General features: G+C 50.0%; 2 protein-coding genes across 6 annotated transcripts in view; both read left to right on the forward strand.

Annotated features, from left to right (window-relative positions):
* Nucleotides 1-1,131: 1,131 nt before the first annotated feature.
* Nucleotides 1,132-23,623, forward strand: ETV6 (ETS variant transcription factor 6). Of its 3 annotated transcripts, none has more exons than XM_075343548.1 (8): nt 1,132-1,423; nt 11,885-12,020; nt 19,800-19,964; nt 20,224-20,358; nt 20,502-21,047; nt 21,301-21,443; nt 21,542-21,642; nt 22,744-23,623. In XM_075343548.1, the coding sequence occupies exons 1-8, from the start codon at nt 1,397-1,399 to the stop codon at nt 22,847-22,849; spliced, it is 1,359 nt and encodes a 452-aa protein (XP_075199663.1). In that variant the 5' UTR covers nt 1,132-1,396; the 3' UTR covers nt 22,850-23,623. The 3 variants fall into 3 exon arrangements, with proteins under 3 accessions (XP_075199663.1, XP_075199664.1, XP_075199662.1); XM_075343549.1 differs by lacking the exon at nt 1,132-1,423 and adding an exon at nt 2,011-2,142; XM_075343547.1 differs by lacking the exon at nt 1,132-1,423 and adding an exon at nt 8,446-8,725.
* A 31,697-nt stretch (nt 23,624-55,320) lies between these two features.
* Nucleotides 55,321-56,991, forward strand: part of BCL2L14 (BCL2 like 14) — a 37,457-nt gene continuing 35,786 nt past the window's right edge. Inside the window, exon 1 of one of the 3 annotated variants that reach the window (XM_075343551.1) lies at nt 55,321-55,419. Coding sequence is in view for 1 of the 3 variants with exons in the window: in XM_075343550.1 (XP_075199665.1) it covers nt 56,011-56,143 (133 nt within the window). In the remaining 2 variants the exon portion in view is untranslated. Of the gene's footprint in view, nt 55,505-56,003; nt 56,144-56,991 lie in introns of those variants that run through there. The other 2 variants (XM_075343552.1, XM_075343550.1) reach the window with 2 other exon arrangements.

Raw genomic sequence — 56,991 nt, forward strand, 5'->3', positions numbered from 1 at the left:
ATACGCCTCCTCTGTGGACCTTCCTGTCCTTCTCCTCTGCAGGCACATCAGTGCCCCCCCCCTTCTTATTGCATTATTCCTACACCTAAGGGGTTAACGTCTACTTCCTCCAGAACATTGTATCCAGTGAGCGCTGCTCGTTACAATGTATCATGTCAGGAAGCGAGGAGCAGAGGAGCCGCTGTGTAATGTCACCTGCACCCCTGATGTCACCTGCCCCCCTGATGTCACCTGCCCCCCTGATGTCACCTGCCCCCCTGATGTCACCTGCCCCTATGATGCCACCTGCCCCTATGATGCCACCTGCCCCCCTGATGCCACTTACCCCCCTGATGTCACCTGCCCCCCTGATGTCACCTGCCCCCCTGATGTCACCTGCCCCCCTGATGTCACCTGCCCCCCTGATGTCACCTGCCCCTATGATGCCACCTGCCCCTATGATGCCACCTGCCCCCCTGATGCCACTTACCCCCCTGATGTCACCTGCCCCCCTGATGTCACCTGCCCCCATGATGTCACCTGCCCCCCTGATGTCACCTGCCCCCATGATGCCACCTGGCCCCATGATGCCACCTGCCCCCCTGATGCCACTTGCCCCCCTGATGTCACCTGCCCCCCTGATGTCACCTGCCCCCTTGATGCCACCTGCCCCCCTGATGTCACCTGCCCCTATGATGCCACTTGCCCCATGATGCCACCTGCCCCCCTGATGCCACCTGCCCCCCTGATGTCACCTGCCCCCCTGATGTCACCTGCCCCCATGATGCCACCTGCCCCCCTGATGTCACCTGCCCCCCTGATGTCACCTGCCCCTATGATGTCACCTGCCCCCCTGATGTCACCTGCCCCTATGATGTCACCTGCCCCCCTGATGTCACCAGCCCCCCATGGCTGCTATCTTATCCTACTTCCTGTAATGTTATTATTTACCCCCTCCATTATAACCTCTCCTCCCGCCCCTCCCCCTCTTTGCATTCACTTCCCATGTGCTTCCATCTTCCGTCACTCCTTGGGCCCCCCTCCCCCTGCTTCCCCTCCCCCCCCCCCTTGCTCTGCCTGTGTCTGGCACTTCCCTGTCTGTGTTTCCTGGTGCTCTGGCCCTTTAAGAGGCAGAGCTGCTTGCTGGGAATACACGTCAGTTTCAGGACTTGCACTCTGAGATCAATGAGGGAGGAAGGAGGGGACTCACTTCTGCCTTCACTTCTCTCTTCCAGGAAGGAAAACAGAAAAAAAGCCCTGAAATCCAGAAACCCAAGAAACAGCAGCAGAAACCTCCGCAGGATCCTGCGCCCCAACTCCCGCAGCAATGTGCCAACTTCTGGGAGTGAGAGGGGGGTGATGGCAGCAGAGATGTGCCCCCCCTGATCAGCGCAGGGGGCTCCGCTCACTCCAGGCCATGTCTTCTGCACAGTTTTGTATTAAGGTAAGTGCCCTCTCCCCTGTGCCTGCCCCCCTGTGTGTTCCCCTGTGCCCTCGCCCCTGTGTACCCCCCTGTGTGTTCCCCTGTGCCCTCGCCCCTGTGTACCCCCCTGTGTGTTCCCCTCTGTGCCCTCACCCGTGTGTTACCCTGTGTTACCCCTGTGCCCTCGCCACCGTGCCTGCCCCCCTGTGTCCTCACCCGTGTGTACCCCCCCTGTGTGTTCCCCTGTGTTCCCCTCTGTGCTTTCACCCGTGTGTTCCCCCTGTGCCCTCACCCATGCGTTCCCCTGTGCCTTCGCCACCGTGCCTGCCCCCCTGTGTCCTCACCCGTGTGTTCCCCCCTGTGCCTTGCCCCTGTGCCCTTACCCTTGTCCCTGTGTGCCCCCTGTATCCTCACCCCTGTGTGCCCCCCTGTGCCAGCTTGGGGACCCCTGGGGTGTCTCCTCTGTGCTAGCTTCCCCTAGTTGTGGTGTGTAATAATCTATGCGCCCTGCTGGGCTGTGGGTTCAGGGTTTACAGACAGAATAAGTCCATGCACTTTCTGTTCCCGTAGACAGTGGGGCATAATGGAACATATTGGGGGTCCCCCCCCCTTCCTGTCGGCTCCTGTGGTCCTATGGCTTATATCTAGACATTGCACGTGTTGTCATCCACAGACAGGAAAACCGGGGTACACGTGTGTGCACCAATGTTCTGGAGGAGTCAGGTTCTCCGGGGTAACAGGTGGGTATTCCTGGTGAGATGGGGCCGGTGTGGTGCTGCCAGGCTCCCCGGTAATGCCTCGCTGGGGCTGATTGCTGCTGTAATCTGCCCACTCAGTGGTGACCCCACTAAGTCTGATGGAGAGCATCGCCCCTTTACATTGTCCGGGTCCAGATTCACAGATTTTCCGCCCCCCTCAGGGCTTTGGTTTTCGGTGGATTTTGACGTTCTCCCTTGCAGAATGCAGGCTGCCGTAACTGTCCGTATTCTGCGGTGTGAGGGTGACGTCGTTCCCATAAACGTCAGGATGCCGGGAATTGCAAATGACCTTCTCTAACTTCTCACCTCCAGTTGTGAAACCCGCGGCACATTACAGCGACTCCGGAGACGCTACTTGTTGATGGTTTCCAGCTAAACGCGGAAATCGAGAATCTGCGTCCGTGAAAGCCGGAGACTCCCTTTCTGCGAGAGTCACGTATTCCTGACACTTATCTCAGCCATAAATATCGTGGAAGGTGCGATGCTCTGCAACTTGTAGTACGGTAGCTGCAGAGCATTTTGATCAAAACCGTCCATGAACTGTTCTCCTGAGCATAGCCCGAGCTTTCCGTGCCTTCTCCGATGCCCGGACCTTTGCCTTTCCTTGGTCTCTGCAACGTTGGAGGCGACATTACACTTCCTGGAAACCGAGGACGACTCTTGCTGGTGCATTAATGGCGGCCACACTGGCGCTACTACGGGAAACAAAAAATGGTCGTGGTCCTATCCGTTGGAATGTGTGGAGGTCTGAGCACGTTCCATCGCCCGACCACAACCGATACACACAGACTTTCCCTCTCACCGAGGTTACGCTTTCCCCGAGTGATGCAGCCGTGTTAATAGTTACCAAGGACACATTATAAACCCGACTGCTGACGTCCGCCGGCGCTGTGTGACCTCACCACCGCCGGAGATACCAACCAACCGTCCTACACTTTAACCCCGTAACTGCTCTGTGGAGAGTGTGCCTGACTGTACATAGGGGCAGTATTATAGTAGTTATATTCTTGTACATAGGGGCAGTATTATAGTAGTTATATTCTTGTATATAGGGGCAGTATTATAGTAGTTATATTCTTGTACATAGGGGCAGTATTATAGTAGTTATATTCCTGTACATAGGGGCAGTATTATAGTAGTTATATTCTTGTACATAGGGGCAGTATTATAGTAGTTATATTCTTGTATATAGGGGGCAGTATTATAGTAGTTATATTCTTGTACATAGGGGGCAGTATTATAGTAGTTATATTCTTGTACATAGGGGCAGTATTATAGTAGTTATATTCTTGTATATAGGGGGCAGTATTATAGTAGTTATATTCTTGTACATAGGGGCAGTATTATAGCAGTTATATTCTTGTATATAGGGGGCAGTATTATAGTAGTTATATTCTTGTACATAGGGGGCAGTATTATAGTAGTTATATTCTTGTATATAGGGGGCAGTATTATAGTAGTTATATTCTTGTACATAGGGGCAGTATTATAGTAGTTATATTCTTGTACATAGGGGCAGTATTATAGTAGTTATATTCTTGTATATAGGGGGCAGTATTATAGTAGTTATATTCTTGTACATAGGGGCAGTATTATAGTAGTTATATTCTTGTATATAGGGGGCAGTATTATAGTAGTTATATTCTTGTACATGGGGGCAGTATTATAGTAGTTATATTCTTGTATATAGGGGCAGTATTATAGTAGTTATATTCTTGTACATAGGGTCAGTATTATAGTAGTTATATTCTTGTATATAGGGGGCAGTATTATAGTAGTTATATTCTTGTATATAGGGGGCAGTATTATAGTAGTTATATTCTTGTATATAGGGGGCAGTATTATAGTAGTTATATTCTTGTACATGGGGCAGTATTATAGTAGTTATATTCTTGTATATAGGGGCAGTATTATAGTAGTTATACTGCCCCTATATACAAGAATATAACTACTATAATACTGCCCCTATATACAAGAATATAACTACTATAATACTGACCCAATGTACAAGAATATAACTACTATAATACTGACCCTATGTACAAGAATATAACTACTATAATACTGCCCCTATGTACAAGAATATTATAGTAGTTATATTCTTGTATATAGGGGCAGTATTATAGTAGTTATATTCTTGTATATAGGGGCAGTATTATAGTAGTTATATTCTTGTATATAGGGGCAGTATTATAGTAGTTATATTCTTGTATATAGGGGCAGTATTATAGTAGTTATATTCTTGTATATAGGGGCAGTATTATAGTAGCTATATTCTTGTATATAGGGGCAGTATTATAGTAGCTATATTCTTGTATATAGGGGCAGTATTATAGTAGTTATATTCTTGTATATAGGGAGCAGTATAATAGTAGTTATATTCTTGTATATAGGGGGCAGTATTATAGTAGTTATATTCTTGTACATAGGGGCAGTATTATAGTAGTTATATTCCTGTACATAGGGGGCGGTATTATAGTAGTTATATTCTTGTACATAGGGGCAGTATTATAGTAGGTATATTCTTGTACATAGGAGGCAGTATTATAGTAGTTATATTCTTGTATATAGGAGCAGTATAATAGTAGTTATATTCTTGTATATAGGGGCAGTATTATAGTAGTTATATTCCTGTACATAGTAGCAGTATTATAGTAGTTATATTCTTGTACATAGGAGGCAGTATTATAGTAGTTATATTCTTGTATTTAGGGGCAGTATTATAGTAGTTATATTCTTGTATATAGGGGGCAGTATTATAATAGTTATATTCTTGTATATAGGGGCAGTATTATAGTAGTTATATTCTTGTATATAGGGGGCAGTATTATAATAGTTATATTCTTGTATATAGGGGCAGTATTATAATAGTTATATTCTTGTATATAGGGGCAGTATTATAGTAGTTATATTCTTGTATATAGGGGGCAGTATTATAATAGTTATATTCTTGTACATAGGGGCAGTAGTATAGTAGTTATATTCTTGTATATAGGGGCAGTATTATAGTAGTTATATTCTTGTATATAGGGGGCAGTATTATAGTAGTTATATTCTTGTACATAGGGGCAGTATTATAGTAGTTATATTCCTGTACATAGGGGGCGGTATTATAGTAGTTATATTCTTGTACATAGGGGCAGTATTATAGTAGGTATATTCTTGTACATAGGGGCAGTATTATAGCAGTTATATTCTTGTACATAGGAGCAGTATTATAGCAGTTATATTCTTGTACATAGGGGCAGTATTATAGTAGTTATATTCTTGTATATAGGGGCAGTATTATAGTAGTTATATTCTTGTATATAGGGGCAGTATTATAGTAGTTATATTCTTGTACATAGGAGCAGTATTATAGCAGTTATATTCTTGTACATAGGAGCAGTATTATAGTAGTTATATTCTTGTATATAGGAGCAGTATTATAGTAGTTATATTCTTGTACATAGGGGGCAGTATTATAGTAGTTATATTCTTGTACATAGGAGCAGTATTATAGTAGTTATATTCTTGTATATAGGGGCAGTATTATAGTAGTTATATTCTTGTATATAGGGGCAGTATTATAGTAGTTATATTCTTGTACATAGGAGCAGTATTATAGTAGTTATATTCTTGTACATAGGGGCAGTATTATAGCAGTTATATTCTTGTACATAGGAGCAGTATTATAGCAGTTATATTCTTGTACATAGGGGCAGTATTATAGTAGTTATATTCTTGTATATAGGGGCAGTATTATAGTAGTTATATTCTTGTATATAGGGGCAGTATTATAGTAGTTATATTCTTGTATATAGGGGCAGTATTATAGTAGTTATATTCTTGTATATAGGGGCAGTATTATAGTAGTTATATTCTTGTACATAGGAGCAGTATTATAGTAGTTATATTCTTGTACATAGGAGCAGTATTATAGCAGTTATATTCTTGTACATAGGGGCAGTATTATAGTAGTTATATTCTTGTATATAGGGGCAGTATTATAGTAGTTATATTCTTGTATATAGGCGCAGTATTATAGTAGTTATATTCTTGTATATAGGAGCAGTATTATAGCAGTTATATTCTTGTACATAGGAGCAGTATTATAGTAGTTATATTCTTGTATATAGGAGCAGTATTATAGTAGTTATATTCTTGTACATAGGGGCAGTATTATAGTAGTTATATTCTTGTACATAGGATCAGTACTATAACACTTGTATGTTTTTGGATTTTTTTTGTTTGATCCCATTAATTCGCCTGTAAGCTCCATTATTATTATTTTAGAATTTCTGTTTTCAGAGTGTTTATTTTATTTTTTGTGGACTTTCTTGGACTCCCTTCACCTGGTTTTCTGCGGGGGGAGGATCTACAGGTGTGATATTTATTGGTCTGCTTAAAAAGAAGAAGAAAAAAAATCCTGTTTGTTTGGGAATTTCCCAATTTTGCCCTGAGCAGGTTTACGTGTTTGATGCCGGAAATCTGTTTCTGTGAACCGTGCGCTGAACATAACAACGTCTCCAGCGTTCATATACATTATATATGGGTGAGACGTCAGTGAAGGGTTAAGCTGGAGCCGATTCTATACATCCCCACTTTGAGATTGCTCCATATTGGTGTTTTCTAGTTAAGAGCCACAAAAATGACCGGCTGCCTATAGCGGTGGATGGTTCTGGCGCATTACACAAACAAATGCAGGCGGATAATCTTATCTGTGCACAAAGTGGAGATGTGTCGTCCCCCTCTAAAATGCCGAAATTAATTTGCTCTTGCTGTCTGCATATACTGTACTTGGTTCTGTGAAATCCGTCCCCCCACCCCCTCGGAGCTGCGCCCCCCCAGAAATGGGAAACCGCTCTTTCTATTCGGTCGCAATAATTTTATAACATGAGTACGATTAGGGAGCTCGTCCTTCTGCCCCTTTAAGGACCGGTCCAGTTCTGTCTGTAGACGTCTTGTGGATCTCGAACTGGTCCAGTTTGGTCTGTAGCCATTTCTTGGATCTTAGACCAGTCTTGTTCTGTATGTAGACCTCTTGTGGATCTCAGACCAGTCCAGTTCTGTATGTAGACCTCTTGTGGATCTCAGACCAGTCCAGTTCTGTATGTAGACCTCTTGTGGATCTCAGACCAGTCCAGTTCTGTCTGTAGACCTCTTGTGGATCTCGGACCGTTCCAGTTCTGTCTGTAGATGTCTCGTGGATCTCAAACTGGTCCAGTTTGGTCTGTAGAAGTCTCTTGGATCTTGGAACAGTCTTGTTCTGTATGTAGACATTTTGTGGATCTCAGACCAGTCCAGTTCTCTAGTGGACCTTGGACTGGTCTTGTTCTGTCTATTGCCGTCTCGTGGATCTGAACTGCTCCAGTTTGGTCAGTAGCCATTTCTTGGATCTCAGACCAGTCTTGTTCTGTCTGGAGACATCTTATGGATCTCAGACCGGTACATTTTTTGGATCTCTAACTGGTCCACTTCTGTCTGTAGCCAGTTCTGTATGCAGACATCTCGTGGATCTCAGACCAGTCTTGTTCTGTCTGTAGCCATCTCGTGGATCTTGGACCGGTCCAGTTCTGTCTGTAGCCATCTCGTGGATCTTGGACCGGTCCAGTTCTGTCTATAGCCATCTCGTGGATCTTGGACAAGTCAAGTTCTGTATGTAGACATCTTGTGGATTTCGGACCAGTCTTGTTCTGTCTGTAGCCGTTTCGTGGATCTCGGACTTGACCAGCTCTGTATGTAGACGTCTTTTGGATCTCAAACTATTCCACTTATGTCTGTAGCCATCTCATGGATCTTGGCCCAGTCCAGTTCTGTTTGTAGACGTCTTGTGGATCTCTATATGGTTCAGTGCTGTATGCAGATATCTTGTGGATCTCGGACTTGACCAGTTCTGTATGTAGACGTCTTTTGGATCTCAAACTGGTCCAGTTTGGTCTGTAGACCTCTCATGGATTTCGCAGTCGGATCTGTGATGTTCATGGCGGTTTGAACGGATCTATGGGTCTGTGTGCCGTCTGATAAAGAATGGTCCTGCTCGATCACATTTCACGCAGGTGTGTGAATGAAGCCTTATAGCACCTGAGTGCTGGGGCAGAGCGTGCGGAGGTGTGCGCTGCCGCTCGCTCCTGAGGTTGCTGCACTCTTCCACGTTGAGTCGTGGACCGTCCGACCAGTTTGGTCGGTTTGTTGACTTCCCTTCTCTATTGGGCCGGATCCAAAGTCTAGGAGACGATCACAGACTCTCCCAAATGTATGGAAAGTCCTTAACCCCTCTAATGCCAGGAGGTTATATACAGCCTGCGCGTTTCGGAGGAGCTTGACCTCTGACGGAGGGGGAATCGCATGTGACGACGTAGAACTGGGAACTTAAAACGAGTGTAGCGATCGGGGGAAAGGAGTCATGAGGAAGAAGGAGACAGAGAAACCGGGAAGGGGAATTATCCGGAGAAGCCACCGCAGGGTGACACAGAGGTGGGAGGGTCACAAGGAGGAGAGAGGCGGCCGGGTGACAGGAAGGAACCGGAGGAAAAACGCCACAAAAAGGGACATGAGGAGACTCGGAGGAGAGTGGAGAAAATGGGTAAGAACAGGTAACTCTAGGAGGGACTGCACTCTCTGGGGAGTGAGGGGTTAAAGGTACTTTTTACAGGGGAGGGGGATTATATCTATGAATGCGAGGTGCACAGTACAACTTCCACTGACACTTCCTCCATCGCCCAATTCTCGCTTCCCTAAAAGGGGTAAACGTGCAGAAGGCAGAAGACCGGGCCGTGTAAAGAGAGCCGGAATATGGAAGTACTGCGGAGCCGAGAGTGGGGCAGAGGGGGGAGCGGAGCCGGGGGGAGAGCCGGAATATGGAAATACCAGGGGCAGAAATGGAAGTACTGCGGAGCCGAGAGTGGGGCAGGTGAGGAGAGCGGAGCGGGGGGAGAGCGGAGCCTGGGCAGAGGGGAGAGCGGAGCGGGGGGAGAGGGATAGACCGGGATGTATGAAGAGAGCCGGAATATGGAAATACCAGGGGCAGAAATGGAAGTACTGCGGAGCCGAGAGTGGGGCAGGTGAGGAGAGCGGAGCCGGGGGAGAGCGGAGCCGGGGCAGAGGGGAGAGCGGAGCGGGGGGAGAGCGGAGCCGGGGCAGAGGGGGGAGCGGAGCGGGGGGAGAGGGATAGACCGGGCTGTATAAAGAGAGCCGGAATATGGAAGTACCAGGGGCAGAAATGGAAGTACTGCGGAGCCGAGAAATGGATCAAAAGAGGGTGTGATAGAGCAGGGCGAGGGGGAGGTGAGATAGCGGGGCAAGGGGGGATGAGAGAGCAGAGCAGGAAGGGAGAGAGTGGGACGGGGGGATGTTGATGAGAGAGCAGCAAAGGAGGAGGGGTTGGTGAGAGAGCGGTGCAGGGGATGGATAGCAATATAGGGGGTGGGAGAGGTGGGGTAGATGGGGGGGGGGGAATGGTGAGAGAGCAGGGCAGGGGTTAAGACCTTGGCAGAGCAGGGGTAGAGTGGGGCAGGGGGAGAGCGCGGATCAGAGAGGAGAGCCAGGTGGAGAGAAGGGGGCAGAAGGAGAGGGGATGGTTCAGGGGCATTGAGGATAGAGGTGGTATAGTGAAGGAGAGACGTTGGGTAGGGGATAGCGGGGGGGGGGGGAAGAGAGAAGGGGACAGGGAAAGAGAAGAGGGAGAGAAGGAAGGAGGAGGGGGAGTGGGAAAGAGATGGGGGGGCTGGGGAAGAGAAGGTGGCAGGGGAGGAGAGTAGTGGAAGGGGTATGAGAAGGTTACAGGAAAAGAGAGGGGGAGAGCAGGTGACCAGGAAAGAGTGGAGGGGAGAGTGGAGAGCAAGGGGAGAGGGGGTGTGACAGGGGGAGAGGGGGTGTGACAGGGGGAGAGGGGGTGTGACAGGGGGAGAGAGGGTGTGACAGGGGGAGAGGGGGAGCGAGAGGTGGGGGGAGCGAGAGGTGGGGGAGCGGGACATATAACGCAACTGAACGAATTCCAACATTTAGGAGGGGAAAGTTCTCGGTGGAAGTTTAGAAATTTCTTAAGACTCTACTGTCATGTCCTACACGGGGGGCACTGCTCTTATGTGCCAGGTGGGTGACAGCAGTGCTGCCAGTGTCGGGTGGGTGACAGCAGTGTCGCCAGTGTCGGGTGGGTGACAGCAGTGTCGCCAGTGTCGGGTGGGTGACAGCAGTGGCGCCAGTGTGAGGTGGGTGACAGCAGTGGCGCCAGTGTGAGGTGGGTGACAGCAGTGGCGCCAGTGTCGGGTGGGTGACAGCAGTGGCGCCAGTGTGAGGTGGGTGACAGCAGTGCCGCCAGTGTCGGGTGGGTGACAGCAGTGCCGCCAGGGCGTGGTGTAGCCAACGGCAAATGTCATTTTTAAGACACCGCAATATACTGTAGATAATAAAGTGGCTCAGCAGACAGTATCACACAGGAGAGGATTAGATACACAGCTCAGCAGACGGTATCACACAGGAGAGGATTAGATACACAGCTCAGCAGACAGCATCACACAGGAGAGGATTAGATACACAGCTCAGCAGACAGTATCACACAGGAGAGGATTAGATACACGGCTCAGCAGACAGTATCACACAGGAGAGGATTAGATACACACCTCAGCAGACAGTATCACACAGGAGAGAATTAGATACATGGCTCAGCAGGCAGTATCACACAGGAGAGGATTAGATGCACAGCAGACAGTATCACACAGGAGAGGATTAGATACACGGCTCAGCTGACAGTATCACACAGGAGAGGATTAGATACACAGCTCAGCAGACAGTATCACACAGGAGAGGATTAGATACACAGCTCAGCAGACAGTATCACACAGGAGAGGATTAGATACACAGCTCAGCAGACAGTATCACACAGGAGAGGATTAGATACACGGCTCAGCAGACGGTATCACATAGGAGAGGATTAGATACACAGCTCAGCAGACAGTATCACACAGGAGAGGATTAGATACACGGCTCAGCAGACAGTATCACACAGGAGAGGATTAGATACACGGCTCAGCAGACAGTATCACACAGGAGAGGATTAGATGCACAGCAGACAGTATCACACAGGAGAGGATTAGATACACGGCTCAGCAGACGGTATCACACAGGAGAGGATTAGATACAGGGCTCGGATGTCCCGGCAGGAGGTTATTTCCATGTATTTGGATGGCTGCCGTGTCTATTTGAATACTGGGCTATGTTCTTATTATACCTTGTGTCCGCAGCGTCGTCCTCCTCATGATGGCGGCCGGTGCCGGTGCCGCTCTCCTCAGTGTGAGGGGATTTCTGTCAGGGCTTCTGAATATCAAATGTACAGAAACCTTGAGGTGTCTCCCGTAGCAACCGCCTGTCTGCAGAGCCCCAGATACTGGAGGTCCGCAGCAACCAATGGGATTCTAGCTGTTATCTCCCAGTGCAGAGGGGATAAGATGTAAACCATGATCTGATTGGTTGCTCTGGGTCCATAGCAACCAGTCAGATTCAAGATTTAATTACAGTTTCTTCTATTGAGGTGTTTTTTTTTTGCGCTCCACATGACAGCCAATGAGATTGCTCCTTTCATGTTTGTCTCTTCTCTTCCACGATGAAACCTGAGATCTGATTGGTTGCTATTGAAAATGCAACTTATGTCCTACTGGCTGTGTCCAAATCTACATTGTGCAAAATGTCTGCCGTTGTCAACAGCAACCGCCGCCGCCATTTACATCTGTTCTTTTCTTTATTACAGCAAGAACACATTTCATACTCTCCTCCAGAAAGCCCTGGGCAAAACTGTGCCGCACCATCCCCCTCCTCTCTCCATGTCTCCGGGCCACGGACCTACAAGATGGAAGAGGATCCCATCAGACTGCCGGCGCACCTACGTAATACCGCTATTATATATGTCTGTGTCACGGGTAGTTGTCAAGAGCAGCGGGGGAGGGGAAGTGACAACTACACTGAGCAAATAGCTCACTACTATAATACTGCCCCTATGTACAGGAATATAACTACTATAATACTGCCCCTATGTACAGGAATATAACTACTATAATACTGCCCCCTATGTACAGGAATATAATTACTATAATACTGCCCCTATGTACAGGAATATAACTACTATAATACTGCCCCCTATGTACAAGAATATAACTACTATAATACTGCCCCTACGTACAAGAATATAACTACTATAATACTGCCCCCTATGTACAGGAATATAACTACTATAATACTGCTCCTATGTACAAGAATATAACTACTATAATACTGCCCCTATGTACAGGAATATAACTACTATAATACTGCTTCTATGTACAAGAATATAACTACTATAATACTGCCCCTATGTACAAGAATATAACTACTATAATACTGACCCTATGTACAGGAATATAACTACTATAATACTGCTCCTATGTACAAGAATATAACTACTATAATACTGCCCACTATATACAGGAATATAACTACTATAACACTGCCCCTATATACAAGAATATAACTACTATAATACTGCCCCTATGTACCAGAATATAACTACTATAATACTGCTCCTATGTACAAGAATATAACTACTATAATACTGCCCACTATATACAGGAATATAACTACTATAACACTGCCCCTATATACAAGAATATAACTACTATAATACTGCCCCTATGTACAAGAATATAACTACTATAATACTGCCCACTATGTACAGGAATATAACTACTATAATACTGCCCCTATCTACAGGAATATAACTACTATAATACTGCCCCCTATGTACAGGAATATAACTACTATAATACTGCCCCCTATGTACAAGACTATAACTACTATAATACTGCCCCTATATACAAGAATATAACTACTATAATACTGCTCCCTATATACAGGAATATAACTACTATAATACTGCCCCTATATACAAGAATATAACTACTATAATACTGCCCCTATGTACAGGAATATAACTACTATAATACTGCCCCTATGTACAGGAATATAACTACTATAATACTGCCCCCTATATACAAGAATATAACTACTATAATACTGCCCCTATGTACAGGAATATAACTACTATAATACTGCCCCTATATACAAGAATATAACTACTATAATACTGCCCCCTATATACAAGAATATAACTACTATAATACTGCCCCCTATATACAAGAATATAACTACTATAATACTGCCCCCTATATACAAGAATATAACTACTATAATACTGCCCCTATATACAAGAATATAACTACTATAATACTGCCCCTATGTACAAGAATACAACTACTATAATACTGCCCCCTATGTACAAGAATATAACTACTATAATACTGCCTCTATATACAAGAATATAACTACTATAATACTGCCCCCTATATACAAGAATATAACTACTATAATACTGCCCCTATATACAAGAATATAACTACTATAATACTGCCCCCTATATACAAGAATATAACTACTATAATACTGCCCCTATGTACAAGAATATAACTACTATAATACTGCCCCCTATGTACAAGAATATAACTACTATAATACTGCCCCCTATGTACAAGAATATAACTACTATAATACTGCTCCTATGTACAAGAATATAACTACTATAATACTGCCCCCTATATACAAGAATATAACTACTATAATACTGCCCCCCTATATACAAGAATATAACTACTATAATACTGCCCCTATATACAAGAATATAACTACTATAATACTGCCCCTATGTACAAGAATATAACTACTATAATACTGCCCCCTATATACAAGAATATAACTACTATAATACTGCCCCTATGTACAAGAATATAACTACTATAATACTGCCCCCTATATACAAGAATATAACTACTATAATACTGCCCCCCTATATACAAGAATATAACTACTATAATACTGCCCCCTATGTACAGGAATATAACTACTATAATACTGCCCCCTATGTACAGGAATATAACTACTATAATACTGCCCCTATGTACAAGAATATAACTACTATAATACTGCCCCCTATGTACAGGAATATAACTACTATAATACTGCCCCCTATGTACAGGAATATAACTACTATAATACTGCCCCCTATGTACAAGAATATAACTACTATAATACTGCCCCTATATACAAGAATATAACTACTATAATACTGCCCCTATGTACAGGAATATAATTACTATAAGGCTATGTGCGTACGTTGCGTACTAGCCCTGCAGATATTTCTGCAGCGATCTGAAGAGCACATGTGCGCTTTAGATCGCTGCAGAAATGTCCGTAGTGAGCGCCGATTCCATGCGCTCTGCCTGCAGCTCCTGCCATAGACAGAGCAGGAGCTGCCGGCAAAGCGCAGGAAAGAAGTGACATGTCACTTCTTTTTGCGCAGCGCTTCGGCAGTAGCCGAAGCGCTGCGCTCTGAGATGCCACGTGCGCACGGCCCCTGCACAATCTCCATAGACTGTGCAGGGGACGCAGGACGCATGCAGTTACGCTGCGCTGCAAAGCGCAGCGTAACTGCATGAATTTACGCAACGTGCGCACATAGCCTCATACTGCTCCTATGTACAGGAATATAACTACTATAATACTGCTCCTATGTACAAAAATCTAACTACTATAATACTGCCCCTATGTACAAGAATATAACTACTATAATACTGCTCCTATGTACAGGAATATAACTACTATAATACTGCCCCCTATGTACAAGAATATAACTACTATAATACTGCCCCCTATGTACAGGAATATAACTACTATAATACTGCTCCTATGTACAAAAATCTAACTACTATAATACTGCCCCTATGTACAAGAATATAACTACTATAATACTGCCCCCTATGTACAAGAATATACCGTAATTACTATAATACTGCCCCCTATATACAAGAATATAACTACTATAATACTGCCCCCTATATACAGGAATATAACTACTATAATACTGCCCCTATGTATAAGATATATGTGATGTTGAGTAGATCTGCGGCTGGGGTTGATGATGGCACCAGCATTGCTCTTGGTGCAGGTCTCGGCCTGACCCCCGCTGTACCCTGCACCCCCGTACACCCCCGTACACACACAGACCCGCGCTGCCCTGTACAGTCATGCAGAAAGCATCCATCGGTTGTATCCGGAGCCTCTCGCAGAGAAGGGGAATTCTGCAGTCACACGTTGCACAATTACATGGGAAGTCTTCTAATACGAAGAATCCGACTTTATTTAACTCCTTATTGTGCAGCTGAAAGAAACGTACTGAGAGATGGCGAGAAGCGCGGAAATGCCGACTACTACCCCATAACTACGAGCTGGGTGTCAGGACCAGGGGGGCGGAGCTGACAACCTCACTCATAATATACAGGCTGGGTGTCAGGACCAGGGGGGCGGAGCTGACAACCTCACTCATAATATACAGGCTGGGTGTCAGGACAGGGGGGCGGAGCTGACAACCTCACTCATAATATACAGGCTGGGTGTCAGGACAGGGGGGCGGAGCTGAGAACCTCACTCATAATATACAGGCTGGGTGTCAGGACCAGGGGGGCGGAGCTGACAACCTCACTCATAATATACAGGCTGGGTGTCAGGACCAGGGGGGCGGAGCTGACAACCTCACTCATAATATACAGGCTGGGTGTCAGGACCAGGGGGGCGGAGCTGACAACCTCACTCATAATATACAGGCTGGGTGTCAGGACCAGGGGGGCGGAGCTGACAACCTCACTCATAATATACAGGCTGGGTGTCAGGACCAGGGGGGCGGAGCTGACAACCTCACTCAATATACAGGCTGGGTGTCAGGACAGGGAGGCGGAGCTGACAACCGCACTCATAATATACAGGTTGGGTGTCAGGACAGGGGGCGGAGCTGACAACCTCACTCAATATACAGGCTGGGTGTCAGGACAGGGGGGCGGAGCTGACAACCTCACTCAATATACAGGCTGGGTGTCAGGACAGGGGGGCGGAGCTGACAACCGCACTCATAATATACAGGCTGGGGGCGGGCCTGACCACCTCCCACTGATAATATTCAGGCTGGGTGTCAGCTCCGGGGGTGGGGCTGACAACCTCTCACTCACACTATACGGCTGGTTGTCGGCAGTAATAGATGATGAGTCCGCACTGTAGCAAAAGGTGTTTATGCCCCCAACCTTCAGCACGTCATTAATTAGAGCAGCCGGCCCTTTAATTGCTGCCGTTTCCCGGTATGATGTGAGACAGGGGTTGCGGTTTTCGGGCACCGGCTGTGTTTCTATAGAGTGCGTGCTCCGGGGACAATCCGCAGAGTGTTTGCATTGTCGGGGGCTCCGCATGGCGCTGATATTTGGGCTTGTCTGTTCAGCATACCCCCTGTCAGGGTTCAGAAACTCGCGATGGTAATGTGAACTAAGCCTTGTCTGGCAACTTTTGGACAATGTTGTTTGGTTGGGTGAATGTATGGGATTTTAGTTGCTTGTGCACTATGTGGCGGTTCTATATGCATTACATTTTATTATTACTTGAGTAGTTATTGCAGGTTTTTGTGGTGCCATTTTATTGAGGACTATATGGAGTTAATTTTCCCACCATGGCGTTATTATTTTGGACACTGTATGACCCCTATGCACTATGTGGTAGTATTTAGTATAGTGTGTGGGTGAGCTGATAAAGCACAGGGTATATTCTTACTTGTGTGTGCTGTGGTGTATGCACCGTTAATACCGCCACCCCCTCCTCTTGTTGTGGGCGCCGCTCCTCCCCTCCTCTTGTTGTGGCTGCTCCTCTCCTCCTCTTGTTGTGGCCGCTCCTCCCCTCCTCTTGTTGTGGCCGCTCCTCCCCTCCTCTTGTTGTGGCTGCTCCTCTCCTCCTCTTGTTGTGGCTGCTCCTCTCCTCCTCTTGTTGTGGCTGCTCCTCTCCTCCTCTTGTTGTGGCTGCTCCTCTCCTCCTCTTGTTGTGGCCGCTCCTCTCCTCCTCCTCTTGTTGTGGCCGCTCCTCTCCTCCTCCTCTTGTTGTGGCCGCTCCTCTCTTCCTCCTCTTGTTGTGGCTGCTCCTCTCCTCCTCTTGTTGTGGCTGCTCCTCTCCTCCTCTTGTTGTGGCCGCTCCTCTCCTCCTCTTGTTGTGGCCGCTCCTCTCCTCCTCTTGTTGTGGCCGCTCCTCTCCTCCTCTTGTTGTGGCTGCTCCTCTCCTCCTCTTGTTGTGGCCGCTCCTCTCCTCCTCTTGTTGTGGCCGCTCCTCTCCTCCTCCTCTTGTTGTGGCTGCTCCTCTCCTCCTCTTGTTGTGGCCGCTCCTCTCCTCCTCTTGTTGTGGCCGCTCCTCTCCTCCTCTTGTTGTGGCCGCTCCTCTCCTCCTCTTGTTGTGGCCGCTCCTCCCCTCCTCTTGTTGTGGCTGCTCCTCTCCTCCTCTTGTTGTGGCCGCTCCTCTCCTCCTCTTGTTGTGGCCGCTCCTCTCCTCCTCTTGTTGTGGCCGCTCCTCCCCTCCTCTTGTTGTGGCTGCTCCTCTCCTCCTCTTGTTGTGGCCGCTCCTCTCCTCCTCCTCTTGTTGTGGCCGCTCCTCTCCTCCTCCTCTTGTTGTGGCTGCTCCTCTCCTCCTCTTGTTGTGGCCGCTCCTCTCCTCCTCCTCTTGTTGTGGCCGCTCCTCTCCTCCTCCTCTTGTTGTGGCCGCTCCTCTCCTCCTCCTCTTGTTGTGGCCGCTCCTCCCCTCCTCTTGTTGTGGCTGCTCCTCTCCTCCTCTTGTTGTGGCCGCTCCTCTCCTCCTCTTGTTGTGGCCGCTGCTCCCCTCCTCTTGTTGTGGCTGCTCCTCTCCTCCTCTTGTTGTGGCCGCTCCTCTCCTCCTCTTGTTGTGGCTGCTCCTCTCCTCCTCTTGTTGTGGCCGCTCCTCTCCTCCTCTTGTTGTGGCCGCTCCTCTCCTCCTCTTGTTGTGGCCGCACCTCTCCTCCTCTTGTTGTGGCCGCTCCTCTCGTCTTCCTGCGGCTTCTTCTTTCTCTTCTTCTTTCTACATGAGGGAAATTTCCTATTTTGGAAGGAATTTGCTGCGTGGGACGATGAGGTTTCCTGCAGCAGACGTCTTGGATGGGACCTGAGTTTCCTAATGGGAATGACGAATGCGATTCACCTCCGGGGACCCTGTGAACCCTGCGGGGATTAACCCCTTCAGGCATTATTACCTGCCCACAGCAGAGTCTGAGCTAAGACTTGTCACAGCTGAGGGTTTGTTACAGTTGCCTCCGGTCCCAACTGAGGGTCTGTTACAGCCAACTCCGGTTATTTTTATTTATATATATATATATATATATATATATATATATATATATATATAATATATTTATACCGTATATATATATATATATATATATATATATATATATATATAATATATTTATACCGTATATATATATATATATATATATATATATATATATATATTTATATTTTATACTATTGCTATTCTGTTTTTGGATCTTGCAGTGCCATTCAGCGGTCATGTGTCCCTTGGGTGCCGTCTAGTGGTCATATCTCCTTTCAGTTCCCATAGTGGTCTTGTGTTAATTCTGTGCTCTCTAGTGGTCGTGTGTCCTCCTCGGCGCCCTCTATTGGTCGTGTGTTCCCACTCGGCTCCCTCTAGTGGTCGTGTGTTCCCTCTAGGGGTCGTGTGTCCCCCTTGGTGCCCTCTAGTGGTCGTGTGTGTTCCTCCTCGGCGCCCTCTAGTGGTTGTGTGTGTGTGTCGTCCCCCCGCCCCTCGGCTCCCTCTAGTGGTCGTGTGTCCTCCTCGGCGCCCTCTAGTGGTCGTGTGTTGCCCCTCGGCGCCCTCTAGTGGTCGTGTGTCCTCCTCGGCGCCCTCTAGTGGTCGTGTGTTGCCCCTCGGCGCCCTCTAGTGGTCGTGTGTCCTCCTCTGCGCCCTCTAGTGGTCGTGTGTTGCCCCTCGGCGCCCTCTAGGGGTCGTGTGTCCCCCTTGGCGCCCTCTAGTGGACGTGTGTGTGTTCCTCCTCGGCGCCCTCTAGTGGTTGTGTGTGTGTCGTCCCCCCGCCCCTCGGCTCCCTCTAGTGGTCGTGTGTCCTCCTCGGCTCCCTCTAGTGGTCGTGTGTCCTCCTCGGCTCCCTCTAGTGGTCGTGTGTTCCTCCCTCGGCTCCCTCTAGTGGTCGTGTGTTCCTCCCTCGGCTCCCTCTAGTGGTCGTGTGTTGCCCCTCGGCGCCCTCTAGTGGTCGTGTGTTGCCCCTCGGCGCCCTCTAGTGGTCGTGTGTTGCCCCTCGGCGCCCTCTAGGGGTCGTGTGTCCCCCTTGGCGCCCTCTAGTGGACGTGTGTGTTCCTCCTCGGCGCCCTCTAGTGGTTGTGTGTGTGTCGTCCCCCCGCCCCTCGGCTCCCTCTAGTGGTCGTGTGTCCTCCTCGGCGCCCTCTAGTGGTCGTGTGTTCCTCCCTCGGCTCCCTCTAGTGGTCGTGTGTTCCTCCTCGGCGCCCTCTAGTGGTCGTGTGTTGCCCCTCGGCGCCCTCTAGTGGTCGTGTGTTGCCCCTCGGCGCCCTCTAGTGGTCGTGTGTTGCCCCTCGGCGCCCTCTAGTGGTCGTGTGTTGCCCCTCGGCGCCCTCTAGTGGTCGTGTGTTGCCCCTCGGCGCCCTCTAGTGGTCATGTGACTCTGGTTAACCAATGTGCAATATTTGGGCTGCAGTAACCTCCGCTCTCTTCTCCAGGTCTCCCGCCGTCTCATTGGTCCCGGGAGGACGTGTCTCAGTGGCTGCGATGGACTGAAAATGAATTCTCTCTGCATCCCATAGAGAGTAATACCTTTGAGATGAACGGTAAAGCCCTCCTGCTCCTCACCAAGGAGGACTTCCGATACCGCTGCCCGCACTCAGGTGATTGGACTGTTACTCAAAGGTGTAAAAGGGGGAAGTGGGGGCATCACAACCAACATGGCTGCCACGGTGGTTGTCACCCAGCTTTCCCAGATTCAGGAATATGTGAGGGCTGTAATGGCGGCCATGTTGGAGGGGGGCGGGGTCACCCAGTGTTTCCAGAACCAGAGGACGATGCAGGGTCTTGTATTTACCATACATTTCCTTTTGAGTGGTGGCGCCCTCCTGAGGCGGTGACTAACGCGTTTTTGTGCCACAGGTGACGTTTTGTACGAGGTTCTGCAGCACATCCTGCGACAGAGGAAACCCCGGCCTCTGCCCCCGTCTGTGTTTCACACTGGAAACTCCATCCACAGCCACCCCGATATCATTCTCCCCCAGAACCACCATGATGGTGAGTGCAGCGCTAGCTTTCTTATCATTCTCCCCCCAGAACCACCATGACGGTGAGTGCAGCGCTAGCTTTCTGTTCATGAAGCAGGAGGCTCAGGATGAGTTATCTTTTTGATTTTTGCCTTCTTTTTTCTCTTCTTTTAGATCAAATTCCGCACCGACCTCCCCCCAGAACGCCCTCTATCATCCACCCGCAGAACACCCCCACAATAGAGCTGCGGCACCGATCCCTCTCACCCCTCTCGTCCAACCATCACCCCTCTCCGGATCTGGAACCCCGTCCGCTACACTCACCCCTCGACAGCAACCTCCGCCGCCCGTCCCCCGCCGACCGCCTCCACCGACTGCAAAGTGACAGCAACCACCACAATCAGGACGCCTACCCCTTGTCTGTGTCGCCTGCCGAAGGCAAACACTGTCCCAGCGATACCGCCCCCAAAGCCAGCAGCCCCCGGCAGGAGAACCCGCGGGTCATCCAGCTCATGCCGAGCCCCATCATGCACCCGCTGCTGCTCAACACGCGCCATCCTGTGGAGTTCAAGCAGCTGCGGATGGGAGCGGACGACGGGCAGCAGCGCGAGACCAAACCCATGAACTTATCGCACCGCGAGGAGCTGGCGTACATGAATCACGTCATGGTGTCCATCTCGCCCCCCGAGGAGCAGACCATACCCATGGGGAGGATAGCGGGTGAGATGGCGCCATCCATAGCCACATATGGGGGCTGCAGTTATAGACCCCCAAGAGCGCTGCTGTCCTGTCATCCTCCAGTGTGTGCACTGACCGGTGGAGCCGCAGTGGACACCCCCAAGAATGTGGGCAGCGGGGGAATCTATGCTGGGGGGGTTACAGATAGCGGGGTCACTCGGGTGCAGCGCTGGGTATAGCGGGGTATTGAGGAGACTGTGAGGGGCTCATGTCCTCCTCCACTTCTCGCCTCCAGACTGCCGGCTGCTCTGGGATTACGTGTATCAGCTCCTGTCCGACGCCAGATATGAGAACTTCATCCGCTGGGAAGATAAGGAGTCCATGGTCTTCCGAATCATGGACCCCAATGGTTTGGCGCGACTTTGGGGCAACCACAAGGTGAGACCCTCTAAACTTCCCCTAGCGACTCCTCACAGCCCTGACTTCTGTCTGTGTCCCCCCCTCCCCCACTAATGACTCTGTCACCCCAATAACAGAACAGAACCAACATGACCTATGAGAAGATGTCACGGGCGCTCCGCCATTACTACAAGCTCAACATCATCCGCAAGGAACCCGGACAAAGGCTGCTCTTCAGGTAACGACGCACCGCCATACAGAGGCACCGAGGCCAAACCAGGGGAGGCCACACAGGGTGATAGTCCACGAGAAATACTGCCACAAGTACACTGGATTACAAGAATATAACTACTATAATACTGCCCCTATGTACAAGAATATAACTACTATAATACTGCCCCTATGTACAAGAATATAACTGCTATAATACTGCCCTCTATGTACAAGAATATAACTACTATAATACTGCCTCCTATATACAAGAATATAACTACTATAATACTGCCCCCTATGTACAAGAATATAACTACTATAATACTGTCCCTATATACAAGAATATAACTACTATAATACTGCCCCCTATATACAAGAATATAACTACTATAATACTGCCCCCTATATACAAGAATATAACTACTATAATACTGCCCCCTATATACAAGAATATAACTACTATAATACTGACCCCTATGTACAAGAATATAACTACTATAATACTGCCCCTATGTACAAGAATATAACTACTATAATACTGCCCCCTATATACAAGAATATAACTACTATAATACTGCCCCCTATATACAAGAATATAACTACTATAATACTGCCCCCTATGTACAAGAATATAACTACTATAATACTGCCCCTATATACAAGAATATAACTACTATAATACTGCCCCTATATACAAGAATATAACTACTATAATACTGCCCCCTATGTACAAGAATATAACGTCTATAATACTGCCCCCTATATACAAGAATATAACTGCTATAATACTGCGCCTATATACAAGAATATAACTACTATAATACTGCTCCCTATATACAAGAATATAACTACTATAATACTGCCCCCTATGTACAAGAATATAACTACTATAATACTGCCCCTATGTACAAGAATATAACTACTATAATACTGCGCCTATATACAAGAATATAACTACTATAATACTGCCCCCTATGTACAGGAATATAACTACTATAATACTGCCCCTATATACAGGAATATAACTACTATAATACTGCCCCCTATGTACAGGGATATAACTGCTATAATACCGCGCTCCATATAAGATGTCTCCGCGGTGTATTAACCGTCTCCTGTGTGTTAGGTTCATGAAGACGCCGGATGAGATTATGAGCGGGAGGACGGATCGTCTGGAGCATCTGGAGTCTCAGGAGCTGGACGAGCAGATGTATCAGGAGGATGATTGCTGACCGGTGATCGCCTGCAGCTTGCGGCTCGGGTTGTGTCTGGGTTCGGGTGTCGCATGGACTGGACTTGTGAATTCTCCTGGCGGCAGCAGTTGGACGCGGCATTTTGCCTCCGCACTACTTTATAATGGACTTCCATGGTTACCGATGGGAGAGAATTGGCATAATACCGCCATATACCGGTACTGTGCGGCGGCATTGTGTGCGCGCGCGTGACTCTCTTTTTTATGTTGTTTATTAATGCAGGACTCCTCATATTTTTGGAAGTATTTGCACTGGAGAAAGACGCCGCGGACGGTGCACTGCGCCTGGGACCGCCACGCAGGGACTGGCTGGATCCTCGCGGCTTTGGGACAAAACTTTCTTCAATCTTTTGTAAAATTTGTAAATTGCACTAATGTCGTCATTTTATGTGTTTGGGTTTTAATTCGCTCTTTGTAGCGGTGATGTCACATGGATGATGTCATCAGCCCCGCCCCGGTGACATCATCGCTTTCCGCCTGCACACGCAGCGTTACGTCCCCGTTTACACTCGGTCACGTCCTCGCAGCAGTTCGGTCTCCAATGCGTGTTTCGTTTTTTTTTTACCTAGAAAAAAACGTTAAGCATCAGAAGTGCGGGTGGATGATTGGCAATGAAGGGGTTAATGTTCTTGGTTGTTTTTATATATTTTTTTTTTTTTGTTTGTTTTATTTCATTTTGAAGTTGATTTATGGTTTATAGAAAAATATGAGACGACCTGATTCCTGGAGGCCACTAAATCAAAAGTGCAAAATCCGTCTGTGTGAGTGTGGTTTGTGACATCACTGAGAACGCTACCACCGTCCATCACCAGAGATCAGCGGTGACATCACTGAGAACATCTCCTATCCATCACCAGAGATCAGCGGTGACATCACTGAGAACTCCACCGCCGTCCATCACCAGAGATCAGCGGTGACATCACTGAGAACACCGCCTATCCATCACCAGAGATCAGCGGTGACATCACTGAGAACACCGCCTATCCATCACCAGAGATCAGCGGTAACATCACTGAGAACACCACCTATCCATCACCAGAGATCAGCGGTGACATCACTGAGAACATCTCCTATCCATCACCAGAGATCAGCGGTGACATCACTGAGAACACCTCCTATCCATCACCAGAGATCAGCGGTGACATCACTGAGAACTCCACCGCCGTCCATCACCAGAGATCAGCGGTGACATCACTGAGAACTCCACCGCCGTCCATCACCAGAGATCAGCGGTGACATCACTGAGAACACCTCCTATCCATCACCAGAGATCAGCGGTGACATCACTGAGAACACCGCCTATCCATCACCAGAGATCAGCGGTGACATCACTGAGAACACCGCCTATCCATCACCAGAGATCAGCGGTGACATCACTGAGAACACCGCCTATCCATCACCAGAGATCAGCGGTGACATCACTGAGAACACCGCCTATCCATCACCAGAGATCAGCGGTGATATCACTGAGAACTCCACCGCCGTCCATCACCAGAGATCAGCGGTGACATCACTGAGAACACCTCCTATCCATCACCAGCGATCAGCGGTGACATCACTGAGAACGCCACCGCCGTCCATCACCAGAGATCAGCGGTGACATTATTGAGAACGCCTCCTATCCATCACCAGAGATCAGCGGTGACATCACTGAGAACGCCACCGCCGTCCATCACCAGAGATCAGCGGTGACATCACTGAGAACACCTCCTATCCATCACCAGAGATCAGCGGTGACATCACTGAGAACACCTCCTATCCATCACCAGAGATCAGCAGTGACATCACTGAGAACACCTCCTATCCATCACCAGAGATCAGCAGTGACATCACTGAGAACACCGCCTATCCATCACCAGAGATCAGCGGTGACATCACTGAGAACGCCTCCTATCCATCACCAGAGATCAGCAGTGACATCACTGAGAACACCTCCTATCCATCACCAGAGATCAGCAGTGACATCACTGAGAACACCTCCTATCCATCACCAGAGATCAGCGGTGACATCACTGAGAACACCTCCTATCCATCACCAGAGATCAGCGGTGACATCACTGAGAACACCGCCTATCCATCACCAGAGATCAGCGGTGACATCACTGAGAACACCTCCTATCCATCACCAGAGATCAGCGGTGACATCACTGAGAACACCGCCTATCCATCACCAGAGATCAGTGGTGACATCACTGAGAACACCGCCTATCCATCACCAGATATCAGCGGTGACATCACTGAGAATGCCAGCACCGCCGTCCATCACCAGAGATTATTGGTGACATCACTGAGACGACCGCCTATCCATCATCATTCTTTATCTATCTCTTAGCACTAGTGCTATGTAGAGGCAGAGGGGCCATATTACTGTTATGGGTGACAGACACACCTGCGGTGTCCGGCACTAGAAAGTTTTTCATCCTATTCCCTGTAGGACCCTGCGGAGCTCCTCTTCCCTCAGCTGCTAATCATCTATATTTCCCCTTGGGTTTTAACACTCCCATCTTGCCTGGACTTGTGCTGGTGATATTTTCAGTTCTGTCACAAGCTCTGGATGCAAGCAGGCGACTTGCACTCAGCTGTAGAATCATTGCTGCTCTTTACTGAACTTTTTACTGAGTCGTCTGGAGATAAGTTGTTTGTGGTTTTCCTCTTGTTTGTTATCCCTTTGTCTTTTTTAGTGTTTAGTGGTGTTGACGAATCTTATGAGATCTCCCTGGAATCCAAACGCCCAACCTGCAACATTAGAGGCAGCAACAAAACCACTGAGCCCTGGAGTGCACCGATAGAGATTATTCTGTGCATTGTAGTCATTACAGGCACCAAGTACTGGTGTATACAGATACAGCCCTATATACCAGTGCGTCCCTATATGCAGATAAAGCCCTATATACCAGTGTGTCCCTATATACAGATACAGCCCTATATACCAGTGCGTCCCTATATACAGATACAGCCCTATATACCAGTGCGTCCCTATATACAGATACAGCCCTATATACCAGTGCGTCCCTATATACATATACAGCCCTATATACCAGTGCATCCCTATATGCAGATAAAGCCCTATATACCAGTGTGTCCCTGTACACAGAAACATCGCTATATACAGAAACCTCTCTATGTACAGATACATCCCTATATACCAGTGCGTCCCTATATACAGATACATCCCTATATACCAGTGCGTCCCTATATACAGATACAGCCCTATATACCAGTGCATCCCTATATACAGATAAAGCCCTATATACCAGTGCGTCCCTATATACAGATACAGCCCTATATATCAGTGCGTCCCTATATACAGATACAGCCCTATATATCAGTGCGTCCCTATATACAGATACAGCCCTATATACCAGTGCTTCCCTATGTACAGACACATCCCTATATACCAGTGCGTCCCTATGTACAGACACATCCCTATATACCAGCGCGTCCCTATGTACAGACACATCCCTATATACCAGCGCGTCCCTATGTACAGACACATCCCTATATACCAGCGCGTCCCTATGTACAGACACATCCCTATATACCAGCGCGTCCCTATGTACAGACACATCCCTATATACCAGCGCGTCCCTATGTACAGACACATCCCTATATACCAGCGCGTCCCTATGTACAGACACATCCCTATATACCAGCGCGTCCCTATGTACAGACACATCCCTATATACCAGCGCGTCCCTATATACAGATACATCCCTATATACCAGTGCGTCCCTATGTACAGACACATCCCTATATACAGACACATCCCTATATACCTGTATTCTATAAAGCTTGCATATTTTCGGCCTTTTGTTCTTTATTTGATGCGTTTTTATTGCATTGTTTTATAACTCGGTGAAGATTCGATTCTGCAGTTACAGATCCAACAGAAAAATGTGCAGAAAAAAAGCCGCACTTACGCTGTGTGTGAACACGGCCTTACAGACATGATTGGGAAAATGACACTTGAAAAGAAACCGCGTCTCACTAAAAAGAAAGACATTAAATCCACTCTACATTTAATTTACCGTAAATAACCCAAAACGATGGAGAATAGTCGGGATTTTAGTCCCATAGTAATGAGAAACGCCCAATGAAATGTTCAGCGAGGAATAAAGAGATCAGATACTAAAAAGTGGATATATTCGTGGAAGGAGGATGTGGACTTGGGCTCCATCTAGTGGACATCACTGGTCTCTCACACTGCTCTGGGGGGATTTTGGCCCACTCTTCTTCCAGTCTCTTCCACAGGACATCACTAGTCTCTCACACTGCTCTGGGGGTATTTTGGTCCACTCTTCTTCCAGTCTCTTCCACAGGACATCACTAGTCTCTCACACTGCTCTGGGGGGATTTTGGCCCACTCTTCTTCCAGTCTCTTCCACAGGACATCACTAGTCTCTCACACTGCTCTGGGGGGATTTTGGTCCACTCTTCTTCCAGTCTCTTCCACAGGACATCACTAGTCTCTCACACTGCTCTGGGGGGATTTTGGCCCACTCTTCTTCCAGTCTCTTCCACAGGACATCACTAGTCTCTCACACTGCTCTGGGGGGATTTTGGTCCACTCTTCTTCCAGTCTCTCCCACAGGACATCACTAGTCTCTCACACTGCTCTGGGGGGATTTTGGCCCACTCTTCTTCCAGTCTCTTCCACAGGACATCACTAGTCTCTCACACTGCTCTGGGGGGATTTTGGCCCACTCTTCTTCCAGTCTCTTCCACAGGACATCACTAGCCTCTCACACAGCTCTGGGGGGATTTTGGCCCACTCTTCTTCCAGTCTCTTCCACAGGACATCACTAGCCTCTCACACTGCTCTGGGGGGATTTTGGCCCACTCTTCTTCCAGTCTCTTCCACAGGACATCACTAGCCTCTCACACTGCTCTGGGGGGATTTTGGCCCACTCTTCTTCCAGTCTCTTCCACAGGACATCACTAGTCTCTCACACTGCTCTGGGGGGATTTTGGCCCACTCTTCTTCCAGTCTCTTCCACAGGACATCACTAGTCTCTCACACTGCACTGGGGGGATTTTGGCCCACTCTTCTTCCAGTCTCTTCCACAGGACATCACTAGTCTCTCACACTGCTCTGGGGGGATTTTGGCCCAATCTTCTTCCAGTCTCTTCCACAGGACATCACTAGCCTCTCACACTGCTCTGGGGGGATTTTGGCCCAATCTTCTTCCAGTCTCTTCCACAGGACATCACTAGTCTCTCACACTGCACTGGGGGTATTTTGGTCCACTCTTCTTCCAGTCTCTTCCACAGGACATCACTAGTCTCTCACACTGCTCTGGGGGGATTTTGGCCCAATCTTCTTCCAGTCTCTTCCACAGGACATCACTAGTCTCTCACACTGCACTGGGGGTATTTTGGCCCACTCTTCCTCCAGTCTCTTCCACAGGACATCACTAGTCTCTCACACTGCTCTGGGGGGATTTTGGCCCACTCTTCTTCCAGTCTCTTCCACAGGACATCACTAGTCTCTCACACTGCTCTGGGGGGATTTTGGCCCACTCTTCTTCCAGTCTCCTCCACAGGACATCACTAGTCTCTCACACTGCTCTGGGGGTATTTTGGTCCACTCTTCTTCCAGTCTCTTCCACAGGACATCATTAGTCTCTCACACTGCTCTGGGGGGATTTTGGTCCACTCTTCTTCCAGTCTCTTCCACAGGACATCACTAGTCTCTCACACTGCTCTGGGGGGATTTTGGTCCACTCTTCTTCCAGTCTCTTCCACAGGACCTCACTAGTCTCTCACACTCCTCTGGGGGGATTTTGGCCCACTCTTCTCCAGTCTCTCCACAGGACATCACTACTCTCTCACACTGCTCTGGGGGGATTTTGGCCCACTCTTCTCCAGTCTCTCCACAGGACATCACTAGTCTCTCACACTGCTCTGGGGGGATTTTGACCCACTCTTCCTCCAGTCTCTTCCACGGGACATCACTAGTCTCTCACACTGCTCTGGAGGGATTTTGGCCCACTCTTCTCCAGTCTCTCCACAGGACATCACAAGTCTCTCACACTGCTCTGGGGGGATTTTGGCCCACTCTTCTTCCAGTCTCTTCCACAGGACATCACCAGTCTCTCACACTGCTCTGGGGGGATTTTGGTCCACTCTTCCTCCAGTCTCTTCCACAGGACCTCACTAGTCTCACAATGCTCTGGGGGGATTTTGGCCCACTCTTCCTCCAGTCTCCTCCACAGGACCTCACTAGTCTCACACTGCTCTGGAGGGATTTTGGCACACTCTTCTCCAGTCTCTTCCACAGGACATCACCAGTCTCTCACACTGCTCTGGGGGGATTTTGGTCCACTCTTCTTCCAGTCTCTTCCACAGGACCTCACTAGTCTCACACTGCTCTGGAGGGATTTTGGCCCACTCTTCTCCAGTCTCTCCACAGGACATCACTAGTCTCTCACACTGCTCTGGGGGGATTTTGGCCCACTCTTCTTCCAGTCTCTTCCACAGGACATCACTAGTCCCTCACACTGCTCTGGGGGGATTTTGGGCCACTCTTCTTCCAGTCTCTTCCACAGGACATCACTAGTCTCTCACACTGCTCTGGGGGGATTTTGGTCCACTCTTCTTCCAGTCTCTTCCACAGGACATCACTAGTCCCTCACACTGCTCTGGGGGGATTTTGGTCCACTCTTCTTCCAGTCTCTTCCACAGGACATCACTAGTCCCTCACACTGCTCTGGGGAGATTTTGGCCCACTCTTCTTCCAGTCTCTTCCACAGGACATCACTAGTCTCTCACACTGCTCTGGGGGGATTTTGGCCCACTCTTCTTCCAGTCTCTTCCACAGGACATCACTAGTCTCTCACACTGCTCTGGGGGGATTTTGGTCCACTCTTCTTCCAGTCTCTTCCACAGGACATCACTAGTCTCTCACACTGCTCTGGGGGGATTTTGGTCCACTCTTCTTCCAGTCTCTTCCACAGGACATCACTAGTCCCTCACACTGCTCTGGGGGGATTATAGCCCACTCTTCTTCCAGTCTCTTCCACAGGACATCACTAGTCTCTCACACTGCTCTGGGGGGATTTTGGCCCACTCTACTTCCAGTCTCTTCCACAGGACCTCACTAGTCTCTCACACTGCTCTTTGGGGATTTTGGCCCACTCTTCTTCCAGTCTCTTCCACAGGACATCACTAGTCTCTCACACTGCTCTGGGGGGATTTTGGCCCACTCTTCTTCCAGTCTCTTAAACAGGACATCACTAGTCTCTCACACTGCTCTGGGGGGATTTTGGTCCACTCTTCTTCCAGTCTCTTCCACAGGACATCACTAGTCTCTCACACTGCTCTGGGGGGATTTTATCCCACTCTTCCTCCAGTCTCTTCCACAGGACATCACTAGTCTCTCACACTGCTCTGGGGGGATTTTATCCCACTCTTCCTCCAGTCTCTTCCACAGGACATCACTAGTCTCTCACACTGCTCTGGGGGGATTTTGGCCCACTCTTCTTCCAGTCTCTCCACAAGACATCACTAGTCCCTCACACTGCTCTGGGGGGATTTTGGCCCACTCTTCTTCCAGTCTCTTCCACAGGACATCACTGGCCTCTCACACTGCTCTGGGGGGATTTTGGTCCACTCTTCTTCCTGTCTCTTCCACAGGACATCACTAGCCTCTCACACTGCTCTGGGGGGATTTTGGCCCACTCTTCTTCCAGCCTCTTCCACAGGACATCACTAGTCTCTCACACTGCTCTGGGGGGATTTTGGTCCACTCTTCTTCCAGTCTCTTCCACAGGACATCACTAGTCTCTCACACTGCTCTGGGAGGATTTTGGTCCACTCTTCTTCCTGTCTCTTCCACAGGACATCACTAGTCTCTCACACTGCTCTGGGGGGATTTTGGTCCACTCTTCTTCCTGTCTCTTCCACAGGACATCACTAGTCTCTCACACTGCTCTGGGAGGATTTTGGTCCACTCTTCTTCCTGTCTCTTCCACAGGACATCACTAGTCTCACACTGCTCTGGGGGGATTTTGGTCCACTCTTCTTCCAGTCTCTTCCACAGGACATCACTAGTCTCTCACACTGCTCTGGGGGGATTTTGGTCCACTCTTCTTCCAGTCTCTTCCACAGGACATCACTAGTCTCTCACACTGTTCTGGGGGGATTTTGGTCCACTCTTCTTCCAGTCTCTCCACAAGACATCACTGGTCTCTCACACTGCTCTGGGGGGATTTTGGTCCACTCTTCTTCCAGTCTCTCCACAGGACAGCACTAGTCTCTCACACTGCTCTGGGGGGATTGTGGCCCACTCTTCTTCCAGTCTCTTCCACAGGACATCACTAGTCTCTCACACTGCTCTGGGGGGATTTTGGCCCATTCTTCTTCCAGTCTCTTCCACAGGACATCACTAGTCTCTCACACTGCTCTGGGGGGATTTTGGCCCACTCTTCTTCCAGTCTCTCCACAGGACATCACTAGTCTCTCACACTGCTCTGGGGGGATTTTGGCCCACTCTTCCTCCAGTCTCTTCCACAGGACATCACTAGTCTCTCACACTGCTCTGGGGGGATTTTGGTCCACTCTTCTTCCAGTCTCTCCACAGGACAGCACTAGCCTCTCACACTGCTCTGGGGGGATTGTGGCCCACTCTTCTTCCAGTCTCTCCACAGGACAGCACTAGTCTCTCGCACAGCTATGGGGGGATTTTGGCCCACTCTTCTTCCAGTCTCTTCCACAGGACATCACTAGTCCCTCACACTGCTCTGGGGGGATTTTGGTCCACTCTTCTTCCTGTCTCTTCCACAGGACATCACTAGCCTCTCACACTGCTCTGGGGGGATTTTGGCCCACTCTTCTTCCAGTCTCTCCACAGGACAGCACTAGCCTCTCACACTGCTCTGGGGGGATTTTGGCCCACTCTTCCTCCAGTCTCTTCCACAGGACATCACTAGTCTCTCACACTGCTCTGGGGGGATTTTGGTCCACTCTTCTTCCAGTCTCTCCACAGGACAGCACTAGCCTCTCACACTGCTCTGGGGGGATTGTGGCCCACTCTTCCAGTCTCTCCACAGGACAGCACTAGTCTCTCACACTGCTCTGGGGGGATTGTGGCCCACTCTTCTTCCAGTCTCTTCCACAGGACATCACTAGTCTCTCGCACAGCTATGGGGGGATTTTGGCCCACTCTTCTTCCAGTCTCTTCCACAGGACATCACTAGTCCCTCACACTGCTCTGGGGGGATTTTGGTCCACTCTTCTTTCTGTCTCTTCCACAGGACATCACTAGTCCCTCACACTGCTCTGGGGGGATTTTGGTCCACTCTTCCTCCTGTCTCTGCCACAGGACATCACTAGTCTCTCACACTGCTCTGGGGGGATTTTGGCCCACTCTTCTTCCAGCCTCTTCCACAGGACATCACTAGTCTCTCACACTGCTCTGGGGGGATTTTGGCCCACTCTTCTTCCAGTCTCTTCCACAGGACATCACTAGTCTCTCACACTGCTCTGGGGGGATTTTGGCCCACTCTTCTTCCAGTCTCTCCACAGGACATCACTATTCTCTCACACTGCTCTGGGGGATTTTGGCCCACTCTTCTTCCAGTCTCTTCCACAGGACATCACTAGTCCCTCACACTGCTCTGGGGGATTTTGGCCCACTCTTCTTCCAGTCTCTTCCACAGGACATCACTAGTCTCTCACACTGCTCTGGGGGGATTTTGGCCCACTCTTCTTCCAGTCTCTTCCACAGGACATCACTAGTCTCTCACACTGCTCTGGGGGGATTTTGGCCCACTCTTCTTCCAGTCTCTTCCACAGGACATCACTAGTCCCTCACACTGCTCTGGGGGGATTTTGGCCCACTCTTCTTCCAGTCTCTTCCACAGGACATCACTAGTCTCTCACACTGCTCTGGGGGGATTTTGGCCCACTCTTCTTCCAGTCTCTTCCACAGGACATCACTAGTCTCTCACACTGCTCTGGGGGGATTTTGGCCCACTCTTCTTCCAGTCTCTTCCATAGGACATCACTAGTCTCTCACACTGCTCTGGGGGGATTTTGGCCCACTCTTCTTCCAGTCTCTCCACAGGACAGCACTAGCCTCTCACACTGCTCTGGGGGGATTTTGGCCCACTCTTCCTCCAGTCTCTTCCACAGGACATCACTAGTCTCTCACACTGCTCTGGGGGGATTTTGGTCCACTCTTCTTCCAGTCTCTCCACAGGACAGCACTAGCCTCTCACACTGCTCTGGGGGGATTGTGGCCCACTCTTCCTCCAGTCTCTTCCACAGGACATCACTAGTCTCTCACACTGCTCTCGGGGGATTTTGGCCCACTCTTCTTCCAGTCTCTCCACAGGACAGCACTAGTCTCTCACACTGCTCTGGGGGGATTGTGGCCCACTCTTCTTCCAGTCTCTTCCACAGGACATCACTAGTCTCTCACACTGCTCTGGGGGGATTTTGGCCCACTCTTCTTCCAGTCTCTTCCACAGGACATCACTAGTCCCTCACACTGCTCTGGGGGGATTTTGGTCCACTCTTCTTCCTGTCTCTTCCACAGGACATCACTAGCCTCTCACACTGCTCTGGGGGGATTTTGGCCCACTCTTCCTCCAGTCTGTTCCACAGGACATCACTAGTCTCTCACACTGCTCTGGGGGGATTTTGGTCCACTCTTCTTCCAGTCTCTCCACAGGACAGCACTAGCCTCTCACACTGCTCTGGGGGGATTGTGGCCCACTCTTCTTCCAGTCTCTCCACAGGACAGCACTAGTCTCTCACACTGCTCTGGGGGGATTGTGGCCCACTCTTCTTCCAGTCTCTTCCACAGGACATCACTAGTCTCTCGCACAGCTATGGGGGGATTTTGGCCCACTCTTCTTCCAGTCTCTTCCACAGGACATCACTAGTCCCTCACACTGCTCTGGGGGGATTTTGGTCCACTCTTCTTCCTGTCTCTTCCACAGGACATCACTAGTCCCTCACACTGCTCTGGGGGATTTTGGCCCAGTCTTCTTCCAGTCTCTTCCACAGGACATCACTAGTCTCTCACACTGCTCTGGGGGGATTTTGGCCCACTCTTCTTCCAGTCTCTTCCACAGGACATCACTAGTCTCTCACACTGCTCTGGGGGGATTTTGGCCCACTCTTCTTCCAGTCTCTTCCACAGGACATCACTAGTCCCTCACACTGCTCTGGGGGGATTTTGGCCCACTCTTCTTCCAGTCTCTTCCACAGGACATCACTAGTCTCTCACACTGCTCTGGGGGGATTTTGGCCCACTCTTCTTCCAGTCTCTTCCACAGGACATCACTAGTCTCTCACACTGCTCTGGGGGGATTTTGGCCCACTCTTCTTCCAGTCTCTTCCATAGGACATCACTAGTCTCTCACACTGCTCTGGGGGGATTTTGGCCCACTCTTCTTCCAGTCTCTCCACAGGACAGCACTAGCCTCTCACACTGCTCTGGGGGGATTTTGGCCCACTCTTCCTCCAGTCTCTTCCACAGGACATCACTAGTCTCTCACACTGCTCTGGGGGGATTTTGGTCCACTCTTCTTCCAGTCTCTCCACAGGACAGCACTAGCCTCTCACACTGCTCTGGGGGGATTGTGGCCCACTCTTCCTCCAGTCTCTTCCACAGGACATCACTAGTCTCTCACACTGCTCTGGGGGGATTTTGGCCCACTCTTCTTCCAGTCTCTCCACAGGACAGCACTAGTCTCTCACACTGCTCTGGGGGGATTTTGGCCCACGCTTCTTCCAGTCTCTTCCACAGGACATCACTAGTCTCTCACACTGCTCTGGGGGGATTTTGGCCCACTCTTCTTCCAGTCTCTTCCATAGGACATCACTAGTCTCTCACACTGCTCTGGGGGGATTTTGGCCCACTCTTCTTCCAGTCTCTTCCATAGGACATCACTAGTCTCTCACACTGCTCTGGGGGGATTTTGGCCCACTCTTCTTCCAGCCTCTTCCACAGGACATCACTAGTCTCTCACACTGCTCTGGGGGGATTTTGGCCCACTCTTCTTCCAGTCTCTCCACAGGACATCACTATTCTCTCACACTGCTCTGGGGGATTTTGGCCCACTCTTCTTCCAGTCTCTTCCACAGGACATCACTAGTCCCTCACACTGCTCTGGGGGATTTTGGCCCACTCTTCTTCCAGTCTCTTCCACAGGACATCACTAGTCTCTCACACTGCTCTGGGGGGATTTTGGCCCACTCTTCTTCCAGTCTCTTCCACAGGACATCACTAGTCTCTCACACTGCTCTGGGGGGATTTTGGCCCACTCTTCTTCCAGTCTCTTCCACAGGACATCACTAGTCCCTCACACTGCTCTGGGGGGATTTTGGCCCACTCTTCTTCCAGTCTCTTCCACAGGACATCACTAGTCTCTCACACTGCTCTGGGGGGATTTTGGCCCACTCTTCTTCCAGTCTCTTCCACAGGACATCACTAGTCTCTCACACTGCTCTGGGGGGATTTTGGCCCACTCTTCTTCCAGTCTCTTCCATAGGACATCACTAGTCTCTCACACTGCTCTGGGGGGATTTTGGCCCACTCTTCTTCCAGTCTCTCCACAGGACAGCACTAGCCTCTCACACTGCTCTGGGGGGATTTTGGCCCACTCTTCCTCCAGTCTCTTCCACAGGACATCACTAGTCTCTCACACTGCTCTGGGGGGATTTTGGTCCACTCTTCTTCCAGTCTCTCCACAGGACAGCACTAGCCTCTCACACTGCTCTGGGGGGATTGTGGCCCACTCTTCCTCCAGTCTCTTCCACAGGACATCACTAGTCTCTCACACTGCTCTCGGGGGATTTTGGCCCACTCTTCTTCCAGTCTCTCCACAGGACAGCACTAGTCTCTCACACTGCTCTGGGGGGATTGTGGCCCACTCTTCTTCCAGTCTCTTCCACAGGACATCACTAGTCTCTCACACTGCTCTGGGGGGATTTTGGCCCACTCTTCTTCCAGTCTCTTCCACAGGACATCACTAGTCCCTCACACTGCTCTGGGGGGATTTTGGTCCACTCTTCTTCCTGTCTCTTCCACAGGACATCACTAGCCTCTCACACTGCTCTGGGGGGATTTTGGCCCACTCTTCCTCCAGTCTGTTCCACAGGACATCACTAGTCTCTCACACTGCTCTGGGGGGATTTTGGTCCACTCTTCTTCCAGTCTCTCCACAGGACAGCACTAGCCTCTCACACTGCTCTGGGGGGATTGTGGCCCACTCTTCTTCCAGTCTCTCCACAGGACAGCACTAGTCTCTCACACTGCTCTGGGGGGATTGTGGCCCACTCTTCTTCCAGTCTCTTCCACAGGACATCACTAGTCTCTCGCACAGCTATGGGGGGATTTTGGCCCACTCTTCTTCCAGTCTCTTCCACAGGACATCACTAGTCCCTCACACTGCTCTGGGGGGATTTTGGTCCACTCTTCTTCCTGTCTCTTCCACAGGACATCACTAGTCCCTCACACTGCTCTGGGGGATTTTGGCCCACTCTTCTTCCAGTCTCTTCCACAGGACATCACTAGTCTCTCACACTGCTCTGGGGGGATTTTGGCCCACTCTTCTTCCAGTCTCTTCCACAGGACATCACTAGTCTCTCACACTGCTCTGGGGGGATTTTGGCCCACTCTTCTTCCAGTCTCTTCCACAGGACATCACTAGTCCCTCACACTGCTCTGGGGGGATTTTGGCCCACTCTTCTTCCAGTCTCTTCCACAGGACATCACTAGTCTCTCACACTGCTCTGGGGGGATTTTGGCCCACTCTTCTTCCAGTCTCTTCCACAGGACATCACTAGTCTCTCACACTGCTCTGGGGGGATTTTGGCCCACTCTTCTTCCAGTCTCTTCCACAGGACATCACTAGTCTCTCACACTGCTCTGGGGGGATTTTGGCCCACTCTTCTTCCAGTCTCTTCCATAGGACATCACTAGTCTCTCACACTGCTCTGGGGGGATTTTGGCCCACTCTTCTTCCAGTCTCTCCACAGGACAGCACTAGCCTCTCACACTGCTCTGGGGGGATTTTGGCCCACTCTTCCTCCAGTCTCTTCCACAGGACATCACTAGTCTCTCACACTGCTCTGGGGGGATTTTGGTCCACTCTTCTTCCAGTCTCTCCACAGGACAGCACTAGCCTCTCACACTGCTCTGGGGGGATTGTGGCCCACTCTTCCTCCAGTCTCTTCCACAGGACATCACTAGTCTCTCACACTGCTCTGGGGGGATTTTGGCCCACTCTTCTTCCAGTCTCTCCACAGGACAGCACTAGTCTCTCACACTGCTCTGGGGGGATTGTGGCCCACTCTTCGTCCAGTCTCTTCCACAGGACATCACTAGTCTCTCACACTGCTCTGGGGGGATTGTGGCCCACTCTTCTTCCAGTCTCTTCCACAGGACATCACTAGTCTCTCGCACAGCTATGGGGGGATTTTGGCCCACTCTTCTTCCAGTCTCTTCCACAGGACATCACTAGTCCCTCACACTGCTCTGGGGAGATTTTGGTCCACTCTTCTTCCTGTCTCTTCCACAGGACATCACTAGTCCCTCACACTGCTCTGGGGGGAATTTGGTCCACTCTTCCTCCTGTCTCTGCCACAGGACATCACTAGTCTCTCACACTGCTCTGGGGGGATTTTGGCCCACTCTTCTTCCAGCCTCTTCCACAGGACATCACTAGTCTCTCACACTGCTCTGGGGGGGATTTTGGCCCACTCTTCTTCCAGTCTCTCCACAGGACATCACTATTCTCTCACACTGCTCTGGGGGATTTTGGCCCACTCTTCTTCCAGTCTCTTCCACAGGACATCACTAGTCCCTCACACTGCTCTGGGGGATTTTGGCCCACTCTTCTTCCAGTCTCTTCCACAGGACATCACTAGTCTCTCACACTGCTCTGGGGGGATTTTGGCCCACTCTTCTTCCAGTCTCTTCCACAGGACATCACTAGTCTCTCACACTGCTCTGGGGGGATTTTGGCCCACTCTTCTTCCAGTCTCTTCCATAGGACATCACTAGTCTCTCACACTGCTCTGGTGGGATTTTGGCCCACTCTTCTTCCAGTCTCCTCCACAGGACATCACTAGTCTCTCACACTGCTCTGGGGGGATTTTGGCCCACTCTTCTTCCAGTCTCTTCCACAGGACAGCACTAGTCTCTCACACTGCTCTGGGGGGATTTTGGCCCACTCTTCTTCCAGTCTCTTCCACAGGACATCACTAGTCTCTCGCACAGCTATGGGGGGATTTTGGCCCACTCTTCTTCCAGTCTCTTCCACAGGACAGCACTAGTCTCTCACACTGCTCTGGGGGGATTGTGGCCCACTCTTCTTCCAGTCTCTTCCACAGGACATCACTAGTCTCTCACACTGCTCTGGGGGGATTTTGGTCCACTCTTCTTCCAGTCTCTTCCATAGGACCTCACTAGTCTCTCACACTGCTCTGGGGGGATTTTGGCCCACTCTTCTTCCAGTCTCTCCACAGGACATCACTAGTCTCTCACACTGCTCTGGGGAGATTTTGGCCCACTCTTCCTCCAGTCTCTTCCACAGGACATCACTAGTCTCTCACACTGCTCTGGGGGGATTTTGGTCCACACTTCTTCCAGTCTCTCCACAGGACAGCACTAGCCTCTCACACTGCTCTGGGGGGATTGTGGCCCACTCTTCTTCCAGTCTCTCCACAGGACAGCACTAGTCTCTCACACTGCTCTGGGGGGATTGTGGCCCACTCTTCTTCCAGTCTCTTCCACAGGACATCACTAGTCTCTCGCACAGCTATGGGGGGATTTTGGCCCACTCTTCTTCCAGTCTCTTCCACAGGACATCACTAGTCCCTCACACTGCTCTGGGGGGATTTTGGTCCACTCTTCTTCCTGTCTCTTCCACAGGACATCACTAGCCTCTCACACTGCTCTGGGGGGATTTTGGCCCACTCTTCTTCCAGTCTCTCCACAGGACATCACTAGCCTCTCACACTGCTCTGGGGGGATTTTGGCCCACTCTTCTTCCAGTCTCTTCCACAGGACATCACTAGTCTCTCACACTGCTCTGGGGGGATTTTGGTCCACTCTTCTTCCAGTCTCTCCACAGGACAGCACTAGCCTCTCACACTGCTCTGGGGGGATTGTGGCCCACTCTTCTTCCAGTCTCTCCACAGGACAGCACTAGTCTCTCACACTGCTCTGGGGGGATTGTGGCCCACTCTTCTTCCAGTCTCTTCCACAGGACATCACTAGTCTCTCGCACAGCTATGGGGGGATTTTGGCCCACTCTTCTTCCAGTCTCTTCCACAGGACATCACTAGTCCCTCACACTGCTCTGGGGGGATTTTGGTCCACTCTTCTTCCTGTCTCTTCCACAGGACATCACTAGTCCCTCACACTGCTCTGGGGGGATTTTGGTCCACTCTTCCTCCTGTCTCTGCCACAGGACATCACTAGTCTCTCACACTGCTCTGGGGGGATTTTGGCCCACTCTTCTTCCAGCCTCTTCCACAGGACATCACTAGTCTCTCACACTGCTCTGGGGGGATTTTGGTCCACTCTTCTTCCAGTCTCTTTCACAGGACATCACTAGTCTCTCACACTGCTCTGGGGGGATTTTGGACCACTCTTCTTCCAGTCTCTCCACAGGACATCACTATTCTCTCACACTGCTCTGGGGGATTTTGGCCCACTCTTCTTCCAGTCTCTTCCACAGGACATCACTAGTCCCTCACACTGCTCTGGGGGATTTTGGCCCACTCTTCTTCCAGTCTCTTCCACAGGACATCACTAGTCTCTCACACTGCTCTGGGGGGATTTTGGCCCACTCTTCTTCCAGTCTCTTCCACAGGACATCACTAGTCTCTCACACTGCTCTGGGGGGATTTTGGCCCACTCTTCTTCCAGTCTCTTCCATAGGACATCACTAGTCTCTCACACTGCTCTGGGGGGATTTTGGCCCACTCTTCTTCCAGTCTCTTCCATAGGACATTACTAGTCTCTCACACTGCTCTGGGGGGATTTTGGCCACTCTTCTTCCAGCCTCTTCCACAGGACATCACTAGTCTCTCACACTGCTCTGGGGGGATTTTGGCCCACTCTTCTTCCAGTCTCTCCAAAGGACATCACTATTCTCTCACACTGCTCTGGGGGATTTTGGCCCCCTCTTCTTCCAGTCTCTTCCACAGGACATCACTAGTCCCTCACACTGCTCTGGGGGATTTTGGCCCACTCTTCTTCCAGTCTCTTCCACAGGACATCACTAGTCTCTCACACTGCTCTGGGGGGATTTTGGCCCACTCTTCTTCCAGTCTCTTCCACAGGACATCACTAGTCTCTCACACTGCTCTGGGGGGATTTTGGCCCACTCTTCTTCCAGTCTCTTCCACAGGACATCACTAGTCCCTCACACTGCTCTGGGGGGATTTTGGCCCACTCTTCTTCCAGTCTCTTCCACAGGACATCACTAGTCTCTCACACTGCTCTGGGGGGATTTTGGCCCACTCTTCTTCCAGTCTCTTCCACAGGACATCACTAGTCTCTCACACTGCTCTGGGGGGATTTTGGCCCACTCTTCTTCCAGTCTCTTCCATAGGACATCACTAGTCTCTCACACTGCTCTGGGGGGATTTTGGCCCACTCTTCTTCCAGTCTCTCCACAGGACAGCACTAGCCTCTCACACTGCTCTGGGGGGATTTTGGCCCACTCTTCCTCCAGTCTCTTCCACAGGACATCACTAGTCTCTCACACTGCTCTGGGGGGATTTTGGTCCACTCTTCTTCCAGTCTCTCCACAGGACAGCACTAGCCTCTCACACTGCTCTGGGGGGATTGTGGCCCACTCTTCCTCCAGTCTCTTCCACAGGACATCACTAGTCTCTCACACTGCTCTGGGGGGATTTTGGCCCACTCTTCTTCCAGTCTCTCCACAGGACAGCACTAGTCTCTCACACTGCTCTGGGGGGATTGTGGCCCACTCTTCTTCCAGTCTCTTCCACAGGACATCACTAGTCTGTCGCACAGCTATGGGGGGATTTTGGCCCACTCTTCTTCCAGTCTCTTCCACAGGACATCACTAGTCCCTCACACTGCTCTGGGGGGATTTTGGTCCACTCTTCTTCCTGTCTCTTCCACAGGACATCACTAGCCTCTCACACTGCTCTGGGCGGATTTTGGCCCACTCTTCTTCCAGTCTCTCCACAGGACAGCACTAGCCTCTCACACTGCTCTGGGGGGATTTTGGCCCACTCTTCCTCCAGTCTCTTCCACAGGACATCACTAGTCTCTCACACTGCTCTGGGGGGATTTTGGTCCACTCTTCTTCCAGTCTCTCCACAGGACAGCACTAGCCTCTCACACTGCTCTGGGGGGATTGTGGCCCACTCTTCTTCCAGTCTCTCCACAGGACAGCACTAGTCTCTCACACTGCTCTGGGGGGATTGTGGCCCACTCTTCTTCCAGTCTCTTCCACAGGACATCACTAGTCCCTCACACTGCTCTGGGGGGATTTTGGTCCACTCTTCTTCCTGTCTCTTCCACAGGACATCACTAGTCCCTCACACTGCTCTGGGGGGATTTTGGTCCACTCTTCCTCCTGTCTCTGCCACAGGACATCACTAGTCTCTCACACTGCTCTGGGGGGATTTTGGCCCACTCTTCTTCCAGCCTCTTCCACAGGACATCACTAGTCTCTCACACTGCTCTGGGGGGATTTTGGCCCACTCTTCTTCCAGTCTCTCCACAGGACATCACTATTCTCTCACACTGCTCTGGGGGATTTTGGCCCACTCTTCTTCCAGTCTCTTCCACAGGACATCACTAGTCCCTCACACTGCTCTGGGGGATTTTGGCCCACTCTTCTTCCAGTCTCTTCCACAGGACATCACTAGTCTCTCACACTGCTCTGGGGGGATTTTGGCCCACTCTTCTTCCAGTCTCTTCCACAGGACATCACTAGTCTCTCACACTGCTCTGGGGGGATTTTGGCCCACTCTTCTTCCAGTCTCTTCCATAGGACATCACTAGTCTCTCACACTGCTCTGGTGGGATTTTGGCCCACTCTTCTTCCAGTCTCCTCCACAGGACATCACTAGTCTCTCACACTGCTCTGGGGGGATTTTGGCCCACTCTTCTTCCAGTCTCTTCCACAGGACAGCACTAGTCTCTCACACTGCTCTGGGGGGATTTTGGCCCACTCTTCTTCCAGTCTCTTCCACAGGACATCACTAGTCTCTCGCACAGCTATGGGGGGATTTTGGCCCACTCTTCTTCCAGTCTCTTCCACAGGACATCACTAGTCTCTCAAACTGCTCTGGGGGGATTTTGGCCCACTCTTCTTCCAGTCTCCTCCACAGGACATCACTAGTCTCTCACACTGCTCTGGGGGGATTTTGGCCCACTCTTCTTCCAGTCTCCTCCACAGGACATCACTAGTCTCTCACACTACTCTGGGGGGATTTTGGCCCACTCTTCTTCCAGTCTCTTCCACAGGACATCACTAGTCTCTCGCACAGCTATGGGGGGATTTTGGCCCACTCTTCTTCCAGTCTCTTCCACAGGACATCACTAGTCTCTCACACTGCTCTGGGGGGATTTTGGCCCACTCTTCTTCCAGTCTCCTCCACAGGACATCACTAGTCTCTCACACTGCTCTGGGGGGATTTTGGCCCACTCTTCTTCCAGTCTCTTCCACAGGACATCACTAGTCTCTCACACTGCTCTGGGGGGATTTTGGTCCACTCTTCTTCCAGTCTCCTCCACAGGACATCACTAGTCTCTCGCACTGCTCTGGGGGGATTTTGGCCCACTCTTCTTCCAGTCTCCTCCACAGGACATCACTAGTCTCTCACACTGCTCTGGGGGGATTTTGGCCCACTCTTCTTCCAGTCTCCTCCACAGGACATCACTAGTCTCTCACGCTGCTCTGTGGGGATTTTGGCCCACTCTTCTTCCAGTCTCCTCCACAGGACATCACTAGTCTCTCACACTGCTCTGGGGGGATTTTGGCCCAGTCTTCTTCCAGTCTCTTCCACAGGACATCACTAGTCTCTCACACTGCTCTGGGGGGATTTTGGCCCACTCTGCTTCCAGTATCTTCCACAGGACATTACAAGTCTCTCACACTGCTCTGGGGGGATTTTGGTCCACTCTTCTTCCAGTCTCTTCCACAGGACATCACAAGTCTCTCACACTGCTCTGGGGGGATTTTGGTCCACTCTTCTTCCAGTCTCTTCCACAGGACATCACTAGTCCCTCACACTGCTCTGGGGGGATTTTGGCCCACTCTTCTTCCAGTCTCTTCCACAGGACATCACTAGTCTCTCACACTGCTCTGGGGGGATTTTGGCCCACTCTTCTTCCAGTCTCTTCCACAGGACATCACTAGTCTCTCACACTGCTCTGGGGGGATTTTGGCCCACTCTTCTTCCAGTCTCCTCCACAGGACATCACTAGTCTCTCACACTGCTCTGGGGGGATTTTGGCCCACTCTTCTTCCAGTCTCCTCCACAGGACATCACTTGTCTCTCACACTGCTCTGGGGGGATTTTGGTCCACTCTTCTTCCAGTCTCCTCCACAGGACATCACTAGCCTCTCACACTGCTCTGGGGGGATTTTGGCCCAGTCTTCTTCCAGTCTCTTCCACAGGACATCACTAGTCTCTCACACTGCTCTGGGGGGATTTTGGCCCACTCTTCTTCCAGTCTCTTCCACAGGACATCACTAGTCTCTCACACTGCTCTGGGGGGATTTTGGCCCACTCTTCTTCCAGTCTCTTCCACAGGACATCACTAGTCTCTCACACTGCTCTGGGGGGATTTTGGTCCACTCTTCTTCCAGTCTCTTCCACAGGACATCACTAGTCTCTCACACTGCTCTGGGGGGATTTTGGCCCACTCTTCTTCCAGTCTCTTCCACAGGACATCACTAGTCTCTCACACTGCTCTGGGGGGATTTTGGCCCACTCTTCTTCCAGTCTCTTCCACAGGACATCACTAGTCTCTCACACTGCTCTGGGGGGATTTTGGTCCACTCTTCTTCCAGTCTCTTCCACAGGACATCACTTGTCTCTCACACTGCTCTGGGGGGATTTTGGCCCACTCTTCTTCCAGTCTCTTCCACAGGACATCACTGCATGAAAATTGCTGCTGATTGAATGATGGACACAAGTAAGGAGCCGTGTGTTGTGAAGAAGGTTCTGATCCACACTTGTATCACTCTGCCATGTAGCTGTATGAGAGGTCCAACTCCTGCTGCAGAAAACATTCCCCAAACCATGACCCTTCCTCCACTGCCGCTCACTGACTTCTTAACACACTTTGTGTTCAGTCTTTCCCCAGTTTCCCATCAGACCCAAATAAATAAAACTTCTTTTCTTTACTAAAATGAAATGGGGCCACTTCTCCTCTGTCCACACAACATGCTCCTCACCACAGGTGAGTTTAGCCTTGTGATTCTTTCTGCTAATGAGAGGTTTGGTCACTGCAGAGATGGCTTTCAGTCCAAATGCTCTTACACGTCGTGACCCTGTATGACGAGACAGATCCTTACCCTGTTCAGTGCTGAACTGGTGGCAATTCCAGCTGCAGTAGGGAAACGATTACCCATGGAGAGTCTCTGCATTATCCTATCCTCTCTATGGAGAGTCTCTGCATTATCCTGTCCTCTCTATGGAGATTCTCCACATTATCCTGTCCTCTCTTGCATTTGCCTTTCAAGGGCGAACAGTCTTCTTGGGGGACTTGAAAGAGTTTGTGATGTTGAAAAGATGCAATATTCTTGAAATCACAGACTTGGAACGACCATCTTTCTTGCTATGCCTGATAGGGTCACCCCGTTGGCCTTCATTTGCACAACCTGCTGCCGGAGAGTTTCAGTCACTTTGGAACGACAAAGTCTGTGCAAACTGGAAAATTTGGCGCTAGTTACATAGGATTTTTCAGATAATTAAAGAAATTATCACCAGGTGCAGATTAATAGCAATAACCTGCAGGATCTGACAGTGTTCTCTAATTGTGATCCATGTTCTTTTAATTTATCTTAATATTTGCTTCACAATAAATACAATTTATGAAATAAGCGGAAAATCCTGCGAGTTTCCTCATGTGAGGAGATAATCACATAGGACGACACAACGACCAGGAGAAGGAAAAATAAACCAGGATGGGGATATATATACCAGGGGGAAGACATATATACCAGGAGGGAACTAGGATGGGTGATATATATTGTATTATATATTGTATATATGTGTATGTATGTATATATGTGTATGTATATATATATATATATATATTTATATATATAATCAGTCCCCACTGCTCCCAGTATAGATCCCTGCAGTCCCCACTGCTCCCAGTATAGATCCCTGCAGTCCCCACTGCTCCCAGTACAGATCCCTGCGGCCCCCACTGCTCCCAGTACAGATCCCTGCGGCCCCCACTGCTCCCAGTACAGATCCCTGCGGCCCCCACTGCTCCCAGTACAGATCCCTGCGGCCCCCACTGCTCCCAATACAGATCCCTGCGGTCCCCACTGCTTCCAATACAGATCACTGCGGTCCCCACTGCTCCCAGTACAGATCCCTGCGGCCCCCATTGCTCCCAGTACAGATCCCTGCAGTCCCCACTGCTCCCAGTACAGATCCCTGCAGTCCCCACTGCTCCCTGTACAGATCCCTACGATCCCCACTGCTCCCAGTACAGATCCCTGCAGTCCCCACCACTCCCAGTACAGATCCCTGCGGTCCCCACTACTCCCAGTACAGATCCCTGCAGTCCCCACCACTCCCAGTACAGATCCCTGCGGCCCCCACCGCTCCCAGTACAGATCCCTGCGGTCCCCACCGCTCCCAGTACAGATCCCTGCAGTCCCCACTGCTCCCAGTACAGATCCCTGCAGTCCCCACTGCTCCCAGTACAGATCCCTGCGATCCCCACTACTCCCAGTACAGATCCCTGCAGTCCCCACTGCTCCCAGTACAGATCCCTGCAGTCCCCACTGCTCCCAGTACAGATCCCTGCGGTCCCCACTACTCCCAGTACAGATCCCTGCAGTCCCCACTGCTCCCAGTACAGATCCCTGCAGTCCCCACTGCTCCCAGTACAGATCCCTGCAGTCCCCACTACTCCCAGTACAGATCCCTGCAGTCCCCACTACTCCCAGTACAGATCCCTGCGGTCCCCACTGCTCCCAGTAGAGATCCCTGCGGTCCCCACTGCTCCCAGTACAGATCCCAGCGGTCCCCACTGCTCCCAGTACAGATCCCTGCAGTCCCCACCGCTCCCAGTACAGATCCCTGCAGTCCCCACCGCTCCCAGTACAGATCCCTGCAGTCCCCACCGCTCCCAGTACAGATCCCTGCAGTCCCCACCGCTCCCAGTACAGATCCCTGCAGTCCCCACCGCTCCCAGTACAGATCCCTGCAGTCCCCACCGCTCCCAGTACCGATCCCTGCAGTCCCCACCGCTCCCAGTACAGATCCCTGCAGTCCCCACCGCTCCCAGTACAGATCCCTGCGGTCCCCACTGCTCCCAGTACAGATCCCTGCAGTCCCCACTGCTCCCAGTACAGATCCCTGCAGTCCCCACCACTCCCAGTACAGATCCCTGCGGTCCCCACTACTCCCAGTACAGATCCCTGCAGTCCCCACCACTCCCAGTACAGATCCCTGCAGTCCCCACCGCTCCCAGTACAGATCCCTGCAGTCCCCACCGCTCCCAGTACAGATCCCTGCAGTTCCCACCGCTCCCAGTACAGATCCCTGCAGTCCCCACCGCTCCCAGTACAGATCCCTGCAGTCCCCACCGCTCCCAGTACAGATCCCTGCGCCCCCCACTACTCCCAGTACAGATCTATGCGGCCCCCACTGCTACCAGTACAGATCCCTGCGGCCCCACTGCTCCCAGCACAGATCCCTGCGGTCCCCACTGCTCCCAGTACAGATCCCTGCGGTCCCCACTGCTCCCAGTACAGATCCCTGCGGTCCCCACTGCTCCCAGTACAGATCCCTGCGGCCCCCACTACTCCCAGTACAGATCTCTGCGGCCCCCACTACTCCCAGTACAGATCCCTGCGGCCCCCACTGCTCCCAGCACAGATCCCTGTGGTCCCCACTGCTCCCAGTACAGATCTCTGCGGTCCCCACTGCTCCCAGTACAGATCCCTGTGGTCCCCACTGCCCTTAAAAACTTTGCACACCACTGATGTCAGGCTTACTGGACGGTAGTTGCCTGGATCTACCCTCTTACCTTTCTTAAATATCAGTACCACATCAGCCATTCTCCAATCCTGAGGCACCAACCCTGTTACAAGCGAGCCTAAAAGATAAGATGCAGTGGTCTGTAAATTACGGAGCTCAATTCCCTCAATATCCATGGATGAATGCCATCTGTCCTGGAGAATTTGTCAATGTTTAGTTTATTCAGACGCAGGCGTACTTCTTCTTGTGTTAAATTAGTTATATCGGGGGGGGGGGGACTTTGATTTTTGCCTTGTTGAATGACCCCTGGAACAGTCAGTTCCTTGGTGAACATGGATGAAAAGTGCCTGTTTAATATCTCAGACTTTGCTTTGTCCTTTATAATTATCTTGTTATAATCTTTTATGGGACTGATACCATCCTTATTTTCCTTTTGGCATTGATGTATTTATAAAAAAAATTGGGGTTTATTTTAATGTCTTTGGCGGTTTTTGTTTCAGTAGCGAATAATCCTACATCCATATGTAGTAATGCATATGGATATAGGATGGGCGGACAGAGAAGCCCCTGGATGTTGATATGGAGGAAGGGCGGTGGAGGGGACATACATTTGTGCAAATAGTCTAAACCCACAGAGGGATGAAGAGTCGATAAATGAAAAATCGTCACTGACTCCAGCATGTATTTCCTATAAATTACCACAAGGTGGCACCAGATGACCAGGAAAAATCCTCAAGCTTTCCATATTCCTGAGCAATTCTAATAATACACCCCTCAGCTGCTGCAGAACCTCATAATACAACTGAGCTGCTGCAAAACCTCATAATACAACTGAGCTGCTGCAGAACCTCATAATACAACTCAGCTGCTGCAGAACCTCATAATACAACTGAGCTGCTGCAAAACCTCATAATACAACTGAGCTGCTGCAGAACCTCATAATACAACTCAGCTGCTGCAGAACCTCATATTACTACTGAACTGCTGCAGAACCTCATAATATAAAGCTCAGCTGCTGCAAAACCTCATAATACACCTCAGCTGCTGCAGAACCTCATAATACAACTCAGCTGCTGCAGAACCTCATAATACAACTCAGCTGCTGCAGAACCTCATCATACACCTCAGCTGCTGCAGAACCTCATCATACACCTCAGCTGCTGAAGAACCTGAAAATACAAAGCTCAGCTGCTGCAAAACCTCATAATACACCTCAGCTGCTGCAGAACCTCATATTACTACTGAAATGCTGCAGAACCTCATAATATAAAGCTCAGCTGCTGCTAAACCTCATAATAACCATCAGCTGCAGCAGAACCTCATCATTCACCCCTCAGCTGCTGCAGAACCTCATCATTCACCCCTCAGCTGCTGCAGAACCTCATCATACACCTCAGCTGCTGCAGAACCTCATCATACACCCCTCAGCTGCTGCAGAACCTCATCATACACCCCTCAGCTGCTGCAGAACCTCATCATACACCCCTCAGCTGCTGCAGAACCTCCTCATACACACCTATGCTTCTGCAAACCTCATCTTACCTCTATGAGACTACAGAACCTCATAATACACCTCAGCTGCTGCAGAACCTCATCATTCATCTCTATTGCTGCAGAACCTCATCATACACACCTCAGCCTCTGCAGAAGCTCATCATACCCCTCTGTGGTTGCAGAACCTCATAATAGACATCAGCTGCAGCAGAACCTCATCACACACCTTAGCTGCTGCAGAACCTCATCATACACCTCAGCTGCTACCAAACCATGTAATACACCTCAGCTGCTGCAGAACCTCATATTACTACTGAACTGCTGCAGAACCTCATAATATAAAGCTCAGCTGCTGCAAAACCTCATAATACACCTCAGCTTCTACAGAACCTCATCATACCCTCTGTGGCTGCAGAACCTCATAATAGACTTCAGCTGCTGCAGAACCTCATCACAAACCTTAGTTGTTGCAGAACCTCATCATACACCCCTCAGCTGCTGCAGAACCTCATCACAAACCTTAGTTGTTGCAGAACCTCATCATACACCCCTCAGCTGCTGCAGAACCCCATAATACACCTCAGCTGGTGCAGAACCTCAGCTGTTTATTATATTACTGGGCAAGTTCCTGCTCAGGTCCCTGAGATTGCAACTATATGTGTGGGCACAGAGCGGTGTCACATGGGGTATGGCGGCACTATATGTGTGGGCACAGAGCGGTTTCACATGGGGTATGGCGGCACTATATGTGTGGGCACGGAGCGGTGTCACATGGGGTATAGCAGCACTATATGTGTGGGCACAGAGCGATGTCACATGGGGTATGGCGGCACTATATGTGTGGGCACAGAGCGTTGTCACATGGGATATAGCGGCACTATATGTGTGGGCACAGAGCGATGTCACATGGGGTATGGCGGCACTATATGTGTGGGCACAGAGCGATGTCACATGGGGTATGGCGGCACTATATGTGTGGGCACGGAGCGGTGTCACATGGGGTATAGCAGCACTATATGTGTGGGCACAGAGCGATGTCACATGGGGTATGGCGGCACTATATGTGTGGGCACAGAGCGTTGTCACATGGGATATAGCGGCACTATATGTGTGGGCACAGAGCGATGTCACATGGGGTATGGCGGCACTATATGTGTGGGCACAGAGCGATGTCACATGGGGTATGGCGGCACTATATGTGTGGGCACAGAGCGGTGTCACATGGGGTATGGCGGCACTATATGTGTGTGCACAGAGCGATGTCACATGGGGTATGGCGGCACTATATGTGTGGGCACAGAGCGGTGTCACATGGGGTATGGCGGCACTATATGTGTGTGCACAGAGCGATGTCACATGGGGTATGGCGGCACTATATGTGTGGGTACAGAGCGGTGTCACATGGGGTATGGCTGCACTATATGTGTGTGCACAGAGCGGCAGCTGCCTCCATGTTGTCCATGTTATATCCCTGTGGAGGAACAGAGCAACACTATTGCTATATGGAGGTGAGAGGGGCTGTAGGCCACGGCCGGGGGCTTCTGTGCAGAGATCGGGGTGGCACTGCACTGTGCGGGGCATTAATCTGGGGCACTGGATGTAGCAGTTTATGGATTGTGCAGAGCGGAGGCGGCTGGTGAAGCGACAAAAATATCTGTGCTGTATACTGCAGAGAAGAGTCATAGATGGAGGAAGAGGTCGTGATGGTCTGGGCCGAGCAGAGAACAAATACAAAATAAACTACTACAATCAGCGATCACTGTATATACAGCTACAGCCGGTGTGTAGAGCTACTATTATATGGGCACTGAATAGGGTTATATTGCCCTGGTTAATGATCAGTTTGGCGGTATTATAGTCACTACCGTATATTCTGTCATGTGTTTATGGTTTGGCAGTATTATACTCATTACTGTATATCCTGGTGATCTGTGGTTATGGTTTGGCGGTATTTTTTAACAGTTTCATTAATCCCCTTTCATTACACACAGAGGGATCTATTTCACGTGTTTATCTAATATATAAAGCTGAATGTGTGTGTGTGTATGTATGTGTGTGTATGCATGTCCGGGATTGGCATCTGCACCGTCGCAGCTACAGCCACAAAATTTTGCACTCACACTTCTGGACCCCGAAAGCGTCATAGGCTATGTTTTGAGGGGAAAGTTTAACCCAGCGCTTTACAGTTATTCACCAAAAAACCTGCCTCCATTAAAGTGATGGAGCTGGGAGCCACAGTGCAGCCAGAACTTCAGAAGAATGCGCAGCCACGCCCTTATATGGAATGTTGGAGTGTCACAATGCAGCCAGGGAAAGAGGCAGACACAGACAGGGAAAGAGGCAGACACAGACAGGGAAAGAGGCAGACACAGACAGGGTAAGAAACAGACATAGACAGAGTAAGAGACAGACACAAAGAGACAGACAAAGAGACAGACACAGGGAAAGAGACAGAGGGAAAGAGACAGACAGGTAAAGAGAGGGAAAGAGACAGACAGGGAAAGAGAGGGAAAGAGACAGACACAAAGAGACAGACACAGACAAAGAGACAGACTGACAGGGAAAGAGACAGACAGGGAAAGAAAGAGACAGGTTAAGAGACAGACACAGACAGGTAAAGAGACACACAAAGAGACAGAGACAGGGAAACAGACAGACAGGGAAAGAGAGGGAAAGAGACAGACAGGGTGTTACAAACCGGCACCGCCATAGCCGCAAGCAGCCTGCTGCGGTTCCTGTTGCGCCCAGGCGCCGGCTGCCGTTCTTGGCCGTGCCTCGGGTCATCCAGTTGGCTGCTGCTTCCACCACGTCTAAGTGTGACGAGGCGGCTAGTGCGCATGCGCGCGCCGATGTACCCCAGCCAGAGTCTAAGTCTGGTGTTTTGCCTACTGAGCATGCTCAGCCTGATTGTGTCATTTCTGAGACTAAGTCCTCAGTTCAGGCTACTGAGCATGCTCAGGCACTTAGTGCATCAGAGGCTAGGTCCGGTAAGGACCTCACTGAGCATGTCCGTGAGGTGGCAGGCCCTGATAGAGCAGAGGGTGTCAGGTGTCCTGATGACGTGGCCACTCCGGTCTGGCTCGCAGAGGCCCGCCCCTATGGTCTGGCATCTCACCGTTGGTCGTCAAAAGATGACTGGTGAAGTGTTTGGGGCGTGGCTGCCATGAGGTCATCATTGACATGGCGGTTCCGGATAGGCCGCTGGTGACGTCGCTGATGATATGGCACTCTGCTATTGGACCTTGGTGGTTCCACCCTGGGTTTGGGGTGGACCCAGGTTATAAAAGGGGCTGGAGACAACATGGCGGTGCGTACTCATATTCACTTAGAGTTCTTGGTGGCATAAGCCTTGTTGGAAGCGGTAGGTAGGACCAGGTGAACGGTGCCTGTCACGCCAATATTCGTGGCTCGGCACATCAGGGTCAGGCGCCGTGCTTCCTTGCTACTGGTCCTGTTGTGCTATAGCAGTCCAGTGGCGTTAACTGGGGGGCGGCTGCTGCGTCACCTGTCCAGTTGTGCCTCCTACGCACACGGGCAGCATATCTGCTGTGTCACCTGTCCGAGTGTGCCCTCTAAGCACACGGACAGCGTACCTGCTGCGCCACCTGTCCGGTTGTGCATCCTACGCGAACGGTATGCATACCCGAGGAGCCTTGTGGAGTTAACAGGGTGTTCCAGGATTGGGTGTGTGAACCTGTTGTCCTCCTTGGCTTCCCAGTCAACACTACTGGTGTGATCCCTTGGCCTGACGTGTCCTCTACACACGTGGCCATTCGAGTAGTGACCAGAAAAGCTAATCGAAGGACCGCTCTGCCTGTCGTGTCTGACACACGTGGCCGACAGGGGGCTGTCGCAGCGGTCTTCTCGGTCAAGGCTACCTGGTCACCATCCAGTCTGACGTGTTCCCTGCACACGTGGTCGGGGTTGCGCCAATTCCACCAACACGCTAACTGGGTTGTCGTCCGGTCTGACGTGTCACTACACACGTGACCAGTTCCCTGGGTTATCTCAGAGCCATCCAGCTCTATAGTCTCCGCCTAAGCAACAGGGTGCCAGCAGCTGCATTACCATCTGGAGCACGGTGGGCCCCGACTGGCGATTGGGATATATACCCCTGGTCCTAATCTGCCGGTTCCCCCGTAACACAGGGAAAGAGACAGACAGGGAAAGTGACAGAGATAGATAGACAAGGAAAGAGATTGAGAGAAACTGAGTAGGAGACAGACAAAGAGACAGACAGACAAAGAGACAGACAGACAAAGAGACAGACAGACAAAGAGACAGACAGACAAAGAGACAGAGACAGTCAGAGACAGACAGGGAAAGAGACAGAGATAGACAAGGAAAGAGATTGAAACAGACGGAGAAAGAGACAGACGGACAAAGAGACAGACGGACAAAGAGACAGACGGACAAAGAGACAGACGGACAAAGAGACAGACGGACAAAGAGACAGACGGACAAAGAGACAGACGGACAAAGAGACAGACGGAGAAAGAGACAGACGGAGAAAGAGACAGACAAAGAGACAGACAGACAAAGAGACAGACAGACAGAGAAAGAGACAGACAGACAAAGAGACAGACAGACAGACAAAGAGACAGACAGACAGACAAAGAGACAGACAGACAAAGAGACAGACAAAGATACAGACAGACAAAGAGACAGAGACAGTCAGAGACAGACAGGGAAAGAGACACAGACAAAGAGACAGAGAGATATATACAGAGGGGGAGACAGACATTATAATTACATTTCTATTTGTTTTGTGGTGTTTTTGTGCAGAATACATTTTTGTTAATACATTCTGTTTTGTTAACAGCAGTTATTAACCCGGGCGAAGCTGGGTACAGCTAGTATATATATATATATATATATATATATATAGAGAGAGAGAGAGAGAGTCATTACACACAGAGGGATCTATTCCTATATATTATATAGAGTCATTACACACAGAGGGATCTATTCCTATATATTATATCGTCATTATACACAGAGGGATCTATTCCTATATATTATATACAGTCATTACACACAGAGGGATCTATTCCTATATATTATATAGTCATTACACACAGAGGGATCTATTCCTATATATTATATAGAGTCATTACACACAGAGGGATCTATTCCTATATATTATATAGTCATTACACACAGAGGGATCTATTCCTATATATTATATAGAGTCATTACACACAGGGATCTATTCCTATATATTATATAGTCATTACACACAGAGGGATCTATTCCTATATATTATATAGAGTCATTACACAAAGAGGGATCTATTCCTATATATTATATAGAGTCATTACACACAGGGATCTATTCCTATATATTATATAGTCATTACACACAGAGGGATCTATTCCTATATATTATATAGTCATTACACACAGAGGGATCTATTCCTATATATTATATAGTCATTACACACAGAGGGATCTATTCCTATATATTATATAGAGTCATTACACACATAGGGATCTATTCCTATATATTATATAGAGTCATTACACACAGAGCGATCTATTCCTATATATTATATAGAGTCATTACACACAGAGCGATCTATTTCTATGATATAGAGTCATTGCACACAGAGGGATCTATTCCTATATATTATATAGAGTCATTGCACACAGAGGGATCTATTCCTATATATTATATAGTCATTAGTCATTACACACAAAGGGATCTATTTCTATTATATAGAGTCATTACACACAGAGGGATCTATTCCTATATATTATTTAGTCATTGCACACAGAGGGATCTATTTCTATATATTATATAGAGTCATTACACACAGAGGGATCTATTCCTATATATTATATAGAGTCATTACACACAGAGGGATCTATTCCTATATATTATATAGTCATTGCACACAGAGGGATCTATTCCTATATATTATATAGAGTCATTACACACAGAGGGATCTATTCCTATATATTATATAGTCATTGCACACAGAGGGATCTATTCCTATATATTATATAGAGTCATTACACACAGAAGGATGTATTCCTATATATTATAGTCATTACACACAGAGGGATCTATTCCTATATATTATATAGTCATTACACACAGAGGGATCTATTCCTATATATTATATAGAGTCATTACACACAGAGGGATCTATTCCTATATATTATATAGAGTCATTACACACAGAGGGATCTATTCCTATATATTATATAGAGTCATTACACACAGAGGGATCTATCGCACGTGTTTATTTCTGGTAATGTTGATGATTACAGCCAATGAAAACCCAAAAGTCATTATCTCAGATAATTAGAATATTCTATAAGACCAACTCAATAAATGATGTTACACTCAGAAATGTTGGCGCCTCCTGAAAAGTCTGTACAGTAAATGCCTCAATACTTTGTCGTGGCTCCTTTTGCGTGAATTCCTGCATCAATGCGGCAATGTGGCAGGAGGGATCAGCCTGTGGCACTGCTGAGGTGCTATGGAAGCCCGGGTGGCTTTGATATCAGCCTTCTGCTCGTCTGCATTGTTGGATCTGGTGTCTCTCATAGATTCTCTATGGGGTTCAGGTCAGGCGCCTCATTGTGAGGGGCGCTGTGGTGGAATCCGGATGCCATTGCCTGGGGGACACCTCTGACCTCTCTGTAGCCCCTGGCTCCTTCTATTGCTCCTTCACGGGATTTCTCCCTGGATTTTCCCCTGACTTCAGATGGGAGTGACTTGTTGACTCACTATCTTCTGACTGGAGCCGCCCAGTGTGGGGGAAGGGCCGGTATAAATCCACAGGTCAGGAACTAAAGTTACACTACTGGCACCGAGGGGAAACCGAGCGCTGGGCTCTGCCAGAAACGCCCCAAGAAACCGCAGGTAAGAGAAGGAAACCTGCTCCCCCCGGGGCCAGAAACTCCAGAACCAAAAAGGAGACGCAGCTGCTGCAGCGCTTCGTGTCTGGGTATGTCACATATGGGTCACTCCGAGCACATGGCTCATTCTGACATCTGGGGAGGGGGTGGTCACCTATACGGCCCCTATAGAGACCTCCACCTGATCCGATCTGTCGTGATCTCCGTATAATGACTGCCCCTAAAGCTGTGGTGTGTGGCGGGAGACCCCCGTGAAGACCTCCCCAGTCCATGTGTGTAAACCCCCCCCCCTTTCATGTGAGGATACCCCCTTCCCATGTGTGAAGACCCCCCCCTTCCCATGTGTGAAGACCCCCCCCCTTTCCATGTGTGAAGACCCCCCCCCCCCCTTTCCATGTGCAGAGACCCCCCCTCCATGTGTGGAGGACCCCAGCCCCCAGCTCTGCTCCCAGGTCTCATATCCACGCCTGACCTGGATCATGGAAGGGGTTGATATTTCTAATATTTCGGTCATCGTTGATCCTTGAGCTTCAAAACTGAATATTTTTTTTTTGTTTTTTTTTGTTCCCTTCATTCTTGTTTGCGGCTGTATCTAATGCGCGCCCGCTATCAGCGTCTTCCGAGAAAGGAGCGTCCCTTTCCCGTAAAACACGGATCCTTCACATCTGCACCTGCTTCCTGGTCTGTCAACATTTCTCACTCTGACCCTCAACCCCGCCACCGCTCAGGTCAGTGATATCAACCTGAGAAGATCCAACACCAAGAACTGATCCACCTGCAGAAAACATTACACCGGAGGCAACAAACCTCCAACGTTCATGTTGGCAAAATCTGCGCCTGTGTTCACATGGAGTTCATTTTCAGGAGGTTTTATAAAATATCCAACAAAACCTGTAGATTTTGCAGTTTCTGCTCCAAAAGCTCCTGAAAATAATTCCGGGTGACCACTGGCGCTCCACCCTCCCCGCCCCGGCTTTGTCCGAGTCTGGCGCTCCACCCTCCCGCCCCGGCTTTGTCCGAGTCTGGCGCTCCACCCTCCCGCCCCGGCTTTGTCCGAGTCTGGCGCTCCACCCTCCCGCCCCGGCTTTGTCCGAGTCTGGCGCTCCACCCTCCCGCCCCGGCTTTGTCCGAGTCTGGCGCTCCACCCTCCCGCCCCGGCTTTGTCCGAGTCTGGCGCTCCCCCTCCCCTCCCGCCCCGGCTTTGGCCGAGTCTGGCGCTCCCCCTCCCCCTCCCCCTCCCGCCCCGGCTTTGTCCGAGTCTGGCGCTCCCCCTCCCCCTCCCGCCCCGGCTTTGGCCGAGTCTGGCGCTCTCCCTCCCCTCCCCCGCCCCGGCTTTGGCCGAGTCTGGCGCTCCCCCTCCCCCTCCCCCTCCGGCTTTGGCCGAGTCTGGCGCTTCCCCTCCCCCTTCCCCTCCCCCTCCCCCTTCCCCTTCCCCTTCCCCTTCCCCTTCCCCTTCCCCTTCCCCTTCCCCTCCCCCTTCCCCTCCCCCTTCCCCTCCCCCTTCCCCTCCCGCCCCGGCTTTGGCCGAGTCTGGCGCTCCCCCTCCCCCTCCCGCCCCGGCTTTGGCCGAGTCTGG

This window comes from Anomaloglossus baeobatrachus, chromosome 4 (genome assembly GCF_048569485.1).
Source record: "Anomaloglossus baeobatrachus isolate aAnoBae1 chromosome 4, aAnoBae1.hap1, whole genome shotgun sequence".
Classification (NCBI taxonomy): domain Eukaryota; kingdom Metazoa; phylum Chordata; class Amphibia; order Anura; family Aromobatidae; genus Anomaloglossus; species Anomaloglossus baeobatrachus.

Bases quoted from the DNA above. Each gene is read 5' to 3' on its own strand.
- ETV6 (XM_075343547.1), top strand. From the start codon at position 8,546: ATGAGGAAGAAGGAGACAGAGAAACCGGGAAGGGGAATTATCCGGAGA. The intron at 12,021-19,799 runs GTAATACCGCTA...TCTCTTCTCCAG, and splicing joins CAGACTGCCGGCGCACCTAC to GTCTCCCGCCGTCTCATTGG. The intron at 19,965-20,223 runs GTGATTGGACTG...TTTGTGCCACAG, and splicing joins ATACCGCTGCCCGCACTCAG to GTGACGTTTTGTACGAGGTT.